General features: G+C 44.2%; 1 protein-coding gene across 1 annotated transcript; it reads left to right on the forward strand.

The window, feature by feature from the left end:
- Positions 1-5,318: 5,318 nt before the first annotated feature.
- On the forward strand, positions 5,319-34,988 carry LOC134572222 (serine protease 23-like). Its single transcript, XM_063431041.1, has 2 exons — positions 5,319-5,420; positions 33,380-34,988. The coding sequence occupies exon 2, from the start codon at positions 33,390-33,392 to the stop codon at positions 34,428-34,430; it is 1,041 nt and encodes a 346-aa protein (XP_063287111.1). The 5' UTR covers positions 5,319-5,420; positions 33,380-33,389; the 3' UTR covers positions 34,431-34,988.
- The last annotated feature ends 37,101 nt before the right edge of the window (positions 34,989-72,089 follow it).

Below are 72,089 nucleotides of genomic sequence, written 5' to 3' on the forward strand. Positions count from 1 at the left end.
CGTTGGCGCCTGTTAGGGGTGTAGAGGCATGCAAACGTGTAGCGTCGGTCAGCTATCATTCCTTTCACGCATATGTATCGTCCCTGTTTGTCACAGAGAGTGTCGGTGAGGTCAAAGTGTAGTGACTTGTGAATCAGAATCGCCGTGCCTTTAGTTTTCCCTTCCGGGTTATTACTGAGAAAGCATTGGGTGTATCTGTGGTCTGTGAGCTTAGGGGCCTGACCCTCTTTAAAGTGCGTTTCTTGGATTAGTACTACGTGCGCTCTTTGACTGTGGAAGTGGCGGAGCGCATTAGAACGCTTTTCTGGTACGTTCAAACCCTTTGCATTGATGGAAAGGAGGTTAATCTCCGCTCTCGTATGTGTGGTATGCGTATGCATGGCCAAGGCGCCACTGGGTTGTCGGTTTGTGGGGTGGGGGAGAGGGGGGGGTTGGTGTGGTCAGTGGTGGGAGGGTGTGGGTGACGTAAAGGCTGTGCAGCTGGTGCAGACCTTAGCTCTTCCCTCTTCCCCGGGGCCCCCCGGAGCGAGAGCCACGCACTTGAAAAAGTAACAAATTCAACCAATAACAGTTAACCGTATTTCTAACTATGTAACCAAGTAAGGTAAAGGTGTGGGCTAGGTGAGTACCCCCGCCGTAAACTGTACACCCCCGTCCGGTGGGAGCGTGGCCTGTCTCCTCCTCGTCCCCAAGGGTTGATCCCTGTCTTCCAGTTGGGGTCAGGAGTCTGGTGTGGTACTAAAGTGTGCCCTTCCAGAGGGCGGTGTGTGGGAGACCTTTTCCTAACTAGTGTCCTCCGTCCTCACCCGCCTAGAAGATTGTCTAGCCAAACTCTATTGGTAGTGTCAGTTGGGGGACCCGCACCTCAGGTGTCATTCCGTATCCAGGGTGTCTAGCCTGGCCTGTACGGCTTGTGTGGTCTGGACTACTTTCGTGTAGTGACTTCACCCCTCTATCCTCCCTCATCTCGGCCCGTGGGTCAGTCAACCTTGTGAGAGTGGCCTTGTCAATCGGGTATTTCCCCCATGCGGGTCTCCTAAGTTTCAGCCCCCCCGTGTCTACATTGGGAGGTTTATTACTTTACTGACTCATTTGATGGCGAGGGCCTGGGTAGTGGGGGCCTGGGGGGGGTGGGGGTCCCCTGGTCCGGCTTGCTCGTGACTAGGTGGTGGCCTCTCTGCTGACCTCTTCGGCCTACTACTTCGGGGGGGGGGGGGGGTCTACCCTTCCCTCCTTATCCCTCCCTCCATGCCCCCCTCCCCAAATCGACCATGTTCTCTCGTAGATCTTTCACGGCCCCTTTAGTCCCCCTTTGAGAAGAGCCCAAGCAAGAGTTCAAGTCCCCATAGTGTCCCACTTTGCCCCCCACGCCTCCCAAAGTATACAGCGGAAGCTGAAAAGTGGTGCCCCTGTGTAAGGCCTGTGTGTTTGTGGGGCTCAGGGCCCAAGTGTATGTAATTATAGTTACGTGTTCCGCGTGTCCCCTCCTGCCTCCAGGTTCGCTTGATGTGGCTAGCGGGTCGCCCCGGCCGGCCTCACAGTTTCCGTCCGGGTTCTCGGCCGTCGCTGTGGCTGTCCCCGTTGTGGCGGTGGTGGGCTGTTGTAGTAGTCCAGTGGGTCCGGCCAATTCAGATGTAGTGGGGGCAGATGGAGTTCTTCCTTGAGGTCTTTCAGATCCTGTGCTGTACGGATCTGTCTGGGGCCACCTGCGGTGCTGGCAATCAGGCCCGTCGGGAATGTCCATCTATACCTTATGTTCTGGGTGGTCAGCGCTCTAGTGAGTGGTTTCAGAGCTCTGCGGTACCCCAGTGTGGCCGGGCAAAGATCTGGAAACAGTTGAAGTTGGTGGCCATCGTGTACGATCTCTCCTTTGTTGCGGGCCTCATGTAGTATCTCTTCCTTCAGCTCATAGACCTCTAGGCAGCAAATCACGTCCCTTGGAGGGCCTCTGGGTCTCAGCGCCCTGTGGGCCCTGACAAACGCTATAGGAGTCTCTTCGGGACGCCCCAGCAGGCCGTTGAATATGGTCGTGAGCAGGCCTATCAATTGGGCGGGAGTTTCGTCCCTTCTTGTAGGCCTCGTATCCGTATATTATTTCTGCGGCCCCTATTGTCCAGGTCCTCTATGTGTCGTGCCATGGCCTGCATTTGGGACATTTGTTTTGTTTGGGTCTTTGCTTGGGATGCTTGTGTCGCTGTCAAATTGTCGTGGTCTGCCTCTATTTGGGCCATGCGGTCTGCAATACCTTGTATGTCCGCCCTCATCAGTTGGAGGTCCGCCCTGATGGAGGCCTGGAGGGCTGTGTTGGCTTTTGCCAGGTCCACCTGAGTTGGTAGCGCCTTCAGCAGGCTTAGCCAGTCCGGAGGTGGGGCTGCCATGTGGTCTTCTCTGTCTGGGGAGTGCGAGGTAGGAGTGGAGGCTTCTGACTGCATGCAGGCCTCAGATGCCGCCCGGGATGCCGGGTCCGGTGTCGCGGCTAAGAACTGCCGCATGGAGGTGTGCAGCTGTGTCTGGCGTGTCCCTGAGGGTTTGGGGGTGCTCCCCGCTGTGGAGTGTTTCCCCATTATGAGGTAGGGTGGCAGCTTTCACGCGGTTTGCGGGCTTGATCGGAGGAGCTGAAAGTTTATGCGGCCATTTCGTTCCGCCGCTAGGCCACGCCCCGGAATTGGATATTTTATTTAAGGGAAAAACCATGCTAGTAGGTAAGTGATCCAAGATCTGCTTGGCCAAAAGGAAAGGATTGCCAGAATGGATGCTTGATCTGATCTTATTTTCTTCAGTATTTGGGAATCAGGGAGACAGGAAGAAAAATTAATTCCAGACTGTAATCCCCAAGGATAGAAAGAGCATCCAACACTTTTGTATTGTCTATCCTGAAGGGAGAACAAAATCTGGTCACCTGCTGTCTTTGGAGGCCATGAGGTCTATTTCTGGAAGGCGTATTTGTCTATTATCTGCTGTAAAATATGATTTAGTGAGCAATTTGCATTTGGTTATGCTGAGATTATATGCTCTAATCATTCAATGTGCAATGCATGGATCTCTTAAAGTTGAAACTCTGACCAGCTGATTATGTTTTCTGACAATAGATATTATGCTGCCTTAGCGCTTTTATGTAACTGTGGTAGACTTATCTGAATCCATTAGTTTACTAGGAGTGGATGAAAACAGTGTAAATCTTTCAGGCCTGCTTTTAGTTCGCTGAAAGTTGATTGTAGATTATTGTTTTGATTCCAAAGGCCCTTTGTGGTGTGACCTAGGAAGTGGGTTTTCCTATCCTGAACTTGGAACATCTGTACATTTTGAAGGCAATAGGACTGAAAGATTTTCCTTCGAGAAGAAAGGGACTTGTGATCCACCACAGGAGTTTTATGGTAGCCAAATTGTCCGAATGCAGATCACAAAAGAGGGATTCCACTCTTGCAGAACGTTTCTCTGAAGTTTATGCATATGAGACCTTGCTCAGTAAACTGCAAGTATAGATGATGTCATAAGACCTAGGAGTCTCATGGCTCTTCTGATGCTCCATACTCATTAAGAAAATAAGAAGGCCTTTTATTAAATTATTTTTCTTTTGCCTTCTGGTAGAAAGACTTAATTAGAATGGAACCTATTTTGAGAACCAGAAATGAAATATAAGTTACTGGAATGAGTTAGGACTTTTTCCAATTTATTATCCATATCCAGCGTGAATGATGATGAAAGAGGTTACAGTGTTCCACATACAGTGTATAGGACTTATCGTAACTGAGCTTCTGTTCTTGCTAGAATTAGCTAGTTGCTGAGGTACAATATAAACCCCTATTTTTCTGAGATATTGGACTGGAAGGATGTTTGTTATTATCCTTGGTTGATGAGGACTGCCAAAAGGGCATCGTTCTTGAAGCAAATAAATGTTCCATTTAATTTTACTGTAAATTTCTGAAAGTTTCTAATTTTTTGAGCAATTAAAATGTGTTGTTAAAAGGACCACTATAGTGTCAGGAAAACAAACTTGTTTTCCTGGCACTATAGGGTCATTAGGTCCCCCCCACCCTCAGAGCCCCTGTTCCGCTGGGCAGAAGTGGTTTTTAAAACCCCTTCAACCACTTACCTTTCTCCAGCGCCGGCCTCCCTCGGCACTGGTGACCTCTCCTTCCCTGCCGACGTCAGCTCCGAATGTGCATGTGATTTTTACAGTGAGAATCGTGGAAGTGCCTCTAGCGGCTGTCAGTGAGACAGCCACTAGAGGCTGGATTAAACCTCAGTGAAACATAGCAGTTGTTTTCAGCTGTAGGGTTAAAACTAGAAGGACCTGGCACACAGACCACTTTATTGAGCTAAAGTTGTCTGGGTGCCCAGAGTGGTCCTTTAGGCATCTTTTAGATCCAAAGATTCCATCGTCTTTTAGCATAAGCAGACTAGCTGAAGATATGGATTCCAGGATAAGGCAAAATGTTTAGTATGTAGGGTTTTTTTGTATTCAAAAGAAAAAAAGGTTCTCTAATGCTAACAGAGGAGATATTCTGGTATCAGGCCTGTTGGGGATGATTGTGTTCCACCTTTCACACCGAGCATGCACATCTTTGTAACACGTCAAAGCCATTCCCGATACGTGACTAGTATAGGCAGAAAGTGGGAAGAGGCACCTAGCATGCATATTCAAGGACAAATTCTAAGGAAAGGGTTTGAATACTGCTCGAATGCACCCAACGAAAGCCAAAAGAGCCCTGAAGCACAACACGTGCCTTCACCATGGGCCCGGTACAAAAATAAAAACGTGATATCTCGCCTATCCTGTCCCTTGAGGGAAAGGTCGATACTGGCTCAGTTTTATAGTATGGGAGGAAGAATTATTATGTCAATTATGTATGCCAAAAATCTATTTCTGTCCTTCTCTGGGAAACAGCTGCAAAATTCTCATGTGCTTACTGCTGCTATACGTATAGAAAATACCTGTATAAAAGCATCAAGCCTTAGGCCACTGTAACTCAAATACATTTTTCATTAATTTACCCTTATTAAAAAAAATTAAGAGATGACAATCACATGAAACAATTTTATTATATATCTGAGAGGCTCTATGTAAAAATCTTCACTGCATGCAGTCCTTTTCATATGATTTCTAGTCAAAACATAACACCTGTCCCAATAATTTCCAAAACTATTCCCAACAGGTGACATTTTAGTAGGATATCTTATTTGACTGATTTACCTCTTCTTGTCCCTTCTTCCCTATGTGTTGCATTCCATTTCATGCAGGAGCTTGTTTCAAATACTCCACTCCCCCAAGCTCACACAGGGCTGCTGGAAGGTGTATGTAGAGAAAGGAAGGGGGTGTTAAGTGACAGGAGACAGAAGAGTCAGTGACTCTAGAAAATTAAGCAGAGGCAGCTTTCACTAATTGAGAACACCGCATACAGACAGACTCTTAATCTTAGGTAAGCCAGCCTGTGAAATGAAGTGTGTGATGAATACCTTTACTGAATGAACGTGGAGGGGAGTGAGTGGTATGTTACGGGACCTGTTGATCATGTCAGGCGGGAATTTAGGCTTCAGCATTAATATTGTTAGAGATGAGTCACTGGCTTATTAAGGACCATGTGTATTAGAAAATATCTTTTTTTTGCATGTGCTAAATAAAGATCTTGAGGTCTAATGACTGAGAGCAGGAAGGAGGGAATCACCTTAAATAGGCTCAGCAACAAGTCTGTGTTTGAGGACTATGAAGAGAGGAATAAGGCGAGATAAATGAGGATAAGAATATATATATATATATATATATATATATATATATATAAAATATATAATTTAGTTTTCTTTTTTTGTTTTTCATCTCATACATTACATTTAAATTACCTCCAGTTGACAAAGTTAAAGGGGCACATGGATACAAAACTACCTTCTCCAATGTCTGAATGTTAACAGCTTAAAGTTGGTGTGACCATTATTTGCAACCACTATAAATCAGACAGAAAAATACTTTAACATTTATAGTTTCACTGCATAGGAAGAGAAACTAAGGCACTAGATGTAATTATATGGTATGTATTATATTTCTGTCTTATCTAATATTAAACAACAGTTACCTTAGTATTAGAACATGGCTTACATTAGCAGCAGGTGCTAATATTGCAGGAAGAAGCAGGTTTAGGCACCAACAAAGAACACTGCTTATCTGCAACCATCGCTGACGTCAACAAAGTATTCTCTTCCCGACTAACAGGGCAAATCTCACAAAGAGACTTTTCAGGCACAAGAACACAGAATATATTACTGAACTGAAGCAACGAGGTGAATCACGGAGAGGGTTGATGCACTTAACTGGGAACTGTAGAAACATGATCAGGCCAAAGCAAACACAAAAACTGCTAAATAGCAATTTTGTGAAGAAAAAAAAACAACTATATGACGAGGTAAACTTTATAGCAGCTTCACACTTGTGTTCTTTATCTCCAAAAGTGATAAACACAGAAAGATTTATTTATGTTCCCACCCACTTGGGTTCTAAAAAAGTGTTCCACGTTCACATCAATTTGGCCAAAACAACCAAGCTGGAAAAAATTCTCATCTGTTTTTCCAACTTGACTACATCTGTAATACTCTTCAGTTTTTGACTTAGTGTCTAAAACCCTGTATGTAAACTATATTATGCAGTGGGGAGATATATTATACATTATAGCTAACAGAAAGTAAGGCAATGTTCCAAACGTGGTGCAATCATTAAGGAAACCAGTGGAATGCTCCTGGTGATTCTATAGTGACTGAGACACTTTATGAACTTTGACTGCTTTATAAAAATCCCCAGGTAATGTTCTAAGCAGACCTTGAAGTGGAGCTTATTCAGTAATTTTGCACGGATAATGTGGAAGCGTAAATTCCATATTATAAATGCAGGAGAGGAGGAGACCTCTGGGTGCCAAGGTGAGACCCAGTTTTTGTAACGAAAATAAATACATTTCCAAAGATTCCACACAGCATCAAATCAAGGGGGAGAACAAAAACACATGTCCAGCACTCTTTAGGAAATTCCACCTAGAAAAGATTTTACTATTAAGGCTATCATTAAAACTGAAATCAGTTAGTTTAGATAAAGAAAACCATGTTCTTGGATAGAACAGTGGCTTAAAGATAGAATGCAGAAAGTAGATGTAAATAAAACATTTTCAAATTGGACAAAATTGATAAGTGGAGTTATTCAGGGTCCTCTTTAATCTGTTTATAAATGATCTTGAAGTGGGTTTGTCGGTGTTCGCAGATGACACAAACCTAGGTTCATAAATTCTCTACAGATGGAGTTGGATAAAATTGGGAACTGGGCAAGCAAGTGGCAGATGAGATTAAATACAGATAAATGTAAAGACATGCATTGTAGAATAAGGAAATCACAAGCTACTTATACATTAAATGGGGTTGAGTTAGGTATAACATTAAATTAAAAGTACTTGGGAACAATTATAGATAATAAACTAGACAACAGTATGCAATGCTGGTCTGTCTTGCAAAAGCTAGTAAGGTGCTTTCGTGTATAAAAACGTGTATAGTTTCACGTTATCAAAATTATCAAAATATAGTTTTGCCTCTTCATCAATGGTATTATCCCACCTTGAACATGCAGTTCAATTTTGGGCACCAGTTTTAAAGAAGGATATTGCAGAACTAGAAAAAGTGCAGAGGAGATCTACAGAATTAATTAGGGGGATGGAAAACATTAGTTATGAGGAAAGGCTAGAAAAACGGAATTTGTTTTCTTTAGGAAAACGTGCCTCAGAGGCCAAATAATAGCACTATACAAATATGCATTATAGGGTCACTGGATGAAAGGCGTATTTGCTTACAGCAGAGGAAAGGGTTCTTTAAAGTAAGAACAATAAAGATGTGGAATTCTCTGCCTAAGAGGTTGTCTTATACGATTTTATATATATATATAGTGAAAAAATAGCGTCACTCCAAGGTTTTCCAAATCAAAATCTTCTTTATTCTGATAAGTACATCAACGTTTCAGCTCCCCTAAGGAGCTTTCATCAGGACACTCCTGATGAAAGCTCCTTAGGGGAGCTGAAACATTGATGTACTTATCAGAATAAAGAAGATTTTGATTTGGAAAACCTTGGAGTGACGCTATGTTTTCACTTTATATTATCTAGCAACCAGAGCACCAGGTATTTACTACTTTTGATTGGAGTGCAAGGGTTAAATATATATATATATATATATATATATATATATATATGTGTGTGTGTGTAAATGGGCTGTAGATATAAGGAGAAATTTGACTAAGGAGTAAAGTAGGATTTTAAAAAAAATTTGTTGTATAATTAGAAATGGATACAACTGTGTTTTTTGCCATCTTTTGGATGAACAGTATAAAAGAATGGGTTTCAAAGATTAAACTTGTAATTTAACTATATCATTTACCTCCACTGAACTTCTCTTCAGTGTTTACTGAGCAGAAGTAAACAAACGGGTTAAGGGTTACTCCAAACACCATGACCACTTCCTTGATTTGAAATAACCATGGTGGTAGGTGCATGTATGTGCAGTGTTTCAGCTTGAAACATTGCCCATACTGAGTAATCTGCACTTTTGTGCTTGGAGCTAGTTACAACCCCGCACACGTGACTTAGGCAGCCCGGAACTCTAGTTCTAGATTGCCTAATGTAAATTCTGTGCATGTTTTAAGTTCTAGATTGCCTAATGTAAATTCTGTGCATGTTTTACATCTGTTGTCAGCACACATAGTGCCCTGGCAACAGACGTAAAAATCTTGTCCCTTGAAGGCAGAGCACTCTCCCCTTGCTTTAATGAAGCCCTTCCCTATCATCTCCATAACATTTTTATTAATCTTCCCGCTCTCTTTCCTGACTCTGTCTCGTTACAACCTCCCTTTGTTGGCACACAGTGCGCACATAGTTGGTTAAATGGTCAAATCAAATACTTCTCTATGAGAAGAACCAGGCAAGTTATAACTTTAATTTCTAAAGTATAAAAAAGTATAAAGTATAAAAACAGTGACATTAAAAAAAAATTGTAGTAAACCTTTAAAAAGGTGACAGTCTATGTTTAAAGTGTGAATGAGATTGCATACAATAGCTAGCTGGTAAACCAGGGTTGTGCCTGGTTTTATTGTTTCAATATGTGTGTAATGAATGAAAACACTATGCAAAAACAGAAACAATAACATTTTCAGTAATTAAACAAATAGTCTATGACATTACAAATCAGTCATAAAAAAATAAAAATAATTGAGTAAACCGGATAATTGTCTGGAGTGCGCAGAAACAAAATTCAATGGAACAAAAAATAAAAAAATAAAAATAAAAGTGTTTTAATATCATATTCCCTCCAATGAAAGGTCTATATTTACTTACAGAACAATATGTACATACAGAAACATGTAAGTGGAAAATAATCTGAGCGGAGATGCCTGTAATGGGAATATTGTATATTTCCTGAGGTTAACTGACATGGGAACTCTTGTTAGTTCACAAACCTGTCATTGTCTCATAAAGGCCTAAATAGTTATTCGGGTTACACAAAAAAAGGTTTCTTTATATCTACTATTCAGCAGCTTTGTTATGTAACAGGAGCAGAGAAGGTGAAGATTCAGGTAAGCACATTAACCCCTTCAGGACGGAGTCAATAGTGCACGTTCTGATCAAAACAAAACGTAAACAAAAACTAGAATTTGCGCTACATGTCTGTTCAACCGTAGTTCCCCTCTTTCAAATTATATGCACCCACACTTATTATATATCATTTTGTTCAGGAGAAACAGGGCTTTAATTTACCATTAACTATTCATATATGGAACATAATTCATTATGAATAAAATTTTAAAAAAATGTGAGAAAATAAGATTTTTTTTACAATTTGTATTTCCGTCTGACATTTTAGCTGTGAATGCCATAATACTGTTAGGTTTTACTGCACAAAAATGCACATATTTGTAATCAGCGATGTCTCACGAGTACAACAGTATCCCCCATTAACATGTTTTAGGGCGTTTTGGAAAGTTACAGGGTCAAATATAGAACGTTCCATTTTCAAATAGAAATTTGCCAGATTGGCAATGTTACCTTTGAGACGGTGTGGTAGCCCAGCAATGAGAATTACCCCCATAATGGCATACCATTTTAAAAAGTAGACAACCAAAGGTATTGAAAGTGGGGTATGTTTAGTCTTTTTTAGTAGCCACTTAGTCACAAACACTGGCCAAAGTTAGCGTTCATATTTGTTTTTGTGTTAAAAAAGCAAAAAACGAATATTTGGCCAGTGTTTGTGACTAAGTGGCTACTAAGAAAGACATGGGAGCATTTGAAGATAAAAATATGAGGATAGACGAGTTGTCCTAGTTAAAATAAAAGTTAGTAGTAGGGGGACCCAGCAGACAGATCTTGGGGTTGGATAAAGGGAAAGAACATCGTAACGCCTCTAGAAATAGGAATTGAAAGGGAAAGGGAAAAGAAGGGCAGAACAATTAGAAGGATGGAGGGAGTATAATAAAGAATAAAATGCCGACTATCCTGGTCCAGGGTCCTGCGACGGCAGCAGGGATAAATATGAAGACTGTACACAGAACTTCATATTATGGATTGAATGTGGCAATAGAAAGTTGGAGTTTCACCAGGAGGTCCAAATATACAGGGCCGACTGGCGAAGGTATGAGTGGATTCGAGTGTTGGATGCTATCTGAGGGGAGGCTAGAGGGGACGAGGGTGTGGGGAGAGCTGCGGTAGTATGTCATTAAACATACTATCTATTAACACAAGGGGCTTAAATTCAGGTCAGAAAAGAGGCTATTTGTATAAATTACTGATTGACAGTAAAACAGATATTGGTTTTGTTCAAGAAACACACTGGTCTAACTCTACGCCTAAACTATGGAACTACAAAAAATTCCCAATGGTCCATAGATCTAATTTGGTAGGAAAGAATAAGAAAAGAGGGGTGGCAATTTTTTTTTCAGGTAGCTTGAAATATGAGCTGATCTATGAGGAGACTGACCCTGGCGGTAGGTTTCTTATAGTGATGGTTCGAATCAATGATATTTTGTACACTTTAGTAAATGTTTATGCTCCAAACCAATCTCCATACAGATTTTTGGGAAATCTGATGCAAAAGATTGACCGCGTATCGTCTGGCAGCCTAATCATCGGTGGGGATTTTAACTGCATCATAGATAATAAAATAGATAGGAATAGAACTAAGCCCGTTCACATAGACGGCAAGCAAAGAACAGGTTTATCAATGATGCAGACTATTTTGGCAAAAAACTGTTTATATGATTGCCTGGAGAACGTCTAATCCAGAAGCGAGAGATTATACGTTTTTTTCAAATGTTCACCAGACATATACCAGAATCGATTACTTTTTGGTAAAATCCGAAATTTTGGAGCGAGTTAAGAAGGTGACAATTGGACCTATAACATGGTCCGACCATGCACCTGTAAGTTTAGTCATAAATAATAATGCTGAATATAAATGTAGAGATAAATGGAGACTAAATGAAAATTTACTAAAATCAGAAACTAATGTAGAAGAACTGCGCACTCAGACTAGAGAATTTTTTGAAATTAACGATACAGGGGATGTCTCCAATGCCATGCTATGGTGTACTTTTAAATCATATATGAGAGGATGCCTCATAAAAATGGGCGCCATTATAAAAAAAAGAAAGGAAAAGAGCTTAACGAGCTTTATATTGATCTGGCAAAACAAGAACGCTTACATAAACTCACCATAGATTATAAAATTTTGGAGGATATTAAAGAGATTAGGGGAAAAATATTAGTAAGAACTCAAGAAAAGATTAACAAAGCTATGTTAATTCTAAAACAGAGATGGTATTATGGAAACAATAAAACAGGGAAAAGTCTTTCAAATAAATTAAAAAATAAAAATAAACTTCAATCTATAAACTATATAACAGTTGGAAGTAAAAAAATGCTTTCTCCAACTCAAATAGCTAAAGCATTTGAAGACTATTATAAAAGCCTATATAATATAAAATTTAATGAGCCATCTGAGGGCGAAACAAAACAGTTTCTGGATAAATTGAGCTTACCAAAAATATCTATGGAGAAATTGAGTCAATTAAATGCCCCATTTTCCATTCAGGAGATTAGTAATACCATTAAAGCACTAACAGCAGGCAAAGCACCAGGCCCAGATGGCTTCTCTTCAATTTTTTATAAAAAACTAAGTGATATAATTTCTCCATATATATTAAGAACATTTGAAGATTTTGCTAATCATAAAGCCATTCCAACGGAATTACTCCAGGCCTCTATAATACCAATTGCTAAGATAGATAAGGACCCTACGTACACTTCGAACTATAGACCAATTTCTCTTATTAATTTGGATATTAAAGTTTACTCTAGAATTCTGGCTGATAGACTTAAACAAATCATACCCAATATCGTACATTTAGATCAGAGCGGGTTTGTAGAGGGTAGGGGCACATCTGATAACATTAGGAAATTACTGAATGTCTTATATCATGCGGACCAAAGTTTGTCTCCCTTTGCTATGGTTACCCTCGATGCCGAGAAGGCCTTCGACCGGGTTAACTGGAAGTATTTGGAAGAAGTACTGAGGGCCTTCGGCATCGAGGGTTTCTTTAAGGAGTGCACAATGGCGTTATATAAAGATCCTCAAGCCAAAGTATCAGGATACATGTTTCAATCAAATTGGTTCCCTATTAGAAACGGGACGCGACAGGAATGCCCTTTGGCACCCCTGTTATATATCCTTTCTATAGAACCGTTGGCAGCTGCGATTAGACAGAACAATGACATCAGCGGGCTAAAAGTGAATAAGATGGAGAACAAAATTGCACTATATGCAGATGATGTTCTATTGACCCTTGCAGATCCTATTAGATCTATCCCAGCCGTATTTCAGCTTATTAACGTGTTTGGTAAACACTCAGGTTATAAAATAAATATAAAGAAAACTAAAATCCTGATAAAAGGCCTTAGTGGACCAGGTGTAGACAAACTCAAAAAAGATTTTAAGTGTGACTGGGAAGCAAGGAACATAAAATATTTAGGGGTAAAACTATCTCTAGACTATAGAGAAACTGGAGAACTTAATTATACAGACATTGCCATCCAATTTAGGAACATCTTAAAAAACTGGAAGGGATTGGAACTTTCTTGGTTGGGAAGGATTGAAGCAGTAAACTTCTATCTCCTTCCCAAGTTGACATTTTTATTTAGTAACCTCCCGTTGAGGGTGTCATGCCAGACGATACGCGGTCTTCAAAGGCAATTATCAAATTATATTTGGCAAGATAGGAGACCTAGAGTCTCATTGGAAATACTACAGAGAGACTGGAAAGAAGAGGGGATTTGTTTCCCAGACATACAGAAACTATATATGAACAATATGGTAGCACACCTAATTAAGTGCGATAATTTTACAATGTCTAGACCAAATTGGTTAGACATTGAAAAATCAGATCTCTGTGACATTGAACCTCTATTTCTCTGGTGGTGCGACAGTGAATTTTTAAAAAATATAAGATCTAGTAATCCGATGAACAATACAATGATTTACATCGTTAAGCACTTGAAAAAAAAATACGGAACAAAACACATATCATTAAATGCCCCTTTAAGAAGCTTAAAACTTTACATAAAGGATATAAATATCCAAGAATGGGAAAATTGTGGAATAGTAAGAATAGCGGAACTTTTAAACAATAATAAAATGTTGCCATTTCCAATATTACAGTCTAAATATAACCTCCCTTTGAAGGAAATATTTAACTACTTAAGAATAAAATCCTTTACTATGGGAAAAGTCCTTTTGGAAACTTTTCCAATTGACCAGTTCGTAGAATTCCATTATAAAAAAAAAAATTGCATCCAGATTTAATCAATTCCTAAGAAGTCAAAGGCAAATAGATAAAGCGCCAGCAATGAGTAAATGGGAGCAAGAACTTCATTTTTCATCCTCTGTCGAGGACTGGATGTTGGGTTTACAAGCAGTAAAAAGATATATACACGGGGTGAATATACAGGAAGTGTACTTCAAACTAGTATACCGCTGGTACTTGGTGCCTACTCGCCTTCATAGATTTCAACCCACACTCCTACCAGATTGTTGGAGATGTGGTAGGGAGTTAGGTTCATTCTCCCACATCTGGTGGGACTGTGAGGAGTTGAAACCTATGAAATTAACCCTAGCGGAATTGGTAGACTTTATGTTTGAGATTCGGACTGTGATTACGCCTCAAATGTTTTTGTTTCATCTAGATCTGCCAAAAAGTAATATAAAACTAAAAATTCTTATGATTCACATCTGTATGGCAATAAAAATTGTTATGTCTAGAAATTGGAGAAATATGGGTGCGTTAAACTGGCATGATATATGTACACAGATAGATTACCAACGCAGCATGGAAGCTGGGATAGCTCTAAACAAGATATCTAGAGAAAAATATAATGAAGTCTGGGTCCCTTGGGTTAGATATATTAACTATAAAACTCAACCCCCCCCGCCCCCCTTATAGATAGCTACCCGTAGGCAGTAGTGAAAATGAGATGTACGGATAAGATGAAATGAATGTATGGTATGTTTGTATGACTGTAGATACAGCAGAAACTGGTATATGTTTATTGTATATTTGAAGCACGGTCCTACTGTTATCCACATTTTATTGTAATATAACTTTTTGTACTGTGTTTAAAATTATAGTTGAAAGCTGTATCTGTACTTGAATGAACTTTTTAAAAAAACGTAAATAAAGATTTATATATATATATAAAAAAAAAAAATTCTACGTGTATACTAATGTAATATTTTATGTAATTATATGTATTTATCTATATATATATATTTGCGGTTATTTGCATTTTATATATAGATAGATATATACAGAATGTCATTCTAAGTGTATTTTGTTACCAATATATATATATTAATAACAAAATACAGTTAGAATGAAATTACATATGTATATATAATTTATATTACATTTTGTTTGAATATTTTATTTATTAATTTTATTATTTTATTTATTTATTATTGTAATTATACGTATTTATATATATAATATATGTGTATATATCTATTATATATATAATATATGTATATTATATATATGTAACGTCATTCTAAGTGTATTTTAATACTAATATATGTACTTATATTAGTATTAAAATACACTATGTATGACGTTAAATATATATAATATACATATATATTATATATATAATATATATACATATATTATATATATATATATATAAATACATTTGATTTATTTTTAAACATGTTTAATATATATTTTTTATACTTCCCACCAGCAGGGGGACTGTCTAATATTTTAGACAGTCCCCCTGCTGGCAGATCCACAGCCAGCTATAGGGGGCCATGTGATCGCTCTTTGAGAGCGATCACATGGCCCCCGGGGGCCTGATTTGCCGTGGGAGGGCTGCCTGGGCTGTGAGGCAGTCCTCTCGAAGCAGAGCGCCGGGAAGGTAAGTAACCCGGGCGCTCCAGGGCTTAAAGCCGTTACGGCGTGCTATGCCGTCACAACGGCTTTAAAGCCCACTTAATCCGTGACGGCATAGCACGTCGTAACGGCGGGAAGGGGTTAAAGGAACACTATAGTGTCAGGAATGCTAGTGCTAGTGTGACTGTTTAGGTAACCGGCCCGCCTTAGATCATTTAGGAAAGATAGTTTACACACTTTTTTCCCCGTGCTGTTACAGTCTTGCCGAGGCTGGCTCTGCCAACATGGCTGTGATTACCAACCTTGATGATCTAAACCCATCTAATGCTTTTTCATAAGAAATCATTGGGAGGCTATTACGGATGCGCAACAAAATGCAGCACTGCGACAATTAACATTCTCACAGAGATGCATTGAATCAATGCATCTCTATGGGGAACTTTCAGTGCCTCCATGCAGAGTGTGGAAACGTAGAATGCCAGTGCTGCACAGGAATCATCTCTAGAGGCCGTCTGAGTGACTGCCACTCTAAGAAGGCAGCGTTTACATTGAAAAACCTGCAGGGATAGGCAATAGACACCAGAACCCTTACATTATGCTGTCGTTGTTCTGGTGACTATAGTATGCATTTAATAGGGAAAGGCCATGAGGTAGAGTTGGTGTATAGATACAGTAATCTAGGTATCATTATTGTTTTTACTGTAAAGAACGCTTTCCTGTAAGCGCAAATGCCCTTATTTATTTATTTGTTTATAAAATATTTTACCATGAAGGATACATTAAGATTTTTCTCGTTTTCAAGTATGTCCTTAGTCCACAAAACATTGCATTGATACAATAGGGTACAATAAAGTACAAAAATAATATTAATACACAATATGTACAAAATTTAACAAAGAACAGGTAGGAAATACATAATCAACCATGACAGGTGCATTCTGTTTTGAGATATGTAGAGAGGGATCTCTTAAAGGATTTTAGGCTTGGGGAAGATTTAAAAGTGAATTGGAGGTCATTCGATAATTGCGATGCTCTATAGGAAAAGGAGGATCGAGCTGCTTTCTTTTTGTATTGAGGTAGAATAAAAAAAGTGCTGGTACTGGATCGGAGGTTATAGGAGGTGGAACAGCTGGGAAGAGCATTCTGCTCAGGTAGGGTGGGAGCTTCCCAGAAAATCTCTTAAACACAAAGCTGGAAAGATGAAGAGGTGAGTCTGGATTCCAGCGACTGTAATTACATTGTAGCACAAATTGGCAGAACGAGTTATACAATGTATTAAGTTTATTAAGATGGGTTTGCAGTGCAGGTGCACATACTACATCCCCATAATCAGTGATTGGCATCAGCATTTGCTGTACGGCGTAGGCAGGATTTGTTTCTGTACAGGGCACCTAGTTTTGGATAAAGTTTAGATGCAAGTTTTTCTATGTGGAGGCCAAAAGATAGATTGGGGTCTAACAACATACCCAGGTATTTGAAAGAGTGGACTGCGATCAGTGTGCTATTTGATTTTGTTTTGATGCATAGACGGGAATTTAGTCATTTGTGTAATTTTGGTATTGTTGCAAAGATTAGTGACAGTTTTGTCAGTGTTTGGGAAGAGTTTGTTTTTTGTGATCCAATTTTCTACCTCTGTGAACTGGTCTTGGAGCACAGACTTAAGCTGCGGTAGATCAGATTTGCTTACGTAGATTACTGTGTCGTCTGCGTACACGTGTACATTTGAGGATGTGCAGACATTAGGCAGATCATTTATAAATAATGTGAATAGTAGGGGGGCAAGAATGGAACCTTGGGGAACACCACACGTGACTGGGAGAGGGAGGAGGTCGCTGTCAGAAATAGATACATATGATCGAAACCAGGTTAGCATACGATCACCAGTACCTGAGTTTTTTAAGTTTGTGCAGTAGAATGTCGTGGTCTACGGTGTCAAAGGCCTTTGCAAAATTAAAGAAAATAACTCCAGTTAGTTCTTCTTGTTCCATGCCAGTTTGGATGTGATTGCAAACTATTAAGAGGGCAGTTGTAGTGGAGTAATTCGGGAAAAAACCTGATTGATTAGGAGTCAGATAGTTAGATAGTTGGTATTACTCACATAGTTGCGTATGGACGCATTTTTCTAAGACTTTTGACAACACTGGGAGTAATGATATAGGGCGATACTTAGAAACCAAAGTAATGTCACCACGTTTGTGGATAGGCACTACTCCTGCAGTCTTCCAAAGTTTGGGTATGTATCCAGACACCAAGGATTTGTTAATTAGGGTTGTGACAGGTTTAGCAATTGCTGGCGCACTGAGCTTCAACAGCATTGCTGATCAGGTCCAGACTGGTTTTTCATTTTTAGATTATTAAGGTGTTTCTTAATAACACTAATAGGTACAGGTCTAAAATTGAACTTCTCTATATTGGTGTGACGGACCGACTGCACCCCGACCGGGTACCTCCGTCCTAATACTGGTGAGTACCATTAGCACTGCGCTGGAGCACCATAACCACTGCAAACCCCATGAACCGCCGCAGCTTAGTTGGGGTCTCGCCGTCTCCTACCCACCCTGGACCTACAACAAGGCTCCAGGTTCCGGTGGGTGAACTTCTCTCGTTACAGAGAGTCAAGTAGGAACAGCTCTTACAAGAGCTTAGTGATTATACTCAGGGGAGTATAGTGATTATAGCAATCCCCAGAGTGTAGTTCTCCTATCCCCCAAACATGGGCTGAGACTTCATGAAGGTGCAAGATGATCTGAGCTTTAATGGTTCAGGTTGGCTTTTATACAATTCTCCAGGCCAGAGGAACACCCCCTAGGCCTGATGGGGCACAGGAACACAAAGGACATAAACCAATCAGAACAAACATACAGTCTGTGACACGCTCATGTACAGTACACAATCCCTCCCCTCTGCTTGGGAGATAATTGAGTAAAGTCCTGTAAGTAACTCAATTATCTCCAGGCAGAAAAAACACATTTTCACAAAGTTCAGAAAGTACCCCAAAACATAACATACCCCCAAATGTTACAACCACGGATAGCCCTGATCTGGGTGAACAATATATCCAAAAATCACCCAGATCAGAGCAGGGGTTCAAACATTTAATGGAAGTCTCTTTTTGACCGGCCGCAAGCATGGCTTCATGTCCAAAATAATTCCAGAGAATTAGGCTGTGCAGCCGGTCTATTTCCAATAATAAAAGTGTACTTCAAATAGTAGAACATTCCTGCACAAAGTCAGGGTTGAAGTGTGTTCGGTAGATTATTTATACAGAACGGCGCTCTGTTCGTGCATATTTAGCCGAACATAGATGGAGGTGGAAGCCCCAGCAGTGTTCGTGCCGTTGAGTGCCTGATTTCATTTTCATGAACTCGACGGCAAAACACAGCTGACCGCGTTCGAAAAAACAAGATGGGCGCCTGCACGTTTTAGTCTATACGAACGGCGACCACCCAGCCGTTCGGCAATTTGGCTGTGGTTAACTCCCAGCCTGGAGGGTAAATGGGCTGCCCACTCCACTTGTGTGTGGTCCGACTGTTCGGCTGTTTGTTCTGTAAACGAACACCATAAGTAGAATCCATTCGGTAGCCCCATATACCGAATCGCAGAGGGGAAAAGGCATGAACAAAGCCTGTCCACAGTGCTGAAGCCAGGTCTAATACATGGGCCATAGTCCTGGGGCAAGAGGCTGGCAAACAAGCCCCTCCAAAAACTTGTGGCAAACTCATAGGAAAAGGGGAGTTTGTCACAATTGGGTCTTTGCAAATTTAGTGGGGCCTGATCCACATTTGTAGTTTCAGGAGGTGTGTAATTTATTAGCTTGGCAATCAGGGTGGTGGAGCATCCGACAAAATAATTGTTAAAGGAATTTGCTACTTCTAAGGGAAGTTGCAGGGTTTTGTTGTCCACTTTGACAGTGGAGGGTTGGGAGTGGATTGTGGGAGTTTGTAAGTTATTTATGACTTTCCAAAAGTTTCTAGGGTTTGATATGTTATTGTTTAGATTTTCACAGAAATATTGGGCCTTGGCTAATTTTGTTTGTTTAGTGCATATATTTCACCATTGTCTATATGCACAGTGATCGTTCATAGAGCCAGTACGCTTAAACGTAGCCAGTACGCTTAGGTTTAATCTGTGCCATGGGAGGTTCTTGATGTAATTTAGAAAAGATTCAAGATTACATTTTATTTGAAAGGACCTGGTGATTTAAAACTTGGGAGAGAATTTAGTAGCCATTATTTTGCACACGCAGTACACTAAGCAGTGGTCACTAAAAAACTGTTCGAATCCAGGAGGCAGGTGTTCTCTCTATCAGGAGAAGTGGAGAGAATCCAATCGAGCAGGGTATGGTAATGGCTTTTAATGTTTATGCGAGTTGGGGAGGAGATTAATTGTGTTAGCTGCAAAGTCTTAAACAGCAAGCAAGAAGTATTATTTTTAGGATTCAGCCAATCAATATTAAAATCTCCAAAGACCAACAGTTCACTATTTGGGTTTTGAGCTATAGTTTCACTAAGTAGATGGGCTATGTCAGAAAGGGAATGCACTGGGGAACTAGGTAGGCGGCAGATTCCTGCAACAATGATTGATTTACTGCATGGAATCTCAATTGTGCCAGAAAGGAAATCAAAGGTGGCAGGAGAGCTAAAGTTTTGTAAGTGGATGAACTTTATGGAATTGTCAAAATAAATTACAATGCCGCCTCCTCTTTTTGCTCTGTCATTTCGATGGCATGTATACCCATGTATTGCAATGGCAGAGCCAGGTGTTTTTGCGGTTAGCCACGATTCAGAGAGCAAAATGATTAGGGGCTTGTAATGTGAACACCATGCTTGCAGTGCATCGATTTTTGGTAGTAAGCTGCGGATATTACAGTGCACAAAGGAGAGTCCTATTTTAGCTGGAAGGCTATAAATGGAATCTGTTGGGGGACAGGGTTAGACTCTACATCATTTGCAAGGGCAAGTAACATGAGTAATAGGAATTTGGACATAATCTTACTTTGGTAGTATTGCAATTGAAGGTTGTTTTTTTTTTACTTTTGTGGGGTGGGGGTTGGAGGGCTTGATTGCAACACTCTCCACCAGCACTCATCAGATAAATTACAGCAACAAAGCAGGCCATGATGTACAAGAATTTGGTTTTCAGTTTGTGGTGAGTGGTACGAACATGACAAGAGTGTGAATAGTGTTACAAGGAATATTAACACTGTCAAATTTGGCATAAATAGGTTACAAATAATGTATATATGGTGAGGAAGTAGTATTTACAATACACATATGGCTAGGTACAGAACACAAACATAAATGCAGGAAGCACAACAGCGTGTGGATGATAATGAAAATGTTGATTGAAGCACTGTCTGCTGTTTTCCTCCTTGGGGAACTCCCTCGGTAAACTCCTAGGATTCAGGGTACTTATTGGAAGTTGGCACTTAATGAATAGTGGCACACAGATAGAATGTGGCATGTGCTCCCTACGGCCGTATGCTCCCCAGTGACTTAACTAAATAGGGATCCCACTCTGCCTTTAGATAGTCAATTGGCTTAATTGCCCACAAAGTTTAACACAAATGCAGTTTTCTAACCTTTGTGTGTGCCTTATTCATTTGGTAGCTCACATCTGCACTTTTTCTAGATTTGCAATATCCTTCTTTAAAATGGGTACCAAAAATGGCATCACATATTCAAGGTTTGATCTTACCACTGATTTATAAAGGATCAAAATTAAATTTATATTATATTCATATGAATCCATACACCTTTTTATACAAGATAGCACATTATTAATATAGCGCCATCAGATTCCGTATCGCTGTACAATGGGAGATGTAATAATGGGCAACATAGGATATGCAGGATTCAATGTAGCAAAACAGCATCAGGATGAAAAATAAAAAATAGAGACTATATAGATAAACAGTTAACTGTATTCATTAAAAGTAAATCTAGTATAAAAATGTCAAGATTACTGTGTGACCCAACACGTAGAAGTATATTAACACAAACAACCTATACCGGCCTTAGAATGGCTGGATTTAACATAAAAGAGAATGGTCAAAATAACAAGCAAAGGGTCAGGATACAGAATGAGACAATTATAAACTAGCCAAGGGTCAGGATACCAGAAGTAGGGAAAGTCAAAAACATAAGCAAAAGTAAAAAAAAACAGAAATATAATACCATGAACGTGCTCTCTGACAACCAACAAGTGGAAACTATGACAGGGCACTGAGAAAAGGGATAACAGGGTTTAAATATGCCTCTCAGTGCTGTGATTGGCTATTACATGGCTTTTGACCCCAAAACGTGCATGTGCGTCGATAAAGTGACATCACACGCACGCCGGCGCCTTCTCTAATGTGGGCAGTGCGCCCTTTAACATTAAGAAGGGGATCGCAGCCCTTAGAACGCCGCACCAGCCGTGACCCGTCATCTTGGAGGATCGGGTGGCACTCTGCCGTGATCCAGGTAAGTAGTTTTCCCTTTTCAGCATGACCGCCCTGCTCATGTGCGGCTCCACCGATCAGACAGGGACTTACTTGTATCTGAAGTATCGGCGCGGTCGTGCCTACAGACCCCCTGCGCCGTGACAAAAAAACAAATAAAAGAATAAAGTGCTCCAGTACTACTTGACACGTTTCTCCTCAGAAGGAGAGAGCTAATTTCCTCAGAGTGTAGGCTGATTATCCCAGCAAATCAGTAGCACCCATGTGAAAGGTTGTCCAAGGCTTCCTCTTTCAAGAATCTCATAGAAGTTGAAGGACAGGGGGAGAGCTAAATGCCACTGAATTTAAGACTTTTGAGTTAAACTGTTTGGGAATGCTTCAACCCCTAAAAGTAAGCTGGCACCAGGGACCTCCTGGAACCAAACTAGTTCATTCTGTTGAAGTTGTTTGGTGCCCTTCGTGTTGTTTTTTTTTTTTTTTGTTTTTTTTTAATTCTTTATTTTTGCGTGCAACAAGGGTCAGACGGCTCGCAGAGCCTCAAGTTACATTTCAATAGATAGCAAAAAAAAGAGACAAAATAAAAACAAGGAAATTAAAACTTCAGCTTGTGGGACTTATGCACATTTTTGTTGGTTTATGAGTCAAAGGAACGTATATAGGTGTCTCTCTATTTCAGGTGAACAATCGCTGGACTACTTAGGAAAAACTAACTGTAATGGGTTAGCAACTCAATAAATTCGATTTACTAATCTAGCATTTCTCCTGTTCATTAGGTGTGGGTGTACCATAGGATGGCCACAAAAGTGTGGTCTTAGTAGCAGGTACACCTAGGTACTAAGATTACACCTCCAGACTTCTAGATTTGCTAGGTTCGTTTGTCGATGTCAGGGGAGGTGGGGGGGGGGAGGGGGGTAAGCACCCCTGTAGGGGTCGTGGCATGAAAAACTAGTAAAGGGTGGTATTGCTCTAGTGGGGGGGGGGGGGGGGGGGGTAGGGTGGCAAACCACAACAGGGTAACTGACAGTTCACAAATATGTGATGTAGTGAATCCACTACAGCAGGAACAGTCCTCAGGTCTCCGTTGCGGTCGAGGTTGTGGGTTCTTTCCCTTTTGGGTGGAATGGCGCTATGGTCTCCGGATTCCAGCGCTGGGTTGGCGGCAAGGTAGTTTGGGTGCCAGGTAACTGCAGCAAGTCCACCGATATGGAGAGTTTAGTGAGGAGTGCAGGTGCCTCGGAGATGTCTGCGATGGAGAGTATCACTTCTCCGTGCTTGACTCGCAGCGTACGCGGGGACCTCCAGGTATATTCCACATTGTGGCTACGGAGCAGTGCCGTGAGGGGTTGCATCGTTTTGCGCCAGTGAAGCGTCTCCCCGGTGAGGTCCGAGAAGAACGAGAGGGTCATGTTTTCGAAGGTAAGTGGGGTAATCCCCTTTAGTGCAGCTTGTACCAGAGCTTTGTCGGACCCAGAGCGGAAACGGACAATCAGGTCTCTAGAGGCCTTTTCTGGTGCTCGGTTGGGTTTCGGGATTCTGAAGCACCCCTCGAGTGTGATGTTCCTTGCCTGTTTGGGCTCGAGGAGGTGAGCTATGAGCCTCCGAAGGAGGTGTGGGAGCTCAGATGTGGGTATATTCTCCGGGATTCCCCGGATTTTCAGATGGTTGCGGCGCCTTGAATCCTCTAACGCGGCAAATCGGAGTTCTGTTGCTGTCCGATGTTTGGTAAGTGCCTGCACTTCTAATTGAAGTCGGGCCACCGTTTGGGTCAGTTGTTCCGTGTTGGACTCCACCACGCCTATGCGGCCTACCAGGCCTGTAATGTCCGTGCGGAGTAAGGCCACATCCGCCTGTATAGTTTTCTGCAAGGCCCCCAACATGGTCTCCAGCATGGAGGCTGTCACCGGGTCATTGGCTGTCGACCTCTGTGGGATTGACCTCGGCTGAATTGGCCCCTCGCCCTCTTCGTCTGGGGATAGCTCCTCGGAGTCATAAAAATCTCCCATGGCGGCGGCCATCTTGGGACCATGTGTTCCGTAAGCTTGGCGGAACAAATCGCCTATGCTGGCGCCCGGTTTGGGTTTTTCGGGCTTCAGTTTCTTGGACTTCCTGCCCATGGTCGTTAGGGGTGTTTTGGTTGCCGTTTTGCGGTCTTAGTGGCCGATTATTGCCGGGTTTCAGGTGTCTTACCCCGGAGCTCGTCGCTCGTGCGGCCGTTCAGCTCGACAGCTTGGCTCTGCCCGGCCCTTCGTGTTGTTTTAAATTGAGAGTCAGATCTTACAATTTGAGTGTTAGTGGTAAGTGGTCAAATTTTACAACAAGAATGGATATCATTAAAGTCTATAAGAGCCATTAACAGTCTCGTTTACCAGTAAATTCTGAGTCGAATAATGCTAAGATTTTATAGTTGGGAACAGGCCAATACTCGTTAACTTTTGTGAATGGCTGATCAGTAAACCTTATAAACATTGGAAACAAGCCCAGAGAGTATGCGATTTCAAATACAGACCACTATTAATATTTTCTACACTAATGAGTACTTCCATATCTTGAGGACAAAGAATGAAAAATACAGATAGTCTTTTTATTTCTATATTGGAATTTGAAGCAAATTTTGTATATTTATTTGCAAGTAACAAGCTGGATTATGATACATTTATTAGTCATAATCTGACATTCATATCACTTCAAATATGGATTTCCTTAGTAAATGAACTGCATATAAAACAAAACCTGAGTTGGATTATAACAATTCATATTACTAAAATCACTAAAACTAAATCACTAAAATATAGTGGTCTGTATATGGAATAACCTGCTAACTATTTGATCTTCTATTAATGACAAAGCACTTCCTTTTCCTGAGGATGAAGAAGGCAAAATATTGACATTTTGACACATCTCACAGGTAAAGATGGGATTCCATATCAAATGAATCACTGCACTGTCAACCATTTGAAAAGTAGCTATAAAATGAAAAACATTATAAAAAGGGAAGCATTATGTTCCCTAAAATAGAACACAGGCTATGCTCTATCCACAAAGCTAAAGGCAGCAAACATACATATGTGCAGACAAAAAAATAATAATGGTATATGAAGGAAGTTTAGTTTATCAAAGTATCTTCTGTAAGCTAAAATTGATTGTTACAATATTACTGGAGTCTAAAAAAGGTTGCAACTTCCCCCTGCAATCTGAAAAATCTAGGAGAACTTTATTTACTAATAGAAACACTAGGTTGTAGAAGAGGGGTGGGGAACCTTTTCATGTTGGAAAGTCACATTCATTTAGCTATAATCAATTAAGGCAGCATTCAAGGAACTTTAACCCCTTCAGGACGGAGTCAATAGTACACGTTCTGATCAAAACAAAATGTAAACAAAAACTGGAATTTGCGCTATATGTCTGTTCAACCGTAATTCACCTCTTTCATATTTTATGCACCCACACTTATGATATATCATTTTGTTCAGGAGAAACAGGGCTTTCATTTCAAAGTAAAAAAAGTAGACTACCCAAGGTATTGCAAGTGGGGTATGTCCAGTCTTTTGTAGTAGCCACTCAGTCACCTTGGGTTGTCTACTTTTGCAAATGGTATGCCATCATGGGGGTAATTCATATTCCTGGGCTAACATACGGTCTCAAAAGGCAACATAACCATTCTGGCAAATTTCAATATGAAAAAAATTAATTGCAAGCCTTATATTTGACTCTCTAACTTTCCAAAACACCATAAAACCTGTACATGGGGGTACTGTTTTACTCAGGAGTCTTCGCTGAACACAAATATTAGTAACTTGTAATTAGTAATAATGCTAACTTGTATTACAACAATATCGTCAGTAAAATTGCCGTTCATGTGTGAAAAATGCAAAAAAAGTCACTTTTACTAAAAATATCATTGTTGTAATACAAGTTACCATTTTGAAAACACAAATATTTGTGTTCAGCGAAGTCTCCCGATTAAAACAGAACCCCCATGTACAGGATTTATGGTGTTATAAGGTTAAATATAGTGCTTGCAATTCAAATTCTCTGCACTTTTTGCCTGGGTTGTCAGGCATGTCAATCAAATTTGAACTAATTAAATCACATAATTATGTTAAAATATTACTTAAATATACACGTAGAATTTTAATATATATACATATATATGTATTAAAAGTCTTCGTGTACACTTATGTAGTTATTTATGTAATTATATATATTTATCTGTATATATGTATTAAGGCCTTTTGGCCTGTAATTGTGGGAGGGGCGTATGACACACCTCTTCCCTACTTAAGGGACACCCCTTACCTGGCTCCATATCGTTCGAGGTCAGCGCTGCATCATTTCCACTTCCGGGTCATCCAGACGCCATTTTACCTGATTACTCCATGAGGTTTTTTAAGCAGAGCTGTGTCAGGAATCCAGCCACAGGCTTTTCCGGCCTACCACCTTCTTTCTTCAATCCATCGCCGTGGATGGTGTCCAAGTGACTCACAAACTGTAAGTCAACCTACCCGTTATTCCAGGCATCAGTCCCACGGCACCATGCACGGGTCAGGTCCTCACTTTACGGCTGCATTTTGTCTAAGTCTGTTCTAAAACCATTGCATGTTCATGCATATCATTCGTTTAAACCCCCTACCGGTCTTTGGGTGTACTACAGGCTTCTTAGACATTATCGCATTTCATGTACAAACCAACGAACCACTGCATTTTCGCCTACACACTGACCCCTACCGGTCATTCGGTGTACTACAGGCTTCTCAGACATTATTGCATTTCATGTACAAACCAACGAACCACTGCATTTTCGCCTACACACTGACCCCTACCGGTCATTCGGTGTACTACAGGCTTCTCAGACATTATTGCATTTCATGTACAAACCATCGAACCACTGCATTTTCGCCTACACACTGACCCCTACAGGTCATTCAGTGTACTACAGGCTTCTCAGACATTATTGCATTTCATGTAAAAACCAACCTTGCTTCATTTAAACGATTGTCATTTCGGTTTGTGTTTTCTGGTCGTCACTTATTCATAGTATATTCTATGCACGATTGCTGTTCGCATTAAAATGCATACGGTTAAGCTATTCATGCTAACTTCTGTTTCCCTTCATACTAAGATTCGGTTATTCTGCTATGTATTCACATATCTTTTTCGTGAGTTACATTTCATCATTTCATGTATTTACATTTGGTTAAAAAGTTGCTTGGTTAAATAGACAGACCATTTTCATGCTATTTTTAAAGTATCACTTATTACATCAGGGTATGAAACCAGCTAACATTTCTGTATAGACATTGGACTCCCACGCTTACTGGAGGTGTTTTTTTTTTTTTTTTTTTTTTTTTTTTTTTTTATATTATTATCCATTTCATTACAATTAAATCAGCCTACGTTACAGGCCTCATTTCTTTGTTGTTAACCATGACACAAGGATTTAATTCCTTTTCATGCATACTCGGGTTGAATCACACGTACTGATCCAACCAATCATACGTTTCCTGCACAGTAATCGGTTAAACTTTCAAATACTTATTTTACACGATCTTAGGTTGTCTATTTTGTTTCAGTTTGCTTATTATATATGTATATATATATATATATATGGTTTTAATAATAATAGTTATTTTATTTTACAATGCAGATATTACTGTTATGGTTAGCCTACATTACGGCTCCTTTTTCTGTCATGCTCGTACGACATACCACGAGTTCAAGGACACGGTCCTATTTTCAAAGAGTATAATGGAGATATGATGTTATTACAACCATGTACATTACGATTACATGGCACTAACTATTCAGGCCATTTCTTATCATACTCATACGATATACCACGAGTATATAAGAACACGGTCCTACCTTCCACAGAGCGTTTCGGGTTGAATCACACGCATTGGTTCAACCACTCATACGTCACGTTACAACATTTTCTGCATAGATTGTCATTTCACATAATTTCACATGGCATTTACAAACTCAGGCCTTTTCTTGACACACTCAGACGACGTCACACGAGTATTCAAGAACACGGCATATACGTCAAGACTTTCAGTTTTTGAATCACACGTTCTGGTTCATACATTCATACGTCACTTTACAGCAACATTTATGATTCTGCATATTGTCACTTCACATTAAAAAGTCCCTTGCATTCCCAGATCAGTTTAGTGACATGCATATCATCTGATCACCTTCCATATATACACATTACACGGCCAATCCCCTGCTGCCAGGTATCGGACTCAGCGTAACGCTTGTCACCAAGCATGGGCAGTCATGTCACTATCATACTCATAGATTTTACACCTCCCACACATACTGCTAAAAGCCCTAATCCCAGCCTATACAGATTACACAGGTCTCACTGGATCCATTCTCACTCTATCCCTTTTTAGGTTTATCCAGGTTTTCATACCTGTCGAATCTCAAAACTTCATACATACTACCAGGTACGTAAGCCTGCTCACGTTGTAGTTCACATACGTTGCATTCTTCTAGGCCATAGAGTACTGGCAAGTTAGGGGTATAGGCCCAAATAGGTACCTCCCTTCTTGGCATTTCTGCCTATCGTTTAGTGGTCCGCGAGGCCAACACCCCGCCTCAACGTTTCGGAGGCAAACGCCATCGGGCCACACGTGAGTTAGCCGCCTCGCAATATTATAGAGAGGGCCTCACCTGTCACTCCCTCCCCCTGTTTTCTTTTACTATCACCGAGAGGCCTACGATTCCTGCCACTACGACGGGTGGCCTCAATAACCCCTCGCGCCAACTCATAGACAGAGCCTCTCATAGCCACTTGGCAACTAGCAGGGCCTCACCTGTCACAAAACAAGATTAATTTTTCGCCTTTCAGGCCTAGTTAGCCTGCCAGTATCACCCCTGGGGAATCGGTCACTACACCCCTTACCATGGCTGGGTCGGCCGCTGCGACCCCTCCAGCACTGGTTGAGTTGCAATCACTTTCTCCAGCCATCTGTTTCAGGGCACATGCTAAATCTGTGTCCAAATAAAATGTATCCCAAAACTATACTTAACATCAATAAACATTTCTGTACTTACGACATTACTGCCACATCATCCATCTAGACATTTGGTGGAATTCATTATCTCGGGTCTATCAGAAGGATTCACACAGGCCTCATACACATGCCTTCCGGAATCCTGGAATGTCCTAATTTACAATCCGCACAACAAACCCTACAGCGGTGGAGACACTCATAGCCAGGAAGTGGCAGAGGACTTCCTATGGGGGCCCTTCCAGTCCCCTCCGTTCACCACATGGCGGACAAACCCCATCGGTATTGTCACGGGGAAATCTTCTCACAAACAGAGACTTATCATTGATCTATCAACACCTCACACCTCTGCCACTCCTAGTCTGAACTCCCTCATACCCTCTGAGGAATTTTCACTGCAATATTCCACCATAGATCACGCCATTACGGCTATCATGCAGGCAGGGGCCGGAGCATGGCTCAGTAAGACTGATATCACAATGCTTTCAAGTTACTGCCTATCCACCCTACACTGTGTCACCTGCATGGTATCAAGTGGGCAGGGAACTACTATTTTGCTCACGTTTAACATTTAGGTTCCAAAGTAGTCCGGCCATTTTCGACGTATTCGCCCAAACCCTATGCTGGTTTTATTAAATATAGCCAGATGCCCTACAGTTATACATTATCTGGATAATTTCTTACTGGTCGGAGAATATTTCCCCTCCCAGTAGCCTAAAAGAAACCATCAGTCTATTCGAACAGGTGGGTGTCCCAGTCTCCTCCACAAAGATTGAAGGACCAGATACCTTCATCACATTCCTGGGTATCATACTAGACTCAGCCACCATGCAAGCTAGCCTGCCACGCCCAAGGTAGAAAACATTCTGATCAACATAATCTCTACATACAACTCGGTACTTGCAACCGCAAGAATTACAGTCTCGGCTTGGGTCACTGAATTTTGCCATTCGCATCATACCTCAAGGCCGGGCTTTCATCTCACAACTCCTTTACATGTTTCCCACTTTTAGACATGATGGACACAGGTCACCCCTGGATACCCAAGCCACGGCAGGCGTAATTATGTGGAGAAAATTTTTAACCACCTTGAATGGTAAAAGCATGTTCCTTCCAAAATTGTCTGACTCCTCACCTACCATTTTGGTCAGACGCGGCGTCTACCACAGGTTTTGCAGCAATTTTTCAGGAACGAATGGCTTTGGGGCAGCTGGCCTTCAGAAGTTCAGGACCTGGAGGTTTTTTCCACTACCTCAGCTCTGTTTGAGATATATCCCATCGTGACGGTTGCCGTGGCATGGGTGCTTTTATGGGCAGGTTCGTCTGTACGTTGCTACTCAGACAGCCAAGTAACTTGTCACATTATAAACAAGGCCGATCCAAATCACTGACTATTATGAGATTCTTGAGGAAACTCACTTGGCTGGCTGCATGTCATAATTTTCTCTTGTTTTGTATTCATGTTCCAGGTGTATGTAACACTGCTGCTGACAATTTGTCTCGCTTTAATTTCCAGGCTTTTCGTTAAATACTCCCGTCAGCCGCACTCACAGCCACGAACACCCCACTATTCCACCATCTAGTAATGGATTAGATGCTATTATGCAACATAGCAGAACATTGTCCCAATTAGCACTGTCTACTAATACCTGGGAAACTTACGATAGAGCTTTCATTTGATTTAAAGATTCCTTTCTGAACACAACATCTTACAACCTTTCATCGTGACATCCTGGTTGGGCTTTGCTTCTTTTTGCCACCTCAAACTCAAACTATCATACAACACAATCAAACCATATCTGACAGGCATCCAACATCACATGCTAACTTTACAACCAGACAAATCAAGTGTCCTCCTACCAATTAAGAACATCCTTAGGGGTATTCAGAGTTCCGAACCCCCACGTACGGCCCAGAGGCTACCCATAGATTTCCATATTTTTAAAGACGTATACAATTCACTAGATTTAAACCCTTTGCCAACAACACAAACCTCATCGTTAAAACCGCCATATACGTAGCCTTGTTTATGGTTTCTTGAGATCAAGAGAATTTACCGCCATCAGCACAACACAGTCCACTCACATCCTACTTCATTCACACTTAACAAAACACATGGACTATTATATCTTGACTCTGCCTCACTCCAAAACCAGTCAACATGCACTTTCAGTAGAGGTTAAGTACTATCCTACTCACAACAGGGGGAGCCCCGTCAAATTACTGGACTCATATACCCAGCATAACAATGAACCACCATCTCAACCACTTTCAGTCTACAAGGTTCGGTACTCACTACCACCACCTTTATGACACACGTCAGGTCTTTACTTACCCAGCTGGGCCTCAAATCAGCTAACTATTCGGGCCACTCCTTCCGCATAGGAGCGGCCTCCACAGCATCCAGTGCAAACATTCCAGTTCATGTTATCAAGTCACTAGGGCGCTGGAAATCATCGGCTTACTCTAGATACATACCTAACCCGGTACAAGAAGTAAGAAAGGCCTTTCAAGACATGTCTGGTTAAAGTATGTATATTGCTGGTATGTAATAAATTTGATTTTCTACTTTTGCCCTCTTTATTTACAGGCCTACCTCATCGTCGGTTCCGGCACACCACAACCGACTTGCTCTTTTAATACCATCCTACACTTATCAGTGTTTGTATCTTCTGTACTATCATGAGCCCTTAACACAAGTATTAAGGCCTTTTGGCCTGTAATTGTGGGAGGGGCGTATGACACACCTCTTCCCTACTTAAGGGACACCCCTTACCTGGCTCCATATCGTTCGAGGTCAGCGCTGCATCACCCTCCCACCCACTCCTCATTATTAACTCCTTTTCTCTTTACATTTCTTCTTGGTGGGCCCTCTTTATTTACAGGCCTACCTCATCGTCGGTTCCGGCACACCACAACCGACTTGCTCTTTTAATACCATCCTACACTTATCAGTGTTTGTATCTTCTGTACTATCATGAGCCCTTAACACAAATATATATATATATATATATATATATTTGCAGTTATTTGTATTTTATATATAGATATAGAATGTCATTCTAAGTGTATTTTGTTACATATATATATATATATATATATATAAATAACAAAATACAGTTAGAATGAAATTACATATGTATATATAATTTATTTAAATTGTTTAAAATATTTTATTTAGTTATTATTGTAATTATATGTGTATATATATATACAATATATATAGATGTATTATATATATAATATATATATATATATAGCATATATATGTAACGTCATTGTAAGTGTATTTTAATACTAATATATATACTTATATTAACATTAAAATACACAATGTATGATGTTACATATATATAAGATGTATATATATAATATATATATTTTTATATATACATATATACACGTTTAATTTATTTTAAAACATGCTTAATATTCTTTTTTTACACTTCCCACCAGCAGGGGGACTGTCTGACATTTCAGACAGTCCCCCTGCAGGCAGATCCACTGCCAACTATAGGGGGCCAAGTGATTGCTCTTTGAGAGCGATCACATGGCCCCCGGGGGCCTCATTTGCCGTGGGAGGGCTGCCTGGGCTGTCAGGCAGCCCTCCAGAAGAGGAATGCAGCGGAGGTGAGTAGTTGCAGGCTCCTGGGGGTGAAAGCCATTACGGCGTTCTATGCCGCCGCAACGGCTTTAAAGCCCAATTATGATGGGGACGGCATAGAAGTAGATTTACTTACCATGTAGGACCTTACTGATGAGTTATGATGCCAGTTGATGCCGCATCACCAGGAGTGACGCGGTGATCTCGCACATGCTCCCAGCCTGCATCAGATTCTTGTACCCGTCAGGAGTGCTAGCATGCATGTGCAGCATAGGCAATAGTGGATTTGCGTCACGGATAGAGAATTATTTAGTTGAAACTTTATTTTATTCTTTGGTATTTTAAATACGTTCCATTTAAAAAAAAAAAAAAAAAAAAAAAGATTAACAAAAATGTATAAACAAAATTAAAAGGATTTGATCTGTAAAATTTGGATTTCCCACCCCTGATATAGAAGGTAACACTCATTCGATAATATGTGATTATAGGAATATTCTACCTTTTTTCCACCAAGCTCTAATTAAAGGGTGTTGCTGTTTTTACCTCTAAAGATCTGAGGATTTACAATTACAATTATTTATATAGCACCAACATATTCCACAGTGCTGTATGTATTCACAAAACTGTGAACTGTGCCAAACTGAAAACCAAACTGCAAAATGTAGTCTAAATTTAAAAAATCTCCAGCTTAGATACAGTCAAAGATTGTCTCCTCCTTTTTTAGTAATTAAGACCTTATGATTCAAAAAGGGTGCTATGAGTGCTATTTTACCAGAATATAAATTGAATATAAATATGAATTTTCCAAACTGCACCTTAAATTGACACTATTGTTTTTGTTCATGGTGACTTCTATTTTTCTACAGAGATCCTACTATGATGATCCCTAGGATCTCATCTCTAATTTTCCTGTCCTGGGTCCTGACATCAGTGACTGCCTACCACACAGAGGTGATTCCTCAAAAGATACTGCGCTTAATGCCATCGCATTTCACTGCGATTAATACTCCGGAACTGAGCACAGTCTGTACAGAAGAGTGTGTATTAAGAGAATCCCTCTCAGATCCTCTTGACTCAAGTCAGCAACTGGATTATGAGACCACATTTTCTAACGGTAGCCGCACATTGACAACACTTTCAATACAAGTAGAGAGCAGGGGTGCCCAGCGAACAGAAAAGAAAGGCAACCCGTTACGCACTCGGAGGCAAGTATATGGACCTGACGTTCGATTCTCCATCCGCAGCCGTAGATTTTTGAGGGAGTTTCCATTTGCTGCTGCTGTGCGTGTGTCTACAGGTTGCACTGGAGTTCTAATAACTGAACGACACATTTTGACAGCTGCTCACTGTGTTCATGATGGCCAAGACTATGTAAAAGGAGCTCGTAAGTTACGTGTTGGATTTTTGCTTCCTGGAGACCGACCGTTCTTACGCTGGGTGCGTGTGAAAAGTATAACGGTGCCCCGCGGATGGATAGGTGCACCTGCTGAGCTTAGCATGGATTATGATTATGCCTTACTTGAAGTTAGACGAACACAACCACATCCTCACATGAGCCTTGCAGCTTCACCTCCACTGCCGGACTTGGCAGGGGGGCGAGTGCACTTCTCAGGCTATGATAGCGATCGCCCAGGAGAACTGGTTTACCGTTCATGTCGAGTGGAGCAGCAGACAGCACATCTGTTATATCAGCACTGTGATGCACGTCCAGGAGCTAGTGGATCCGGGGTATATGGACGAGTGTTGCACAAGGGTCATTGGAGGAGGAAAGTGATTGGTGTATTTTCTGGACACCAGTGGGTAGAAGTGTCAGGAGAACCAAGAGACTATAATGTGGCAGTCAGACTGACACCACTAAAGTATGCTCAGATCTGCTATTGGATCCGAGACGCCAACTTTAGTTGTCCCAATGATTAAAACAAAATAATAAAGGTTATGTACATAGTGATTGACAAACCTTGTGGACAGAGAAATACACCACTACGCCTTTCATCTCCTAGTTTAAAGTACTTGTAGTGGATACAATGAGATATAAATCTGTATCTGTCTCAAAGGAATACGCTAAGAACACGCTAAAGCTCTTCGCACTAGTTAACCACTAAAGCTCTTTGTAGTAGTTATGGTGTTATAAGACTATGGGTAGAAGAAGACCCATTTTCTGGCCAAAGATTTTGTTTGAGAAAAAAAAAAAAAAAAACTAAAATGGGGCTTCCATTAGTATCTACAGCACATCGACTCTTCAGACATATGTTTGTGATTCTATCCAGCCTGGATGGCAATGATAGGCTGAGCTCTCATGCCCAGAGGATTCCTCAACACACTCTTGATTTAGGATTTAATAATTTGTCCTTGTGAAGCATAAGCACAGACTAAATGTTCAAACCATGAAGAGCACAGCTCAGAATGCAGGGGAAATGGATGACTTGGACAATCTGATTCGACTCTGGCCCATTCAGCTCAAGAGAACTGACCCAGCCTTTTTTTTATCTTGGTGCAGCAAAACTGACAGGAACACACAGTGATTCAGCTGTGCCAAAATTGCTGCAGCAATTTGGCTATGCCACATTATCCTATTCCCTGGCGCTCTGATCCACATGCTATATAAGACCTTACATAATAATAAAGAGAGACTTCCTCATAACAACATCTCAAGTTAAAAGTGTGGGCCTTGGGTGCCATGAATTTCCAAGTTTTAGCTTTAATAATCTGCAGTAGTTATGAAGTTTGGTGTGTCCCTTTATTAATAGTGACAGTAAAGAAGTAGAGAGGACAGAAAGAGGGACAGGAACATGTTAATATTTGCTAATGTATATTTCTAATTTTAGAGTGTACCTTTAATAATAAATATATATTATTTTTAATGTTAGAGAGTTAATTTCATTTTTAAATTTAGATTACTGTCGATGCGATTCTAAAAAAACAAAAACAAATATAAAACATAGTGCCCTTGTTGCATTATGATCTGCCCACCGTGAGATCATTAACACTGATGATATCTAGCCCAACAAGATTCTTCTAACATAGAAGCGCTTCAGCCATTTGTGCATTCCACCAATCCAATGTTCTATGGGAAGCATTAGCCATGTTCAGTGTAGTCATGCTGTAGACTTAACCCCTTAAGGACCCATGACATGTGTGACATGTCATGATTCCCTTTTATTCCAGAAGTTTGGTCCTTAAGGGGTTAATGGAATACTCTAAGCATCAAAAATACTTTAGCTTAATGAACAGTTTTGGTGTATAATGCATGCCCCTGCAATCTCACAGCTCAATTCTTATCCATTTAGGAGTTAAAGGAACACTATAGTCACCTAAATTACTTTAGCTAAATAAAGCAGTTTTAGTGTATAGATCATTCCCCTGCAATGTCACTGCTCAATTCACTGTCATTTAGGAGTTAAATCACTTGGTTTCTGTTTATGCAGCCCTAGCCACACCTCCCCTGGCTATGATTGACAGAGCCTGCATGAAAAAAAAAACTGGTTTCACTTTCAAACAGATGTAATTTACCTTAAATAATTGTATCTCAATCTCTAAGTTGAACTTTAATCACATACAGGAGGCTCTTGCAGGGTCTAGCAAGCTATTAACACAGCAGGGGATAAGAAAATCTTAATTAAACAGAACTTGCAATAAAGAAAGCCTAAATAGGGCTCTCTTTACAGGAAGTGTTTATGGAAGGCTGTGCAAGTCACATGCAGGGAGTTTATGAACTAGGGTTCATAAACAAGGGATTTAACTCCTAAATGGCAGAGGATTGAGCAGTGAGACTGCAGGGGCATGTTCTATACACCAAAACTGCTTCATTAAGCTTAAGTTGTTCAGGTGACTATAGTGTCCCTTTAAATAAATTTTTTTCCATTTGTTTATGCAGCCCTAGCCACACACAGCCTACTTGAAAATATGATTTCATTTTCAAATCAGATTTGAAAGCACAGTGTGTTTACTTTTGATTTTTTAATCTCCTGCTCTGCTAATTGAACTCTAATCACACACAAATGACTCCTGAAGGTTTTTAACAGAGCAGAATATAAGAAATTTTAAATTAAACAGAATATGCAATAAAGAACGTCTAAACATTAGATGTATCTTTATAGTAAATGTGTTGGGAGACTGTGTGGGTCACATGCAGGGGAGGTGTGGCTAGGCTGCACAAACATGTGATTTAAATGGACACTCCACTCCTCAAAGGGGCAAAAAAGTATTTACCGTTTAGGTGACATACACCCAATGAATACATGCATGCATTCATGCAGGTATCATCTTAAAAGAGATTGCAAAAGCTGCAGTTTTTATGAGGCCTTTGCAAGACCTCTGTTTTGTCCCTTGAAGAGAATAACAATATCTTCACTGGGAAATAGCTTACTGAGAAGCCTCTAAAGCTATTCCTATGAGCAGGCATGATCGGAGTTTAGAGAAGTAGGCATGCTGAGAAAGAGGCAAGTACTCTCTTGCTGTCTCATTGACAATCAGTGCGTGTTTAATTAACCAATTATAAAAGTGCCAATTTGTCATAGAAATTGTTAATAGCCTTGTAGACTCTGCAAGTGCCTCCTGTGTGCGATTAAAGTTCAATCTGAAGAGTAGGAGATTAAAAACTTCTAAAGCAAGTTACTATCTGAGTGAAAATTAAACCATACTTTCCATGCAGGCTGTGTGAGTCACAGCCAGAGGAGGTGTGACTAGAGCTGCATAAACAGGAACCAAAGTGGTTTAACTCCTTATTGGCGAGAATTGAGCAGAAAGACTGCAGGCGCATGAACTAAAGTTGTTTTGATGCCTATAGAGTCCCTTTAACGCCTAAATGGCAGAGAATGTAGCATTTGATTATTTCATAAAGATAGAATCAAATAAGTAAAAGGACATCATAAGACAAAGTCTTATGATCAAGCCAGAGGTTGAGAAAAAGTGACAAAAGGCACATCTTCTGCAAACACACCAATGGTTGTGGGTTGAGGGATTCAGGATGCTTCTCTCAGATCACAGGACTTAGCATATGGAGGCTGAATTGATCTTGCAGAATACTCCATAGACATCAGTTTTGCACTCAAGCAATATATGCATAAATTACAGCACTGCCACAGCTCCTGGTGGATGAAGCTCCTGAAGCTGAAGAAAAAAAAAAAAAGAAAAATGAAAGAAAAAGAGTGCAGCATCTATAGTGGACATCTTCAGTATAGTTACCCTTTACAGCAGTGCTCCTATACCCACTCCTCAAGGCACACCCAACAGGCAAGGATTTATGAATTACCCAGGTGTGTCTAATGTGTTTAGAAAAAGAAAGAAAAAGGTATGAGTTTAAGGTGTTTTTTTAAATTTTAATTTATCTATTTTTAAACACCTTGGACACACCTGGGTAATCCTTAAATGCTGGACTGTTAGGTGGGCCTTGAGGAGAGATTTGAGGAGCACTGCTTTACAGCAGGGCATGATAAACTTCAGGTGCCAGGTCGCCATGGCGATTAGGATTGTTCTGGCTCAGATTTGTTAGCCCATTCCCTCCAAGGCGGATGTACAGCTGATGGAGAATGGAGGCAGGTGGCCGGCTGAGTGAGGGAGCAAGATGGCAGGTGTGTGGGTAGGGGCCGGAATGCCAGTGAGGTGAAATATTCTAGCTCTGCTCCCTTGTGCCCCTGCTGTGATGCTGGAAGAAAGAATATGACATCACTTAACGCCACGCGAGGGATCAGAGAAAGAAGAGCTTGAAGATTTCCTCAGTCACACTGGACCTCAGGGAAAGAATCCACTCCAGCTCTCCCAAAGGTAGGTTGGGAGTGTGAGAGAATGTGTGTGTCTGTCAGTCAGTGTGTCTGTTTAGGTAACCTCCCCACCTACGATCGCATGCTTTTCCCATGCTATATCAGTCTCGCTGTGGCTGGCCCTGCCACCATTGCTGAGATAATCAAGCTTGATGATCTTAGCCACTTCTTTGCTTTCTCGCAGTGCTGCAGGTAAAGACACCAGGTACAAAATCAAACTATTCTAAAACAGTTTGACTATTTACATTGGGGGTGCCATTTACTGTAGTGGTTATGGAGAGTTCCTTTAAAATCATTATTTGTATTACTAATCATTGTGAAATGGATTTGGTAAATCAAAATCTGTAATCAAGAGAAATCAACAAAACAATGCACACACAAATATATATATATATATAGAAGGCTTGGCCTGTAATTGTGGGAGGCACTTAATTTCCCTATTTAAACCCAGTGAGCCCCTGCTTACCTGTCTTCGACGATCTCGGAAGTGCTTCAGTGTACTTCCGGTTTACAGATCCGTGACGTCAGTTTCCCGCCCGCCGGCAGCCCGGTTCAAACGCCCTGCGGCTGTATTCGTGAGTATAACGCTTTTGCCTTACACGGACGGCATCAAAATCGTAAGTTTAGCCCTGTCGCTCACGGGCTCGGATTCACTCCGCTCCTTGCATTTTCTCGGTCAGTGTAACACGTTCAGTTACACTTACACCTCGTAGTCTCGTTTAACCGCACCGGGTTGCCATACGTTTTTCGTTCAGTTGGTGCAATACCTTCATTCTGTTCCGTTTTCTGGATATTGTTCACATTTTAAGCAATAATTTAGTAGTTACGTTTTATAAAAGGGGTTTAGGCGGTTTGTAGTATTGCCCAGTATTCTAAACTTCTGTATTTAAAGTAGTTTATATGGTCCCCTTAAAGTCATAAATAGCTAAGTAGAATAAATAGGGGGTATGTTGTTCCATTGTTTTAAATGGCTGTTCATGTCCTATTTTTTGTTGTAGTCCTTACTAGTACTGACACTTCTCGCAAGTGGCCCTTCGCGGGTATACGTGTTCGCAGCTTTGTTAAAGAGGTAGGCCTCTGTGTCACCCAGTTCATTTGTGTGTATATCGTAGTTAAATAGTACGTTTCATAAATAGGTCACGTTTCTTTTCCTTTAGTTCCGTTGGTTCCCTTCAGGATAATACTCCTTTATTAGGTCAAGTAAAGTTTCCTTCCTTTGCAGGTATGTTATTGGCGTGTCCTGGGGGGGGGGGGGGGGGGGGGTTAGAGGACTAGTTGTAATTCTCCCGCCAACTTAGGTATGTTCCCGTAGGCCTCTTTGCCTATAAGTTTAGAGGTCCCGCAAGGCATAGGTCAGCCCTTACGTTCGGAGGTTCAGGCCAATCGTCCCAACGCATAGCTATAGCCTTGCTTCAATACTTAGTTAGGGCCTCACCAGTCACGGCCAAACGTTTTGCTTCTTTTTTCATGTCACCGAGAGGCCAACACCCCGCCACCCACCTCAGTGGCACCAAGGCCCCACGAGCCAAATCATAGTTAGTGCCTCTCATAGCCACTTGGCAAGTAGTTAGGGCCTCATCTGCCACCAACGAAAGCTAAGCTAATACAATTTCGCCTATGGGCACTAGCCTAGTAAGTGGGGTCCCTCCAGCTATTTATTTTTTCAGTACTAAACTCACCCTCTCTGCCCCCCTTAGAATGTCCAACGCTTCGGTGTTAGAAGACAATCTGTCGGTTACCAGCACCCCTCTCAGGTCGGGCACGCAGAGAAGGCAACCAACCCCTCCAAGTCCAGCTTCCAGCTATCGCTCCTGGACTATCCCTAAGATTACCGCTGAACTTAAAAAGAGGAATATCCCTTATCCGGCTTCAGCTAGGAAGAATGAACTTTTTTGTTTATTAAACTCTACTGAGGATAACGAAAGGCCTGGCCCTAGTTCACAGGTTAATGTACTTAATAGCCTGGCTGAATTACACGCCATGATGGCCTCCCTAGTGTCCTCAGTTGCCACCATCAATAACAGATTGGATAACCTGGAAGCTAATAATGTTCCTACAGTCCCCGAGATTCCCGGGCCGGTTGTCCAGCCCACACCCGCCCTAGGAGGTAACAGTAACCCTCCACCGGCTAGGAAAGTTACTAACGTTTTTAATCCTATTCACCTAATACCGCAGTCTCTCAGACGTGACATCATAGAGGGAAAGGATGTTAACTTGGCCTCGCTACTGATAGCGGCTCAAGACGTGGTAGAAAACAGGGCGTACACGTTTGAGGATCTATCAGTAGTAATGAGGGCCAGAGACCCTAGGTTGAATAGGAAACTTAACATTCCTGAGTTTGTCTTGGCATTTGGCCTATACAGAGACGTTATCTGTACTGCTTTTCCCCTCCGCAGAGAGGAGCTAGATTTGTACCTACACAAGGTGATAGAGCTAGCTTATAAGTACGGGGGCTTTGCCTTTTACGACTATCACAAGTCATTCTCCTCTAGGTCAGCCGCTTCATTGTCTCAATATAATGCAGTCATGGACTGGGGTCAGCTAGACACAGAGTTGTTTCTTATGCATTTTGCAGGTCTCAAAACCCCTTCCTGTGCCATATGCTCATCTGCAGCTCACTCCATTAATTTCTGTCCTGAAAATGTAGCTATCCCCTCTACCAGTAACGCCAACTCCGATTTTCAGTCAACTTCCAACCAGAAGGAGATTAGAGACAAATTAGGCAGGCCAATAGTGTTCTTGGGCAAAGCTCAGGTCTGCAATAATTTTAATGCTGGGGGTTGTAGTTACAGTGCTTGTAGACTGCTGCATGTGTGCTCGCTTTGTTTCAGGGCACATGCCAAGACTATGTGCCCTAACAAATTGTACCCTAAAAAGGCATCCACTCCAATAAACATACCGAGTTTGCAACGTTACCTGGCTAATCATCCTTCTTTACATCTGGTGGAATTTCTCACGTCAGGGTTCACTCACGGGTTTCACACAGGCTTTGTCTCTCTTCCCTCAGGCATCTTGGAGTGCCCCAACCTTCAGTCAGCTCTCACAGACCCCGACACCCTACAAATACTCTTACAGAAATAAGTAGATATCGGCTTCATGATAGGCCCTTTCACTACTCCTCCTTTCTCCTCATGGAGAACTAACCCTCTAGGTATCGCCACTGGGAAGTTTAACAACAAAAAGAGACTTATTATTGACTTTTCTGCACCTCACGCCTCTCCCACACCTAGCCTGAATTCACTAATCCCGTCAGAAGATTTTTCTCTTCAGTACGCTAGAATCGATGATGCCATTCAAGCGATTATTAACTCCGGGAAGGCAGCCTGGTTAAGTAAGTCAGATATTACTAACGCCTTTAAGTTACTTCCCATTCATCAATCACTCTGGCATCTGCACGGAGTTAAGTGGCAAGACAACTACTATTTCGCTACCAGGCTTACTTTCGGCTCCAAAAGTAGCCCCAAGTTATTCGACCTGTTCGCCGAAACCTTAACATGGCTTCTCCTGAACTTCTGCAGATGCCCAGTTGTCATTCATTATTTAGATGACTTCCTCACCATTGAACCTCACCACTGCACTCCACGCAGCCTTAATCACTTGCTCACGCTCTTCAAAGATTTAGGTGTCCCCGTAGCCCAGGACAAAACTGAAGGTCCCAAAACCGAAATTACTTTTCTGGGGATTACACTCAATTCGGTCACCATGCACGCCAGCCTGCCCCAGGAGAAAGTAGACCGAATTCTGTCTTACATTCACACCTGCATGTCACTAGGCACTTGCACCAGGAAACAGCTACAGTCACTTTTAGGCTCACTTAATTTCGCCATGAGAATAATTCCACAGGGTAGGTCTTTCATTTCCAGAGTCCTTTCACTTTTGCACGGTCTCCCTGACGATGACTCCACTACACCGTTAGACGAGTCAGCTACAGCTGACCTGAGAATGTGGCAGCTGTTCCTTTCCTCGTGGAATGGCAGGTCACTGTTTGTTCCCCCCGTTTCCGACGATTCCCCAGTACTCTGGACTGACGCTTCAGGTACCTTAGGCTATGCGGCCATATTTGGAGACGAGTGGCTGTACGACTCCTGGCCGGTCGAAACCACGTCACTCGAGAGTTTCAGTACCACCTCCTCTCTTTTTGAGATCTACCCTATCGTAGCAGCAGCTTACACGTGGGGGGTAGTGTGGAGGGGGCAGTCAGTCAGGTGTTTTTGTGACAACTTAGCTACCTGTAACATCATCAACAAGGGCCGCTCTCAGTCCCTCACGATCATGAACCTAGTCAGGAGACTCACTTGGCTAGCAGCTAATCTCCAGTTCTGCATATCCTGTGTTCACGTCCCAGGTATACAAAATACTGCCGCTGATGCTCTGTCACGCTTCAATTTGCAGGAGTTCTTCAGACTACATCCTACAGCTTCCCAGCAACCCAGGGTACCTCCAAAATTCGAAGACCTGGTAATGCGTTAAGCTCTCTCTTACAACTTAGCGGCACGCTTGCTCAGGCGGGTCTATCCCTTAACACGAGGAAAGCCTATTACAGAGCATATGAACTGTTTATGTGTTTCGTTCGTGATTACTGTGTAATAAATGTTTTTTCTGTTGAAACCATGGTTGCTTTCACAACTTTTTGCCACTTTTCTCTTAATCTAGCTTACAACACAATCAAACTCTACTTAACGGGAATCCAACACTACATGTTAACCTCCTTTCCCAACAAGTCTCCTTTCCTATCTTCCTACCCTCTTAAAAGTGTCCTCAAAGGCATTCATAACTTATCAGTACACATACCCACTAAACGCCTTCCCATAGATAGTAAGCTGTTTAAGAATTTGTCCGATGTACTCGACACGTCCCCTTTCGAACATATCACAAACCTCGTTATCAAATCAGCGGCTTATCTAGCCTTTTATGGTTTCTTGAGACCCAAAGAGTTCACTGTAGAGAGAGCTTCTGATTTCAGCTCGTGCCTCCAAAAGAAACACTTAATTAAATATCTAGATCACTACACTTTGTCCGTTACCCGTACCAAAACAAGCCAAACAGGCCCACCAGTGGAAATTAACTTTTATCCCACTTCAACCAAATGGTGTCCCGTCCGTGTATTGGATAAGCTAGTAGCAGCCCAAGCTAATTCCGCTCCTGATAGCCCACTTCTAGCTATGCTAGGGAAACCCCTGACCACAAAAATTTTCATGCTTTACATACGCACCCTTTTACTCCGCTTGGGACAAAACCCACGTTCATTCTCGGGCCATTCTTTTCGCATTGGAGCAGCCACAGCTGCCTCAGGTAATCATGTACCGACACACATAATTAAAAACATGGGGAGGTGGAAGTCATCCGCATACAACAGATACATTCCCAATCCAGAGAAAGAGATAAGGCTGGCTTTCTGTGATATGACTAAATGATGTACCGCTTAATAAACGCATTTTGTTTTAATGGTTATTATTTTTGCCCTCTTTTACAGGCCTAACCTTACGTCAGTTTCGGCACACCTCAACTGACTTGCTATTAAGGAACTACTTATTTTAAACCCTGTTTTCCTTACGTCCTCGGAATGTGCCGTACACAAATAGAAGGCTTGGCCTGTAATTGTGGGAGGCACTTAATTTCCCTATTTAAACCCAGTGAGCCCCTGCTTACCTGTCTTCGACGATCTCGGAAGTGCCCCTCCCACCGCACCCTCAATTTTATCATTTTCCTAGGTGGGCCCTCTTTTACAGGCCTAACCTTACGTCAGTTTCGGCACACCTCAACTGACTTGCTATTAAGGAACTACTTATTTTAAACCCTGTTTTCCTTACGTCCTCGGAATGTGCCGTACACAAATATACACACACACATACACACAGAACAAAATTATAAAATGCAACACTTTTACTTTTGCCCCCATTTTTCATGAGCTGAACACAAAGATCTAAGACTTATTCTATGTAGACAAAAGGCCTATTTCTCTCAAATATTGTTCACAAATTTGTCTAAATCTGTTAGTGAGCACTTCTCCTTTGCGGAGATAATCCATCCACCGCACAGATGTGGCTTATCAAGATGCTGATTAGACAGCATAATTTCTGCAAAGGTGTGCCTTAGGTTGGCCACAATAAAAGGCCACTCTATATATATATATAAATATATACACACACACACACACACACACACACACACACACATATATACACACACACACACACACACACACACACAAACACACATACATACACAAACAAACAAACACGTAACACCTTTAATCAAACAAAACAATATTTATTTATTGTGGATTATTCATAGAACAGAAGGATGTTGCTGACAATAAGCTTGCACAATGCAAGAAAACCTTCTCAGGAACGTGGAACTTTAAAAAAAAATAAAAAATCTATTTGTCCAAGTGGGTATGGTGCTTGTGTGTAATGCGTGTGTGTGCGCTGTCTGTAATATGCTTGTCAATTAATGGTATTCTGTGTTTTGCCACACTCCTACTTATCCTTTTTCCTGGATCCCTGGTAGTCTAGTTTTGGTATACCATAGTAATCACTCTTCCCAGTCCCGGAGATGAGTAAAGCAGAGCGCAATCTGTTAATATGAGGGCTACACTATGGCTTATTAGTAAGCACAGGGGCTGTAAGGGATAACTGTGCTCCTCCCACAGAGATGGGATATTAGGTGAAAGAATTTTCACATCTCTACTAAACTTGCATACATGCAAATTTGTTGGCAACCAGAGGCTGGCAAGGCATTTACCAGGGCAATTGGGGGTGCGGCTTTTTTGCAGCCCTCAAGAAAGTGCCGCCCAAGACAAATGCCTTGTCAGCCTCGCGGTAAATACACCCCTTTCTGTCAGTATGTGTCAAATCAGTGAGAGTGTCTGCCAGTGAGTATGTATCTGCAAGTGAGTATAAAACTAATGAGAGTGTGTGTAAGTAAGTGTGTGTCAGTTTTCTCTGTGTGCAAATGTATGTGTCAGTTATCCTCTGTGTGTAAGTGTGCTTCAGTGTTCTCTGTGTGTAAATTTGCTGTGTCAGTGCCCTCTGTGTGTAACCGTGTGTGTGTGTCTGTTAAGTGTAGCAAAAAAACGGGCAGCACGCCAGGATGCAAAGTGGTCACAGTGTTTAGTAAAGGGTCAGTAACCTCAGTAGTGCAACGTTTTGGCTCCTTAGAGCCTTATTCATGCATAAAATATAAAGGGAGTGTGTATTGATAGCACTAGGCTAATTAATCACATGATGTTAATCAATTGGTATGACAGAAAACGTGCTATAAAGTGTCATAACAAAATATGACATAGGTTAATCATACAGCAAATAGGAAAAAAATGATATAAATTAGTTAGCAGATCTGAAGAGATCAAGAGGCATACATAGTGAGACCAAAACAAAATAAGCAAAATAAATAAAATATAAAACAAATATTTACAAAATAATATGAAATCCGGTTGTCTAAATACAAATATAGGAAGATTACACTATATTTTAGCATATAATGGGATATACACATCCACTCAAAAGCGTAATTTCATAGGCACCATATGCAAAGTACAAATAATACATGTATGGAAAACCAGATGCAGAATAATAATAAAGGCTGGAAGGCTAAACGATACCCATGTGGAACCTGCACAATCCAGGTGGGCACAAATGGGTTAGCCTCCAAGTAAGGACAACTGTAAAAAAAGAAAGACTATACATGATAAATATTATCAAACATAAAATTACAAAAATGGACTAATCTCAATTTCCCTGTTTAGGCCATTTGGCCACAAAGTATCTAATGTATGAATCCAATAGGCCTCTCTTCTTTTTAATAGACAGAATCGATTTTCACCTTTCCTAAGAGGTGGCACATGGTCAATGACCTAAAAACATAGTCGGGATACATTGTGATGATGATCATGAAAATGGGCAGGTACAGGAAGTTCTATTTGCTTTGTTCTAATTGTAGATTTATGTTTATAAAGTCTCTCTCAAACCTTCATCGTAGTCTCCCCTACATGAAGAAGACCACAGGGGCACGTGGGTACATAGATCACAAAGGTAGATGCGCATGTGAAAGATATCTTAATATCATAAGATCTACTAGTATGTGGATGAAAAAAAAATGTATCACCATAATAATCGAGTTACAGGAACTACAATTATGGAATGGAAAGGTGCTATAGACAAAATTGTTGTGTTTTAACTTAAGAGATATGTCATATATTCTGTGGTCCCTTTTAGGAGAACAAAAGAGGGGCCTGAAATTCCAGGATCTCTGGAAAAAGATTTTCTCAAGATCCCCCAATGATTACTGAGTGGATTAAACTAGGATATGAAAGGTATCCATGCTGAATTTGTCAAAATCCTCTAATTAGGTTGTAGGAGAGAATCCCTCTCCATATCAAGTACTTTGTCCTTCTCTGACTCAAGTTGTCTGGTAAGATAACCTCGATCACTAAATTTGTCCATCATTTCCTTAAGACGCTGCAGGCGTTTGTTTAGATCTGAAACATTCCTAGCCACTCTGATAAATTGACTGCGAGGCAATGATTGAATTGTCCCTAGGGGATGGAAACTGCTATACTCCAAAGAGGCTGTTCCTTTCTGTAGGCTTGGAGTAAATATTTGTTGAAAAGCCATCCCTTTGATGTGTGATCCTGAGGTCCAAGAAGGTGATGGTAGTCTCATCATTTTCCATTGTAAGCTGGATCTTACTGCAAACAGCATTCATGTCAGAAAAGAAAATGATTTTAACTCCACTCCACATGCCAAAAATGTCATCAACTAATCTCCAAACACGCGCATGTATATGTATGTCTCTGTATGCCTGTCCGTATGTCTATGCAAGTATGTTTCTGTATGACCATATATCTGGGCATGTATGTCTCTGTATACCTGTGTCTGTATGGCTGTGTCTGTATGACTATTGTAACGGCACCCCTAGGCAAAAAAAAAAGGGTTTACACCGCCATTTAGTTGATCTTCCCCTTCCAGAGACACAGGCACAGCTACAGGAGAACACCAAACTCCTGAACTGAATACAAGGGAATGCTCCAAACTCCTGAACTGCATAGAAAGTAGCACTCCAAACTCCCGAACTGGAACCTCACGAATAGCTGACGAACAGGAAAAGCACCCAAGCGGCTTACAGTCCTGGCAATCAGTCTCTAACAGCATACAGTAAATCCCCCCAACGACGAGACAAGACTGTTGGGGGGGTCAAGCAGTGATCAGGTTTATTCAGGGCTACCTGCCCAGTATTTATGCAGGTCTCCCACCTGGTGGACACTACCCTAGGGGACCAGATGGAAGACTGTGACCAAAAGGATACAGTAGCCAATCACATACATACACAGTCAAACACTCCCACAATGACATCACAATCCCTCCTCTCTATCCTGGAGATAATTGGGAAGTAATTCAATTATCTCCAAGCAGAGGCGTAGCGTGGGGGGTGCAGGGGGGGCCGGCCGCACCGGGCGCAACATCTGGGGGGGCGCGGACTGGCAATTTCCCAGTGGGCCGGCACACTAGGGGGCCGGTGCGCGGCCGCCTAGTGTGCACCAGCCCCGGCAGCAATTACAGGGTGACCGGCAGGAGGGGAAGCGCTCCCCTCCTGCCGGTCACAGAATGTAGCGTGGCCGAGCAGGCAGACCGGGTAGGGGAGCTTCTGATCCCCTACCCGGTGTAACAGGAAGCAGTAAGCGAGCCGAGAATGCTCCTCCCGCGAGCAGGCAGGTTGGAGCGTAGCCGTGCGTTACCATGGCAACGCTCCGACCTGCCTGCTGTTCTCGCGGGAGGAGAGCGAAGTCACCCTGCAGCCAGAGGAGCTGCAGGCTGAACAGCACGCGCCACCACTGGACCACCAGGGATTGAATTGAAGCTGTTCCCCCTCTCCCCTGGGCCCTGACCAAAGGTAAGGGGGAAGGGGAGTAATACAAAAGTTTTTTTTTTTTAAAATATAAATATATCAATGGTTTAACCCCCCCCATACACACACTACACTCCTCCCCCTCACCAACAGCACCCCCCACACACACAGCACCCCCCACACACACAGAACCCCCCCAACACAGAACCCCCCACACACACAGAACCCCCCCACACACAGAACTCCCCCCGCACACAGAACCCCCCCACGCACACAGAACCCCCCGCGCACAGAACCCCCCCACGCACACAGAATCCCTCCACTCACACAACCCCTTCACGCACATAGAACCCCCCCCCACACACAGAACCCCTTCACACACACAGAACCCCTTCACGCACACAGAACCCCTTCACGCACACAGAACCCCTCCACACATAAACAGAACCCCTCCACACATAAACAGAACCCCTCCATGCACACAGAACCCCTCCACACATAAACAGCACCCCTCCACACATAAACAGAACCCCTCCATGCACACAGAACCCCTCCACACATAAACAGCACCCCTCCACACACACAGAACCCCTCCACGCACACAAAACCCCTCCACACATAAACAGCACCCCTCCACACATAAACAGCACCCTTCCACACATAAACAGCACCCTTCCACACATAAACAGCACCCCTCCACACATAAACAGCACCCCTCCACACATAAACAGCACCCCTCCACACACACAGAACCCGTCCACGCACACAGAATTCCTCCACGCACACAACCCCTTCATGCACATAGAACCCCCCCTACAGACAGAACCCCCCCCACAGACAGAACCCCTTCACACACACAGAACCCCTTCACGCACACAGAACCCCTCCACACATAAACAGCACCCCTCCACACACACAGAACCCCTTCGCACACAAAACCCCTCCACACATAAACAGCACCCCTCCACACACACAGAACCCCCCAACGCACACAGAACCCCCCCACGCACACAGAACCCCTTCACGCACACAGAACCCATTCACGCACACAGAACCCCTTCACGCACACAGATCCCCTCCACGCACACAGAACCCCCCCCACACACAGAACCCCCCAAATTACTTGCCTTGCCCCGGGTGCTGACAACCCACGCTGCGCCACTGTCTCCAAGGACAGAGGCTAAACGCCATTAAGCACATGGCAGTAAAAAAGACAGTAAAAGACCTAAAAAATACATAATATAGGGGGCGTGGCTTGGTGCCTGAACTGAATGGACGCACATCTGTGAGGCTCCTACCGTTCTGGTGCCCTGGAGCAAAAATAATCGGACTACAGAGCAAATTATAGCACCTACAGACTCACTATGTCTCAGAGACAGAAGAACAAAACGATTAAAGCAGACCGGACGTCCTTCTTCTTGGCAAGGACTGCCGGACAGAAAACGTGGGAAGGCCACAACCATTACAAAGATGGCGGAGAGGCCTGCTCTCGTGAGGGATCTCTCTCACCCTCAGCCTCCCTGGGTTCCCTCACAGAGGAACAACCCTTAACTACTTCAGCAATGCGATCCATGCTTACCGACCTGGCTGACACGATGCAGGACAACATGAAGAAGCAGCTTCAGAGTCTAGCGGCGGATCTCCGCAAAGACATCTCCGACATAGGCCAACGCACGGCGCACGTGGAGAACAAATTGGATGAATGCGCTGAGGCACATAACCGGCTAGCGGCCAAAGTGCGGGAACAAGAAACAACCCTCCAAATGTATAAAATCAAGCTGGCAGATCTAGAAGACAGATCGAGGAGGAACAATATTCGGATCCGAGGTATACCGGAAACGGTATTAGCCGCAGGCCTCACGGATTACCTTCAAGACATGTTCCAACTGCTCCTACCAGCCATCCACCCGGACCAGCTGCTTGTGGATAGAGCGCACCGTCTCCGACGGCCAAAACACCTGCCACTCTCAACGGAAAGGGACGTCATCGCACAAGTTCACTTCTTGCACGCTAAAGAGCAGCTGATGAAGACGAGCAGAAACGCTGATTTGCCTGACCCTTATGGGCACATCAAACTCTTTGCAGATCTCTCTGCGGAAACTCTGCAATTTCGGAAACACTTGGCTCCGGTCACTACCACCCTGCGAGAACGCAAGGTAGCATACAGATGGGGATACCCGGGAAAGCTTTTGGTCCATCACAACGGATCCATGCACGCGATCTCTACCCTGGAATCGGGCCTCTCTAAGCTCACGGACTGGGGTTTTCCAACACCAGAGCGCTTGCAGCAGAAACCAGCAAAAAACCCAGGATCTCCCCAGACTGGACACTCGCATGAAGGCTTTGAGGGACACCCCTCCCTAAACGGAGGCAGGATATTAATGCCCTTCCATATCAGCCTGTGTTACATTGCAGTCACAGAGATCAGGTCGTATCACAAGCTAAATGTTTTGACCTATGGACAAATACAATGTTAAATGTAATAAGTTATGTAATAAGTTATGTACTTATGCCCTAGAGTGAACCTGATAGATCTCCACTAGTACTTGTACCAAGCAGTTAGAGAACTATCTGACTGTAGACCACCTTCCCTCAGGAGAGACTTGCCCCTCTTCTCCTCAGAATCTAATGGGGAGCGGGGAGGGACCATAGAGGCCAGCGAGTAATAGCCTCCACTGATTAGAAATATACGTCTTGCCGATACATTGAGGCTGCCAGGGGCGACAAAAACCCTGTAGGCACCCTACGCTGTTGGGGTCGCGGCAGCTCAGACACAGCAAGGGCTAATTTACTAAAAAGGGGGATCACAGACATCAGAGGCCCCTCCAGGAACGAATCACAACATAGGTTACCCGTGTTACTGCGACGCCGGGGATCCGGCACCACACACCCTCATATGTCTTCCCATCTGCGAGAGAACATGGGACATAGACATCTCTTACATCCCACACCCTAGAGAAGAGGATGAACACGGCAGAGCCCCCCCCCCCCCCCCCTTACTTACTGACTGCTATACACAGGGAGCAGACGACCCAGGCCAAACAAAGAGACAACACCTTTCACTTGATAGGGCCGGCAGCACCAATGAGTTACTTCCTAAAATGTATATGTATCCTCCTTTTGGTCCAACCTGTTCTCATTACCTCTTGAGACCCTCCAGACATACAAAAATCACAAAGTTACAATGCTCCTACCTCCATCAGAGCCACGAATGAGCTGCACGCCTAAGGCTAAGCTCTACCTCCCGCCCCCTAGGCTCTGCGATCGAGAGTTCCTCGACGCAATGTGGCTCCGAGTAAAGGAGCTAGTTAGGGCATGTTGCCCACCCTTTTACCATATCCCCGTACCTATCCCCCCATCTGGACTCCTACATCCCCAGTGGGTCCCCCCCTTTCCCTTGAAATGTCATCCAGATACTCTAACTCCAGCAACCCCACAGAAACCGAATCACTTACCACATCTTACCAAGACGCACAAAACCATACTTAGCCGACTTGTTACCGATACACGCAAACGAAATGCAGAGCACTCACCCCCCACCGTACCACTATGAGACTTGTCTCTCACAATGTCAAGGTGTTGAACCCCCCGGTAAACGCAGACTACCGCTTAGAGATCTAATCAAAATCAGGGCAGACATTGCCTGTATCCAGGAAACACACTTTCGGAACGACCGCACTCCAGCCATATTTATGAAAACTTACCCCATCCAATTTCACTCTCAAGCAAGCACTAAAACAAAAGGAGTATCAATTCTGGTTCACAGAGACATAGCCTACACTCCAATAGCGCACAGTATAGACCCAAGAGGCAGATACATAATCCTGGTGGGACAATTCAACGATGTCCATCTCACATTAGTTGCAACTTATTTCCCCAATAAAAACCCTACGCAATTCCTCCAAATGGTATTACATAAAATAGACAAGATTAAAAAAGGAAATGTAATACTATGCGGAGATTTTAACTGCATACAATCACCTATGCTCGACACGACTGCTACCCTGACAGGAAGCAGCAAAAAAAGATTAGACACCACGAGTAAGGCATTCAAGAAACTGATAGATCGCTATGACCTCTACGATGCCTGGAGATCACTGCACCCAGGGGACAAAGATTATTCATTCTACTCGAGGGCCCATAACACCTATACCCGCATAGACACATTCCTCATAGATAGACAACTCCTAGCCAATCTGTCTAACTGTACCATGGGAAATATAACATGGTCAGACCATGGTCCGGTGTCCCTTGACCTCCTAGACGCCTTCCAGTTTAAAGGAAGAGGCTCATGGAAATTAAATGACACACTGCTGACAGACACCACATTTGTTAAAGGAATAAGAGAAGCACTGCATGCTTACTTTGAAACAAATAGTGGATCGGAAATCTCAGACAACACAGTTTGGTCTGCACACAAAGCAGTTATGAGGGGCCTGTTTATCAGGAGATCCTCTTTTCTGAAGTGACACCACCAAACTAACCTCCTAGATTGCCACAAACAAATAGCACTAACCTCCAAACAGAACAAACTACAACCCTCACCACAATTAGCAACACAACTTCAAACACTATATACCCGCTTAACACAGCTAAACGCAGAAAAAAACAAGAACATGCTCCACAAATTAAAAGCCAATGTTTACCATAATAGCGGCAAAGCCAGTAAATACTTAGCCAATCGACTACGAACAAAATACGCCAACTCAAAAATCGCACATGTTGTAGGTGAAGACGGCAACAAAAAAATCACCCCCACAGCTATCAGCCAGGAATTTGCGGAGTTCTACTCCAAACTCTACAACCTGAACACCTCTGGCACGGTACAGCTGGCCAATACAGCCGAAATAGACAGTTACCTTGAGACGGCTAAACTCCCCCAAATAGACTTGACACAAGCAGCCGAACTGCTAAAACCTATTACATTACAGGAGGTGCTAAACGTGATAAAGAACTACTGAAGGGTAAAGCGCCCGGGGCAGATGGCCTTTCTAACGCATATTATAAGCTATATGCCCAAGAACTAGCCCCCCATCTTCTAAAGGTGTATCACTCTGCCTCAGAAACGGGGAAACTACCGCATGAAATGTTGTTGGCCACCATAGTAACCTTGCCCAAACCGGACAAACCACCAGACAAATGCAAAAATCACCGACCCATATCGCTATTAAACACGGATGCAAAAATATATGCAAAAGTCCTAGCGAATAGATTTAGCGACCTCTTGCCTACACTCATAAGTGACGACCAAACGGGATTTGTGAAGGGCAGGCAAGGGCTAGATAACACCCACAAACTGACACTTCTGTTAGAAAGTCTTCGAAAGGCCAAGGTGTCAGGATCGGGTCAGGGATCCAACACGCAGAGTACAAAGAGTAGCTGATACGTATACCGGTCCTTAGAATGGCCGGACTTAACGTATAACTACGATAGAATGGTCAGAGACAAGCCGAGGTCGAGGGAACGAGAAGACAGGTAAGCGAGAGACAAGCCGGGTCAAGGATAACAGAAAGACAGGAGAGTAAATACCAAAGCCGGGTCGGAACCAAAAGACAAGAGAATAACAAAGCACTGTGTGACTAGGCGGACTAGAACCACGACAGGGCAATGAGTGAATGAGAGAGCCACTGTTAAGTATCCTGGCTAGGGAGAGAAGACACGCCTCCGGCGAGTCCTGATTCGTCTCCCGAGATTTGAGTGACAGGACGTTCCGGGTTGGCGTCATGACGTCTACCTCCTATCCTCCTGTTATAAAAGGAAGTGACTCCCTCGCGGCCGGCGTTAGCAAGACCGAGTGAACCGCGAGGGACCGAGGAGACATGCCGTCCGGACGGATAAACTTCTAAGTCTCTACCTCTCTCAGAGGTAGAGACCTCAGGTACCCTGACAGTACCCCCCCTCTCAGATACGCCCACCGGGCGGAAGGAGCCGGGGCGAGATGGAAAGCGGGAGTGAAATGCCCTGCGAAGGCGAGGAGCATGAACATCCTCTTGTGGCACCCAACTCCTCTCCTCAGGACCATATCCCTTCCAGTCAACTAAATATTGTACTCTCCCCCGGGAGACACGAGAATCAATAATGGAGTTAACCTCATACTCCTCCTGACTCTCCACCTGAACAGGGTGCGGAGGGGCGATTGTGGAGGAGAATCTGTTACAGATTAGAGGTTTCAGCAATGACACGTGAAAGGAGTTCGGGATGCGTAAAGTAGCAGGAAGGGCTAGACGATACGCCACTGGGTTAATTCGAGTCAAGATCCTGTAGGGACCAATATAACGAGGAGCGAATTTCATGGAAGGAACTTTAAGACGAATATTCCTAGTACTCAACCAAACTCTATCGCCTGGAACAAAATTCGGAGCCGCCCTTCTACGTTTGTCAGCATGTTTCTTAACCAGTACAGAATTGTGTAGAAGAATCTGTCGAGTCTGATCCCACAACTTCCTCAAATTGGCCACATGTACATCGACCGACGGCACTCCTTGGGAAGGAGAAACCGAGGGAAGAATAGATGGATGACAGCCATAGTTCATGAAGAAGGGGCTTGAATGCGTAGAGTCACAAACGAGATTGTTATGCGCAAACTCCGCCCAAGGAATCAAACCGACCCAATCGTCCTGGTGTTCGGAAACAAAACAACGTAAGTATTGCTCAATCTTCTGGTTGGTTCGTTCGGCAGCTCCGTTAGACTGAGGATGATAGGCGGACGAAAAATTCAATTTGATGCCTAATTGAGAACAGAACGACCTCCAAAAACGTGAAACAAATTGGGAGCCTCTATCAGAAGTGATCTCCGAGGGAATCCCATGCAAGCGAAAAATCTCTTTAGCAAAGATTTCCGCCAATTAAGGAGAAGTCGGGAGTTTAGGCAAAGGTACGAAATGTGCCATCTTGGTAAATCTATCGACTACGGTGAGGATAACCGTGTGCTTTTTAGAAACAGGCAAATCCACAATAAAGTCCATTGCCACACAGGACCAAGGTTTGTCAGGAATTTCCAGAGGTTGTAAAAGGCCACACGGAAGTGAATGCGGTAGTTTAGTTTTAGTACAGACCACACAAACTCCGATAAAATCCTTAATATCCCTCCGTAACGAAGGCCACCAGAAATCCTTGGAGATCAAAGAATACGTCTTGCGAACCCCCGGATGACCAGCCACCTTACTCTCGTGAAGACACTGTAAGAGCTCCAATTGGAGTTCAGGAGGAACGAAAAGTCTGGAAGACGGAGTCAGTCTAGGTGCCAGATGCTGCAAGCTCCTTATCTGATCAAGAAGCGGAGAATGGACTTTGAGAGTAGTGTTAGCGATAATGTTACACCTGGGTACTATAGAGGACAAAACCGGTTCAGATACGGCAGCAGGTTCATATTGGCGAGGTAAGGCGTCGGCTTTAGAATTCTTGGAACCTGGCCTATATGTGAGTACGTAGTTGAAGTGAGTGAGGAATATGGACCAACGAGCCTGTCTAGATGATAGATGTTTAGCCTCTCCAATATAGGATAAGTTTTTATGATCTGTCAAAATAGTAACAGGATGCAAAGTACCCTCCAATAAATGTCTCCACTCCTTCAAGGCCATTATAACCGCTAGTAGTTCCCTGTCACCAATGCCATATCTGCTTTCAGTACCTGACAATTTTTTGGAAAAGTATCCACAAGGATGTAAAGGCTTATCTACACCCAACCTTTGGGACAGAACAGCACCTATACCAGTCTCAGAAGCGTCAACTTCGAGTAGGAAAGGTAGTGTAGTATCAGGGTGAACTAAAATTGGTGCGGAAGCAAACAGCTCCTTGAGTGTCCTAAAAGCCAGAAGTGCTTCAGTAGACCAATTCTTAGTATCAGCCCCTTGTTTGGTCATATTGGTGATGGGAGCAATGATAGAGGAGTAACCCTTAATGAAACGTCTGTAGTAATTGGAGAAACCAATAAATCTCTGGATAGCCTTGAGTCCCTTAGGTAAAGGCCAATCCAATATGGATTGGAGCTTCTCTGGATCCATTTCAAACCCCTCCCCAGAAATTACATAGCCAAGAAAGGTAGTTTGGGATTGGTCAAAGCTGCATTTCTCTAGTTTGCAGTATAAGCCATGCTGAAGAAGTTTAAGTAAAACCCTTCTGACTTGTCCGTGGTGAGTTTCAATATCCCTGGAATGTATAAGTATATCATCAAGGTATACAATCACACAGTCATCTTGAAACTCCCTAAGAACCTCATTAATAAGGTCCTGAAATACCGCCGGGGCATTGCAGAGACCAAAAGGCATTACAGTATACTCATAGTGCCCATAACGAGTATTGAATGCAGTTTTCCACTCGTCACCGTCGTGGATTCTCACCAAATTATAAGCACCTCTAAGGTCTAACTTAGTGAAAATTTTAGAACTTTTTAATCGATCAAAAAGCTCGGTGATCAAGGGGATCGGATATACATTTCTGATGGTTATCTTGTTAAGACCTCGGTAGTCAATGCAGGGTCTTAAAGAACCATCCTTCTTTTTAACAAAAAAAAATCCAGCCCCAGCAGGCGAGGAGGATCTTCTAATGAACCCCTTGTCTAGGTTTTCACGAATGTACTCCTCTAGAACTAAGTTTTCATTCGTAGACAAAGGGTACACATGACCCCTGGGGGGCATGGTACCAGAAAGTAAATTAATTTTGCAATCAAAAGGCCTATGTGGTGGCAAGGTATCAGCCTTTCCTTTGTCAAATACTGCCTTTAAATCTTGATACAAAGACGGTATCTGTACTTTGGTAGAGTCGGTAGCGTTATTAAGTGAGTTGACACTACAAAGAGGTGACACTTTCTTTAAACAATTCTCTTGACAATCCTGACCCCACGAAACTATTTCCCCTGATCTCCAATCTATAACGGGGTTGTGTCTTTTAAGCCAGGAGTATCCCAGGACTATGGGAACAGAAGGAGATGAAATGAGTAGTAGGGATATTTCCTCCTTGTGTAGAATACCAGTAGTTAAGTAAAGAGGTGTGGTCTCCCGGAAAATCACAGGCTCAACTAAAGGTCTACCATCAATGGCTTCAACAGCTAAGGGTGTCTTCCTTAACTGGGAAGGGATAGTGTGTTTGTTGAGAAACTTTTGGTCGATAAAACTCTCAGCAGCGCCGGAGTCTATCAATGCCATAGTCTCTAAAGTTCCCTTCTCCCAAGTTAAAGAGACCGGTAATAGGAGTCTATGTTCTTTGTAGTTATGAGTAGAGGACAAAATCGAAACACCCAAGGTCTGCCCTCTAGAGAAACTTAGGTGCGAGCGTTTCCCGGACGACTGGGACAGCTCAAACGTACATGACCTCTGGACCCACAATACATACACAGTCCCTCCCTTCTCCTGTACTGTCTCTCCTCCTCTGAGAGACGAGTAAGGCCTAGCTGCATAGATTCTGAAACCTGTGGATTTTTGGTTTCAGAACTTTGAAATGATGGTGCTAGTCTAAAGGAAGATTTACCGGTTCTATCTCGAGTATTCTGTCTCTCCCTTAGACGTTCGTCAATACGAGAGATAAAAGAAATTAAGTCCTCCAGATTCTCGGGAAGCTCTCTTGTTGCTACCTCATCAAGTATTACATCAGATAAACCATTTAAGAATACGTCTATATAGGCCTGTTCATTCCATTTTACCTCTGCCGCCAAAGACCTGAACTCTAGTGCGTAATCCACAAGTGTTTGGTTGTCTTGTCTAAGGCGCAACAGTAATCTGGCTGCATTGACCCTCCTGCCAGGAGGATCAAAAGTTCTTTTAAAAGCAGCTACAAAGGAATTATAGTTATAGACTAATGGATTATCATTCTCCCACAACGGATTAGCCCATCTCAGAGCTTTCTCAATGAGTAAGGTAATAATAAATCCCACTTTTGCCCTATCCGTAGGGTATGAACGGGGCTGTAGCTCGAAATGAATACTGATCTGGTTCAAAAAGCCACGACACCTCTCAGGAGAACCAGCATAACGTACAGGTGGGGTAACTCGGGAAGAAGCACCTACAGTAGCTACCTCTAGCCCTGAACCCACAGAAGAAGCAGACATATTACGCATCTCCTCAGGTGGATTAATAGGACGAGACAGCAGCGCCTGTAGTGCTAGAGCCATCTGATCCATCCTATGATCCATGGCGTCAAACCTAGGATCAGGAGAACCAAGCTGACAATTTGTACCTGCAGGATCCAAGGCCCTGTCGTAATGTCAGGATCGGGTCAGGGATCCAACACGCAGAGTACAAAGAGTAGCTGATACGTATACCGGTCCTTAGAATGGCCGGACTTAACGTATAACTACGATAGAATGGTCAGAGACAAGCCGAGGTCGAGGGAACGAGAAGACAGGTAAGCGAGAGACAAGCCGGGTCAAGGATAACAGAAAGACAGGAGAGTAAATACCAAAGCCGGGTCGGAACCAAAAGACAAGAGAATAACAAAGCACTGTGTGACTAGGCGGACTAGAACCACGACAGGGCAATGAGTGAATGAGAGAGCCACTGTTAAGTATCCTGGCTAGGGAGAGAAGACACGCCTCCGGCGAGTCCTGATTCGTCTCCCGAGATTTGAGTGACAGGACGTTCCGGGTTGGCGTCATGACGTCTACCTCCGGTCCTCCTGTTATAAAAGGAAGTGACTCCCTCGCGGCCGGCGTTAGCAAGACCGAGTGAACCGCGAGGGACCGAGGAGACATGCCGTCCGGACGGATAAACTTCTAAGTCTCTACCTCTCTCAGAGGTAGAGACCTCAGGTACCCTGACACAAGGGCAGCGGACTGCTCCTTGCATTAGACACCGAAAAGGCGTTTGATCGTCTTAGTTGGCCTTTTCTAGAACGCACACTGCGGGCATATGGGTTCCCAGCACCAGTTGTGCGACAAGTGTTCGCACTGTACTCTACCCCATCAGCACAAGTCCTCCAAGCTGGATTTCAATCGCACCCCTTTAACATCGCCAACGGTACGAGACAGGGCTGCCCCCTGCCACCCCTACTGTACGTCCTGGCCCTGGAACCCCTGCTACGCAATATCAGAATGCACCCTCAATTACTAGGTTTGTTTGATAGTGTGCCTTTTAGAGCTGTGGTTCTGATTATGTTTGTGACTGTGCGCCTGAATAACTATGTCTGTGTGCCTGTATAGTTGTGCATCTTTTTGTACATTTGTGCATGTATGACTGTGTTTGATTGTGTGCATTTTATGACTGTATGTCTGTATACAGGGCCGGCCTTAGGACTGTGCGAGGTACGGGGGAGCCGGACGGCCAACACGGCTGTCGTGCTCTTGAGCAGGTCAGGTAGGAGACGATTGCCAGAGTTAACTGAAGTGGCTTTATTTGTATCGTTTGACATTACAGCAGTATAACTAGTAGAATAATTAATAAGGAGCTGGAAAGGGAGAAATAAACGTTATGGCAATATGCGCTAAATAGAAAACAAACAAGTGTGCAAATAATAAAGCTGGATAAAAGTAAAGGAAGAATAATAGGACAGGTATTAGGAACTATAAGGAGTCAGAGAAAAAAAATAACAGCTTGTTAATAAATGTGTTCAGCAATGTCCAGATAATGATTTTGCAGGGTTGTATAAATCCAGGTAGGCAGGTTAAAGCAGAGATGTATGTTATCCAGGTTGGTATGAAGCAGGATTGTATAAAGCAGGTAGGTAGGATATTGCAGAGAAGTATGGTTGTAAATAATCCAAGTTGGTAAAGAGCAGGGGTGGTAGCAATTCAGGTAAGAAGCAATGCAGGCAAGTTACAGGTTGTTTCCCAAGAGCCAGGATCTGAAGTCTCTAGTATGAACATCAACTTCAATGTAAAGGCCACTTGCTTTGTTGGGTGTGGCCATTTATAGCAGAACTTCATTATATATGATACTGGTGAGTCTGAGGTGAATAGTGGCTAGGGAGTCCACTAGAGGTGAAAAACAGGAACTGTATTTAAAGGGACAGTATTAAATGGAAAAGTCTTGCTTGTCAGGATAGGAACCTGACATTGGCTCGCACACGCAGGGGCCGGCAATGCAGAGTTTCTAAACCAAGCCTAAAGTAAGCGAGTATGTGCGTGGCTAAGTGGGAGGGAGGGAGGTGGAGCTAAACAAGAGGCGTAGCCAAACTGGCAGAGGCTACCCTTATTGCTTCACACTGAAGGGATCAGGGACTGCACTGCCCCCATCAGCCCATAATGGAAAAAGGTATTGTGTGTGTATGTGACTGACTGTCTGTAAAGATGTGTGCGTGTGACTGTCTGTAACAGTGTGTGTGATGCTCTTCCTGTAACTGTGTGTGTGATTGCCTGCCTGTGACTGTGTGTGTCTGCCTGTAACTGTGTCTGTGTGTGACGGTTTGCATGTCACTGCCTGCCTGTAACTGTGTGTGTGTGACTGTCTGCCTCTGATTCTGTATGTGACTGTCTGTATGTAATGGTGTGTATGTGTGACTGCCTGCCTTTAATTGTATTTGTGACTGCCTGCTTGTAACAGTGTGTTAGTCTATAACTTACCGCTTGTAACAATGTATGTGTATATCTGTCTGCCTGTAAGTGTGTGTGTGTGTGTGTGTGTGTGAGTGAGACTGCATGTGTGTGTGACTGTCTGCTTGTAACTTTATGTGTGACTGTCTAAGACTACCTACCCGTGACTGCATGTCTGACTTTGTGCAGGTGACACTGCAAAAATATACACCTACATTCACACATGGGCCTAAATGCATTTTTAAAAATAAAATCTGAATATCACTCACAGTCAATACAAACATATTTCACACAATATATGTTATACCAAATATCACACACATGGATGCTCAGACCAGATTCCTAGCACACTAGACCATGAGAGATCAGCATGCTCCCCTCTCTGCAAGGTCACAACAGGGAAGGGGGAATGAATATTTGCTTTTTCGTTTTTTCCCCCCTCATAATTATTAGTTTAATAAAGCCCCCTGTACAAACACTACACTCCTGTGCATACTATACATGGATGAGTGGGTGTTACCACAGAGGGGCGCTGTGAAGATTTTTTGCACAAGGCACCTAAAGGCCCAAGACTGGCACTGTCTATATATCTTTGTGACTGTGCATCTAAATAACTGACACACTAAAGGGGCAAAAAGGATAAGACATTCATGAGAGGGGATATAAAACACTAAAGGGGGTAATAAATTCAAAAGGCGTGTTACGAGACACAGAGATAAAGATGCATGTTGGGGGTGGGGGGGAGGGTGGGTAGGACGGCAAAATGCATCTTCACCTGTGTAGCCAAAAATCACAGCAAAAGCCCTGGAAGGAGTCTATTCAGCGAACATCTAATGTATCTGACTTTTGCATCAACCTTTTTCGCTGTTTCTGTGTACATCTTTCTGTAATTACACAGCTCTCTTTCTCTCTCTGGAAAAGTGATGATAAATATCAAATGCTTACAGGGTCAATCACTAAAGTGAGTAATGTCAGGAATTCAAAGAGAACTTTAAATTTAAGGCCAAAAGTAGCCTAACTGAAAACAGTACTGACATGGAGAATGTGAAGGACCACCTGGCACTCCGACCGAGTACCTCCGTCAATCGCTGCTTCCTAGTATTTGCAAGTATCATCAGCACTGCACCGGAACACCATAACCACCCTAAACCCCACGAACCGCCGCAGCTTGGTTGGGGTCTCGCCGTCCTCCACCCACCCTGGACCCAAGACCAGGATCCAGCTTCCAGTGGGTAGGCCTCTCCTAGTTCAGAGAGCGTAGCAGGAACAGCTCTTACAAGAACTTAGTGATTATACTCAGGGGAGTATAGTGATTAAAGCAATCCCCATAGTTCTCCAATCCCCCAAACATGAGCCGAAACTTCATGAAGGTGCAAGATTCTCTGAGAGTTTAATGGTACAGGTTGGATTTTTATACAACTTTTCAGGCCAGAGGAACACCCACTGGACGTGATGGGGCACAGGACACATATTGTACAGACCAATAGAAACAATGTAACAATGCCTGACACTCCCACATACAGCCTGTGGTACAATTAAGGTAGATAATGTATTAATGTAATTATCCCCAAGCATAAAAATCACATATTTTACAAAGTCTCATAAGTACCCCAAAATACAACATATCTCCAGGGGTTCAAAAGTTTCATGGAAGTCTTATTTTTGACCCACCGTGCACATGGTCCCATGCCCAAAACAGTTCCGGAGAATTAGGGCTAACTGTCGGTCTCTCTGTCTGGAGTACAAAAGTACATACTTCACATGAACAGAGCCTTTTAAAGTGCATTGGGCAAGGTAAATTGCAGGGCCCATAGCCCTGAGGCAATGGGCTGGCCAGCAGGCTTCTCCAAGAACCCTTGGCGAGATTCAGTTTGTCACAGGGCCATAATCACAGGGTAGGAGGATGGCAAACACGTACCCTCCAAAAGCCAGTGACGAGGTTACTTTCGGCACAGAGAACATTTCCAATTCAGCTATTTTAGCCTCAATTTTTACATTCGCTATGAATTCAGGGCAATTCTTACTTTAGCAAATACCCCCAATAATGTCTATTCATTTTTAGATGCATTAAAAATGCAAATGGCAGTTTTTGTTTCATAATATTGCATTTTGTCTTTGTCTCTGAGTTTCTCTGTCGCAACTGGTCTGCCTCTTTCCATGAGATCGATGATCTCAGCCAATCCAATGCTTTCCCATAGGAAAGCATTGGAAAGGCTAGTGCCCAATAAGATGGTAGAAATAGAGGAGTTGACTCTCATAGTGACAGCCACTAGAGGCAAGTTAATCATGCAAAGAAAATATTGCTACAGAACGACAATGCTTTTAGCTGCAGGGTTAAAACGCAGAGTACATGACATTGTGATGAAGTGGCCTGGATGCATATAGTGTTCCTATAAGTTGAAGTAGGTCAGGTGCTTAGAGTGTCCTTCTAAAAATATAAAAGGTTACAACTTAATATAGTGGCTATGTTGTGCTTAATTTTATGAGAGTAGTCACCCAGTCTTCTGTCTGAGCGCTCTGACAGGTATGTCTCAGTTCACTCTCGAGTTGCCTTGGAATACTTTAAGAAGGCAACAGCTATGTCTATACATGCTGCATTTAGCATACAGTAGTGCTCAAAGGTTTGCATACCCTTTTTTTGGAAACATGAATGATCATGCAAAAAAATTTATAAATGTATTTTATTGAAAATTAGTGATCATATTAAGCCATTTATTTTTTTTTGACAATCTTAGTTTTTTATTTTGTCGTATGAGAAAAAGTAAACATATAACAATATGGTATACAAAAGTGGTTACAAGTCGCCATCCGTATAAGGAACAGTATTAATAAACATTGACTATCTGACACATAGTTCTAGTAGAGGTACAAGCATAACTACAAATAAGCAGCAATAGGGCGGTTGGGCTTAACATGGACAATAGTACTCGGTCTAATACAGTCGTCTCTTTTCTGTTCCCTTCCCCTCCTCCCCCCCGTCTCTGTGTTAGTGAGACAGGTGGTGGGTACGTTTCACAAGGCAAAGGCTTAAAACAAGCGTAGGCATATGTATAGAGGGCGGGGTTACCCCATGTTAAGTAAACTGTGAGGAGTAATTTCTTAGGGTCAGCTAATACTTCCTCTGATACAGGTTATACAGGTTAAGAAACATATGATGCAAACATAGCTTATAAAACTTCTCATTCCGGGGGGTAATAGCATGGGCCATGCAAGTAGTTACGTTGAAGTAGAGGATGCCTACCGTCTTTGTGGCGCTTTGGTATATAACTAAGAATAAGCATGTCATGGCAGGATCGCCAGCGGCTGTTGCCCACAGTGTTAGGATTGGGCTGTTACTTCATTATGGGGGTGCAGGGAAGGATCGGGCGGGGAGGCGGAATCCACTTGCCAGCTAGGCCTTATAGAGGGGTGGGCATTTAAGGTCGCTTGATATGCCGTGGGTTTGTAAACATATAAGTAAGCGATTAAACAAGCATAACAACATTAACAGTTATCAGTGAGGGGCAGCGTAGTTTGTCTGCAGGTTGAGAGCATGGTGTCTCTGCCCTTGCGGGAGTTCCCCTCTGCGTATTCACATAGGGTATATTCAAATAGTTGTAAATCTACTTTACCAAGTGTATGTGCGTGTTTACCGTCCCCCCCCCCCCCCCACCAGCCAGTCAGGTGTATGGGGTACAGGATGGGGTAGAGGGACACATTCCAAGTTGTACTTTGCATGGGTGGTCCCATACGTTATGTTTTGTCATAGGGTTCTTGCTGGCCAGCTTCGGAAGTGAGCATGGGCGACTAGTGATTTGGAGGCAAACATAACATGTAATGCATTAAGGCCCTACTTGGGGAAGTCTTTTGGTCATGAGCTGATTTCCCGTTGGTCCTATGTCCTTGAGTCCCGTCGTGCTCTATTGGAGCGTAGTCTTAGGCTATCTGTGTGGGGGGGGGGGGGGGTTTAGTCCTTGTATGTTAGGGGTCGGGTTAGTATTGTATGGAAAGTCCCCTTCACGTCGTCATGTTGGTGTGGTAACTCCCCAGATGTATCGTGCCTAGTGGCCCGTTTACGTTGCGGTCTAGGGAGCTGCTAGTAGTGGGCGGGGCAGCTCGGGGCCCAGTCCCCCCGGTTGGTTTTTGTTTGGTTGTGCGTCTGTTCTGGTTGGGCAAAGCATCCGGTGGGTGACGTCCATCTATCCTGTCCCCCAGACAAAGCTTTGTTCCCATCCCTGGGGTGCAACTTCCGCGTGCATCCCCCCCCCCGCCGGTCCGCCCATGTAGGTTCTGGGATCTCCCCTCCCCCTGCGTCCCCTGTCTGTCGCCGCCGTGCCTGTGGTCTCCCGTCTGGCGAGGGGGGGAAAGGGGGCTGAGGATCTGGGTTGGGGGTGGGGGGAAAGAGAGAAGAGGGGGAAAAAGGAGGAAGAGAGTGAGAGAGAGAGGAAGAAGAAAAAAAAAGGGGGGGGGGAAATTGGGACATGGAAATGCCTGTATCTTTTGTGGTCTCTGTGGGGGGTGGGGAGGGGGGGGGTTAAGTGTCTCCCCAGATTTCCGCTTCCCGGTGGTTTCCGTCCTAGGCCGATGTGGTTCGTCTCTGAGCTATGTAGGCGCACCAGGGGAACCAGGTGATAGCGCATTTGTCTCCCGTGCCGTGTAGCGACGCCGATAGGGATTCCATGCTGTATATGTCCTCTACTCGGTCCATCCACTGCTCTAGGGTTGGCGGGTCTGCTACGCGCCAGTTGGTGGGGATGAGGGACTTTGCCGCATTAAGCAAGTGTTTAGTTAGGGAGCGCTTGTACGTGGCTATGGGGCGTGGGGTTTGATGGAGGAGCATCGGCAGGGGTTGGAACGGCAGGTCCGGGTCCGCTATGCTCGTGATTTTGGAGTGGATTTGCCTCCAGTACTGTTGGATTGTGGGGCACGACCACCAGATGTGGATGTCTGTCCCCCCCTCGGCTCCGCACCTCCAGCAAATGTCGGGGATTTCCCTGTTCATGCGATGTAGCTTCGCTGGAGTCCTATACCAATTAACCATAATTTTATAATTGAGTTCTTGAATTTTTGAGCTGAGTGTGCCCTGGTGTGCCAGTATGTGGATCTTCTCTCATTGTTGATCTGTGAGTGTTTGGTCTGTAGCTTGCTCCCAGCGGGACATATAACGCGGTGGTGCGCGTGGTTTGGTCGTGAGCAACAGAGAGTAGAGCTGCGTAATTCCTTTTAGTGGTCGGTCTCTAGCTACGCACATGTGCTCGAAGGCGGTCAGTTCTCGGTGGAGCAGGTGTTTGCCAGTCACGGATTGGTAAAAGTGCTGGATCTGGTGGTAGCGGAAGCTATTCATTAATGAAATGGTGCCCTCTGGGATCAGCTCTCTCAGTGTTTTCAATCCCGTCGTGGAGCATAGTTGTCTCATATAGGTCCAGTCCGAGCCTCCCATTCTCGTCACATCCGCGGGTCGCAGGCCACCTGCGATGTCTGGGTTGTGGGTTATAGCTGTCAGAGGACCTGGCGTCGTGGTGAGCCCGCCTGTCAGGCGTGTGGCAGTCCATATTTGCATCGTGGCCCGAATAAACGGGTTTCGGATCATTTTGGGATCCTTTAAGGGGTGCGTTGTCCAGGCTGCAGATGGCAGTTTTCGGGCCACTTGGCTATTCTCCAAGTCCTTCCAGAGTTTGTCCGAGGTTAGTGCGTGCCAGTCTACCAGCCGTAATAGGTGGGTGGCTCTGTAGCAGTGAATTATCGAGGGGAGTGCCAAGCCCCCCATTCTTTTGGGCAGGCAGAGGAGTGCTCCGTTAACCCTAGGCCGTCCCGTCTTCCATACGAATTTTATCATCTCCGTGTTGAGCGTCTGGAAGAAGGACTTGGGTATCATGATCGGGATGGCTTGGAAGAGGTAGAGAAGTCGTGGAAGGAGGTTTAATTTCAGTGCATTGATTCTTCCGAACCAGGAGATGCACAGACCCCCCCATCTTAGCATGTCGTGCTGCAGCGTGCGGAGGATGGGTATGAAGTTCTCTTGGAAGAGGCGAGTGGTGTCTCCGGTGAGCCAGATGCCGAGGTATTTAATCTTATCCGTACACAATTTAAATGGATACTGTGTTCGGAGGTGAATTGTGTCCGCGGCCGGTAGATTCAGTGGGCAGGCTTCCGATTTACCGGCGTTGAGCTTGAGGTTAGAGAGGAGTCCATATTCCCGGAACCTCTCTAGTAGGTTTGGGAGCGAGATGAGTGGATTGGCAAGGAAGAAGAGGAGATCATCCGCGTAGGCCGCCACTCTCTGTTCCAATCCATTGTAGACGAGACCCGTGATTCCCCATCCCATCTGACCACCCCCAGGAAAGGTTCCAGGGAGAGGGCAAACAGGAGGGGGGACAGGGGACACCCCTGCCTCGTTCCATTGCGGATGTTGAATGGTTGTGATAGGGCTCCATTGATGCGCAGGCGGGCTGTCGGGACCGTGTAGAGGGCAGTTATCCAGGTCAGCATGTGTGGCCCGAATCCCATCGTACGGAGCGTTGCTAGCAGGAACCCCCAATCCACCCGATCGAACGCCTTCTCAGCGTCGGTCGAGAGGAGGAGGATCCCCCGCCGGCCGCCTCCCGCCAGGTGGATCACGTTGAGGGCCCTGATGGTATTGTCGCGTGCCTCCCTGCCGGGGACGAAACCCACCTGGTCAGGGTGCACTAGGTCCGGTAGTACGCGTCCCACCGCATGGCCAGGATTTTGGTGAACAGCTTCAGGTCCGCGTTGAGTAAGGAGATCGGCCTGTAACTGGAACAGTTCGTCTGGTCCTTCCCGTCCTTTGGGATGAGAGAGATTGTGGCTGCCAGTGTGTCTCTCGGGAGGCGACCGCCATCCAGCAGGTGGTTGAGGCTACCTAATAGGTGTGGCAGGAGGATGTCCTGAAATTTTTTGTAATATGCTGCAGTGAGGCCATCAGGGCCAGGCGCCTTATGGGCTTTGGCGATCTTGAGAGCTTGTTTGAGTTCCTCCAGTGAAATAGGTTCTTCCATTTCAGCCTTTTGTTCGTCTGTAAGGGTCCGGGAGACATGCTGTTCCAGGTAGTTCGCGATGTCGGTCTCGTGCCTCAACTGGCCCGCTGCGCCCCGTGTCGACGGAATGTTATATAGTTCTGTGTAGAAGTGATGAAAGGCTTTCTCTATTCCGTCCGGTAATTGAGTAAGCCCGCCGTTCTGGTCCCGGATTTTGGTTATGTGTGAGAGTCTCCGTTCCCGTTGCAGGCGCCTGGCTAGGAGTCTCCCGCATTTGTCCGAGTATTCGTAGAAGTGTCTACGGGATCTATGGATGGTTCGGAGGAGGCCTTGTGAGAGCAGGTGTTTTAGGTTTCTCCGTGCTTCCAGGAGTTCTTTGTAGATTTCCTCTGAGATGGCGGACTTATGTAGGGTTTCGAGGGTGGCCACTCGTTGTGCCAGATTTGTGATTTCTTGCCTTTGGGATTTCTTCCGGTGGGTACAATAGCGTATGAGAAGGCCTCGGATCATGCATTTGTGTGCCTCCCATATTGTCGAAGGTTCCACATCTGGCGTGGAGTTCTCTTCGAAGTACTTCTGCAGTGAGTCTCTCATCTCAGTGGTCGCCTCCAGCTCCTCCAAGACTTGCTCGTTTAGCCTCCACTGCTTTTCCCTTGGTCTGTACAACGGGGAGGCAATCTTAGTCCAGACCGGTGCGTGGTCAGACCAAGTGGTCGAATGGATGCCACTGGCTCGCAGGAGGGAAAGATATTCTATTGGGAGGAAGATATAATCCAACCGACTGTAGCGGTTGTGGACCGTGGAGTAATATGAGTAGTCTCTCACCAGCGGGTGGGCCACCTGCCAAGAGTCTGCCAACCCTGAATTCTTGAGGGCCATGAGGGCATTGCGTTGGTATGAGGTTGGTAAGGAGCTAGTTCCCATGGACGTGTCCAGGCATGGGTCCAGGGCCAGGTTGAAGTCCCCCGCCAGGATCAACATGCCTTCACGAAAGCGCTCCAGGGCGCGTAGTGTGCATGCCAGGAATTTATGTTGCGCCGTATTGGGCGCATAGACACACGCTAGGGTGTAGAGGTGTCTGGCGATCGTGCCCTTCACGAATATGTAGCGGCCCTCCGGGTCTGCTAGTTCGGCGTGGCTCTGGAAGGGTACCGTGCGGGCTATGAGGATTGTCACCCCCGCCTTTTTAGTGGCGAAGTGCCCAGTTGGAAAGCGGGCATCCCGCAGCGTCGGCGCACCCTGCCCCTGGAAATGAGTTTCCTGGATGAATGCGATCGACGCGCGTGCTGCCCACAGCGTGCGTAAAAGGTGAGAGCGTTGTTCCGGTGCATTAAGGCCCCGAACGTTGTTTGACCACAGGCAGAGTTCTGCCTGTCGGAATTGGCCGGGCATAGTCAGCGGATGCGGGCTGTGGTAGGGAGGTGCAGGCAGTTAGTGTGGAGGGAAAGAGGGGGAGCGAGAGCGAGAGGAAGAGCGAGAAAAGGAGGGGAAGCGAGGGAGGAAGAGAGGGAGAAAGGGAGAGCAGGAGGGGGAGGGAGAGAGAGGGAGGGGGAAGACAGGGAAAGACGAAGAGAGGGAGGGAGGGAGAGGCAGGGGGGGCCGGGAGAGAGAGTCAGGCGGGAGTCAGGCCCCGGCAGCGACCAGGTCCCGCAGCTAGAGGTCGGCCCACGGGCCTTGGCTTCACCCACCTCCTGTCTGCGCACCTCGTCCGAGTTGTGAGGTGCCGGTAGTGACTCAACGCACCTGATGTGCACCGGGGGAAACAGTCCAACTGTCGTCGGTCGTCCCTAGGTCACACCTTAGGTACCTATACAGGTGTGCCTGTGGAGCGTGACTGTAGTCAAGGGTCTGTCACCCTATGTCTAGATCCGTAACTGTCGTGTAAGGTATTGAGGTCCTATAGGATCGTCGTCAGCCGTCCTTGGCCGTCAACGTCCTACTGAATAGTGTATTCCCCTATAATGTATGCTATGGGGGTGCGGTTAGTGGTCGGGACTAAATGTGTGGGGGCATTGCGGGCGGGCAAGGGTCCCTGGTGAGATCCGGTCTCTGCATCATGAGCGCGCCCCACATATCCCTCTGCTGCTATGTGTTCCCTTTATGGGTGCTACCAGTGGGCCAGACCCCCCCCTGCAGGGCTGCCAACTCCCAAGCCCCCGTGCACCGGGCTATTACTTGGTGGTCAATCTTCCGCTCACGGTGCACCGGGTCGGAGCAGAATGCAATATGCATCAAACCCCCCCCCACCCCAACCCCCCCCACCCAAACCAGGCGCGAGTCCAACGGTCCGTTCTCTCCGGTTCCCCACCCAGGGAGGGAAGGGGGGGAGGGGGGGAGGAGGGAAGGGGGGGAGAGACCCATCAATAGCTACGTATCATGCAGGGTGGTCGTGGGGCGTCCGTCTCGATGCAGGGCCAAAGTCCCAGTTCACTCCTCTGCCCCTGCTGGTCCTCCCCAGCGGCGCGGTGGCGACATCCGGCCCAGGATGTTAGCGGAGGGCTGCAGGCCTGCTTCTTCTCCTCTTCTTGGGCCCAGTGGTTCCTCTAGCAGCCAGTTGTGGATTCGGGTGGGTGGAAGGTGCAGCGCCCTAATGAATCTCGGGGCGTCGTCTGGCATCTTGAGCGTGTGCCAAGAGGTTCCCTGTCGTGCTTGTAGGCTAAAGGGAAACCCCCATTTGTAGGGGATTCCCTTGTCGCGTAGGGCCGTGGTGATAGGCCGCAGCGCCCTTCTGGCATCCAGCGTGAGGCCAGAAAGGTCTTGGAAAAGTGCCAGTTCAGCTCCCCTGAAATTGACGGTCGGCAGGTTCCTGGCCGCCGCCATGATTCGCTCCTTCTGCGGGAATGAGTGGAGGCAACACACCACATCCCTAGGTCTGCCGTCCGGTCTGGCCTGCCCCAGTGCGCGGTGGGCCCAATCTATGCGGATGTCAGGAGTTGCATCGGGACCCAGGAGCTGGCAAAAGAGATGCTTCAGTGATACCACCAGGGGTTCCGTGTCTGGCTCCGGTAGGCCCCTGATTCGAATGTTGTGCCTCCGGCTGCGGTTCTCCAGGTCCTCCACCTGGCGTCTTAGGGTCAACAGCATGTTGCCTTGTCGGGTGGCCGCTGTCTCCGCTGCTCTGTGTTGCTGGCAGCAGAGTCGTGCCTCTGCCTCCACTGCGTCGACTCTCTCAGTGAGGGCCGTGAGGTCTGTGCGGAGGCCCTGTAGAGCTTCCCGGACCGCCTCCCTTATCTCCCGGACCAGGGCCCCGGTGTCCGCCTTGGAGAGCATGTTGCTCCCTATCCTGGCTAGTTCTGCCCGGATGGATTGAAGGGCGTCGTCTGGGCTGAGTTCGGGCATGGAGTCCCCCCCGCTGGTTGTACTGGGGGAGACCGCCGCCATGTTGTCTGACGGCGTTGTGCCTCGGAGCCCCGCTGGGGTGCTAATAAAGTCGTCCAGGGTGCCCGTGCAGCGTCTCGGTGATCCCGAGGTCGTGCTCCCAATTCCGGTAGGTTTCTTTGTCCGCACCATTTCTTTGATTGTGGGGTATTTGGCTAATTATGGCGGTTTAGGCCTTGGAGCTTGCCTAGTGTGCGACCAGCGCTATCAACGTCCAGGCCACGCCCCCATATTAAGCCATTTATTATCACATAGTTTGGCTCCTTTTTTTTTTTTAACTTTATTTTTGTTGCCCAGTGGTATTACAAGACAGCAGTAGTCAAAAGACCTATGATATGAGAGAATGTAGCTGTAAATCTGCACACTTTGTTTTAGTAAAGAGAAACAGGCTTGATAAATGGCTTAAACGAAGGGCAGAATAAACCACCCTAGACAGCTCTAGTGACACTAAAAACATCCTACTTATATAGTAGCATAGAAAAAACAAAACAAAAAAAAAAAAAGAAGAAAAAATGTGTTGTCATCTGAAGTATGCCTACAGAGGTTATGTGGTAGAGACCTACAATATAGGTAAATTAAACAATGCATTTTACACCAAGAGACAATAACTTGGGAGGTAACATGCAGCCGGACACTCTTGGTGATGGTCAACCTATCCCCATTGCAGGGAGAGAAGAGTCCCATGTTGCCTGGGTCTTCAGGTTCACAGCCGGAGATATCATCTTTCATGACGATTCTGGAGGTTAGTGGATGCAGGGCTAGCCGGCATTTCGCCTTCTTCACGATGAGCCGACACGGCCACCTCCAGCAAGTTGGGCCTCTGGCGGAAGCAGCAGGACAGCTCGGCTGGGGCTTCCACAATCTCAGGTAGTGTCTGCTGTGCTGCAGCGTGCTCCAAAATGTGTCGAAGAGGGCCTCCAATCGCTGAAGTATCGGGGACGGTTGTACTCGTGGCATTCGCCATTTTGGATGTATCTCCAATGGGCTTGCAGGCACTAACTGCACTACTGCAGCTCTCTGATGGGGTATGGGAGTTGTCAGGGTGGGTACTCGGGATCACCCCCACCGGTCCAAAGGAGGCTGGGGGTGGGGGGGGGTGGGATAACCAGGGTATCAGGTGCTTAGTTGGAGCCTCGTCCACGACGGGCTGGGAGGTGGG

The sequence above is a fragment of the Pelobates fuscus genome, chromosome 9 (assembly GCF_036172605.1).
Source record: "Pelobates fuscus isolate aPelFus1 chromosome 9, aPelFus1.pri, whole genome shotgun sequence".
In the NCBI taxonomy this organism is placed as follows: domain Eukaryota; kingdom Metazoa; phylum Chordata; class Amphibia; order Anura; family Pelobatidae; genus Pelobates; species Pelobates fuscus.

What these genes read in the sequence shown, in the direction of transcription:
- LOC134572222 (XM_063431041.1), top strand. Translation starts at nt 33,390, where the DNA reads ATGATGATCCCTAGGATCTCATCTCTAATTTTCCTGTCCTGGGTCCTG.